This window comes from Crocuta crocuta, unplaced genomic scaffold, assembly GCF_008692635.1.
Source record: "Crocuta crocuta isolate KB4526 unplaced genomic scaffold, BGI_CrCroc_1.0 scaffold606, whole genome shotgun sequence".
NCBI lineage: Eukaryota > Metazoa > Chordata > Mammalia > Carnivora > Hyaenidae > Crocuta > Crocuta crocuta.
This window is the reverse complement of record NW_027531508.1, coordinates 535,391-607,479: the sequence shown is the minus strand read 5'-3', so window position 1 is coordinate 607,479 and position 72,089 is coordinate 535,391.

The window sequence follows — 72,089 nt, the reverse complement described above, 5'->3', positions numbered from 1 at the left end:
AGTCGCCAGCAAAAACTGCTGAGAGTGGCACCCAAGTTCATCTCCATTCAACATACTAAGTCCCCCCACTATTTTTCATGAGTGACACCTCATACGATTGTGAGCACAAGTGTGCTTAAATATAAGTCATCTAAGATACTGGCCATTTTTTATTTCAAATAGTCGCATAATTTTTCTTATACAAAAGTCACACATGCTCGAATGTAGAAAATTCAAAAATTCACAAATATTAGAAGGAAAATATTCACAAATATTAGAAGGAAAATAACATCACTGAAAGCTGAGAGTATTCTTCTAGTGATCTGTGATGTGAATAGGTTTTTGTTTTGTATATTGTTAAATACAGTTGTAAAAAAATGTGTACAGAATAGAGCACGCAGGTATTTTTTTAAGCAGTTACATTATACCTGCCTTTAAATAGTAAAAAGAAAAAAAATCATCGTGGCGTGACATTGGCTTTCCGATTAAAGCTCCCCTCACTCCATTAGCATTCTTACATGTTCCTGTTTCAGTTCCCAAGCATTGCCAATACTCTGTCACACAAAAGGGAAAAAGCCAAGTTAAATGGCTGGACACTTGAGGAAGTGTTGGTTTGGGACACATAAATATTAACTTCTGAATTGTAGGGTTTTTATTGGTATTATTATTATTGAACAAAAGAACACACTGAGCTGGAAGGTGTTGTGTTTCACTGTCCCGTGTTTGGAAAAGTGAATTTTCTAGCTACTTTTGGGTTGCTCACGGAGAAAAGACAGTCAAGGTGCTGGGGAAGATAAATGGCACCCACCTGGAACGGACCTTGGGGTAGGAGAGAGGGAGATCGAAAACCATCTGAAGGAATTAGAGGATAACAAGCCATTGTGATTTAGAAAGTTTTGTAAACAGAATAGTGAAAGATGGGGATAAGAACAGGAGGAGGAAAAGGAACTAAAATTTGATTTGGTACTTGGGCCAGGCACCATGTTAGGCACTTTCCCAATGTTCCCTCATTTATCTTTACAATCATGCTACAAAGCAGAGGGACACACTGAAGCACAGAAATGGGGAGTAACACAAACCACTTTTCTTCTGGGCAGGAATGACAGAAAGCTATCAGGTAGATTTTCAAAGCAAATCCAATCAGATAAAAAAGAGATTTGTGCAGACATGGACAGGTGACAATGGCTAAGATTTTGTAATATTTGCTTGAAGTTTTTTTGTAATATTTTAAGTAAAATATTTTCATCAAGAGTTTGCCTTACCCCTCAAACCGCTTATCTTCCTGCTCACAGAAGCAACTCGTATCATGGATGTCTCCTATCTTTCTACTTTATTTTTAAAAGCTATTACATAATCTTGAAATTTTTGGTTTTGGTCATATATTTTTTAACCAAACATGAAGGACTGTGTTCAAGAAGTTAGCATGAAGAACTGATATGGAAAAGCAACCAGTTAGAGAAAAATGTAAGAGATAGACTCTACTGAAAGTTCATATTGGCAGTATTCATAATTTTAATTCATCTTTGCAAATTCCTATATGGCCCATCGAGATGACTTCAATGTTTCAAATGCTTAAAATACATAGCAACATTTCTATTCTTTGGGATTTTAATAGGAATAAATATATTAGAAATAAAATCAGAAATTCAAATTCAAAATGACTGACACTGGCAGTATGTTTTTAGATGAGAAGTGTTTGCCAAAAAAGCCCACACGGTCTCTGTTATTTCATTATCTAAGATTACATTTGAAAGTTATATATATACATATATTTTTTTAAGTTTATTTATTTATTGTTGAGATATAGAGGATGGACAAGAGGGGCAGAGAGACAGAGAGAATTCCAAGCAGGATCTGCACTGTCAGTGAGGAGCCCGAAATGGGGCTTGAACCCATAAACCATGAGATCATGACTTGAGCCAAAATGAAGAGTTGACACGTAACCAACTAAGCCACCCAGCACCCTTGAAAGTTATATTTTTGAAAATGGTTGAAGAATTCCAAATATAAAGACATGAAAGCAGCTTTTATCTACTTTGATTTAAAAAAAATGTTTAGCCTAGGGGCGTCTGGGTGGCTCAGTCGCTTAAGCCTCCGACTTTGACTCAGGTCATGATCTTGTGGTTCATGAGTTCAAGCTCGGCATTGGGCTCTGTGCTGACAGCTCAGAGCCTGGAGCCTGCTTCAGATTCTCTGTCTTGCTCTCTCTGCCCCTCTCCCGTGTGCACTATGTCTCTGTTTCTCTCTCAAAAATAAACATTAAAAACATTTTTTAAACCTAAACTAAAAAAACATATTTAGTCTAAACACAAAAATATAAAATACAACCTTCCACATTTAGCCTGAAAAATCCTTTTTGATGAATATTCATTTAATGTGAATTAACAAAGGGAAGGAACAATACAATTTTATCTGTTGTGAAGATATTGGATAGTGTATTAAATTAACTTTATAGTATTAAATACTGTACTGATATGAAATATTTGGATTGTGACCTATATTACCTATACCAAAAGCTTGAAATTAGTGGGAAACTTCTACAATTGTTTGCAAGATTTTATATTATTAGGAAAGAGTTTCACAGGTTGAAAAAAACCAAAAAACAATAACAACAACGAAAAACAGAAAACGAGAAATGCTAGGTTGGAGGCTGTCCAAGGCCTTCCTATTCTGAAATGCCATGACTAGAGGGCTCTCATCCTTCCTCCACCCATGAACTGAAGGCCTTGACGGAAAGAAATGGAAAAAGAAGATATATAATAGCTCTGGTGGATCGATTCACCCATGAGGTATAAATCAAAGGGAAAAGTCGGGATTATTTTTAAGAAAATCTGTGTACCCCCAACCTCAGATGAACCTTCTTGGGCAAAACACTCCAGCACAACAAAATGCCAAGCTCAGTAGTTGTACCTAACACTAGTTCTCAAAACTATTTTGACTAACAGAACTTTAAATTTCCCAGACAGTAATATTTCTAATATTACAATTTTTTTCCCTGCAGTGTTGGCTAGTTATCAAGGTTAACATGTTTAGCATTTGGTAAACCTGAAATGAATGGCCTAAAGTGACTGATGGATCATTTGCGCATGCCCTCTAGCCTTTCTCTGGATCGAACTTCCTGTTGTATTTGGGGGAGGGGAGTGAGTGTGCTAGATAAGTAATTACCGCACTTGGATGTGAAAACTATGAGAATTATGGAGAAATATATTAAAGGGTTGAATTCAGCATCATCGCAAATTAGCTAATCTAGTCTTTTGGCACAAAATAAGCAGCCTGCTTTGTACACATTTGAAAGGTTTTAAAAACAAATCAATATAGCCATACACTCTGGACTATGCTAAATAGAGCGGCCGGTAGGCACACACCTCTCCTCCACAGCGAGCCCATTGTGGAGAGCCGCCGCATCCGAAACACCTTCCAGCTGTCGGAGGAACCCACAAGAGAAGCAAGCGCAGACGCAGACACCCTCAGTCAGATAATTACCTTGATTAAGATTCTCAGAATTGAACGGAGTTTAATCAAGGACCCTGTGAAATTGTGAGAATGCCAGTTTTCTGGGCTTGTCCTTCTTTTCCGCAGATGGTGAGTTGCCAAACAAAATCAAAGGAGTCTTAATTACAAGCAGGAGAGGCAAAGTCAAAAGGGAATGAGAGAATCTGTGCTTTGTGATGGGGACGGACCAGCACCAATCGGAGGCTCACTGGCACACTCTCCTCTCCCCTGCATGGACAGGGCTACAGTGCATCAAAGCTAAACACGCCATCAACATTCCTCAACATTCTCGACAACTCGAGAGACTGAGTTAATAGTTATGCCAATACATGCAAGGTAGTGGCTAATGCTGAATCCTCTTACGATACACGTGAACTTTTTAGGCGATAGTTGGACTGATATTAGAAACAAACAGCCACGTCACTCCAGCTGTTATCGCGAAAGCATGACCCAACCTGAATCTTAATCAAACGACTAGTGGAAATAAATTGCCATATAAAGAGAAAGCCTGAAAATCAGGTATATGGGGAGGTCAATACTTTTTTCATTTGTCCTGCTTCCTCTTAATTTGAGTTGGACCACAAATAGAATTGATTATAAAAGTAATCCGTCCTATGATACGTGTCAATGTCTCCTTTAAAGTCTGCTCACTAATGTCCTTTTCATGTAGATTGCTACTAAGCCTTTTCCTACTTTCCTGTATGTCTATATTTGGTCATCTGATGTACAAAACCATATAGTTCTATTACTTTGCTTTGTTTTCATAAAATGGGGCCTATTATTATCAATACCATCAATGAATCATCATCTATTGGTGCTAGTTAATTTGGTGCAGCCACTCTGGGGGTAGAATATAAAACCCATCCTATCTCCTTCCCGAAGTCATGTTTATAATAGTATGTCTTCTCACATATATTTCATATGTTTTATATTTTATAAATTAAACATAAACCCATCCTATCTATTTTCCTGTTTACGATTATTACAAGCTACAGATGCAAACAGTTCATGGTCAATCAGGTTTTCCTCTTATCAATGCTCTACTATTTCTATTTCTAAGAACTTGAAATTTTAAAAAAATTATTTAGTTTAGCTCCTCAAGGGTTTCCTTTGAACTGTTCTTCATATACTCCCTATCCTTTGGCGTTGAAAGTTTTACTTTTTCTCAGGTTCAGTACCATCACCCTTCTATATTCAGACACCTATTAGTGATAGATTCTTCTACTTTGGGCTGCTTCTTCTTGTGATTTACCTTTACATTTTGTTCCACTTATGCATCTGGAATGATCTGTGGCTCCCATGTCTGTATCTCTGAGGACTTAAGGCTAAGTCTCTGGTCATATGTCATTAATTGCTTCTCTCTGCAAGATCCTCTACACAGGTCTCCCCACACCATTTGCAACATTCTTACTTTGCTCATTCAATTTTTGCTCATCCTTACTTTGTTTTTCTTCTACCTTTTCTTGCTATACAGTTTTCCAAAATTCTTCCTAAAGTGCCCTCTCGCAGCCTTACTTTATCTAACAGATAAAGAAATTTCACTCCAATCATTAAATTCAGGTTTCACGCTCAGTTGAATGACGTGACTTCTCTGTTGCATATTGTGTGGATATGCACAAGCGATTTTTATTACTCTTTAGACATTATAGACTCAAGATTTCTTAACTGCATATGACATCCAAAACAATTTGCACAATATGCCAGATAGGAAAAGTACCACAACACTAGAAGTTAAGAAACGTGCGATTTAATTCTAATTCTGTCACTAATTTTATGGACAGTTTCTGTTTTGTTTTGGTTGGTTTGCTGTTCACAGGGAACACAGTTAAGTAAAATTGGTTGATTTGTGTAATACTTGTATTCTAAGTAATGTCATCTATTTAACCTTCAAAAGTCACTTTTAAAAAATAAACATTCCAGGATGCCTGAGTGGCTCAGTCGGTTAAGCATCTGACTCTCGATTTCAGCTCAGGTCATGATCGCAGGGTTGTGGGATCGACCCCCACTTTGGGCTCCATGCTTACTGTGGAGCCTGCTAGACTTCTCTCTCTCTCTTCCCTGTGCCCCACCCCTTCTCTAAAATTAAAAAAATAAACATTCTAATTCTCCCCCTATAACTGGCTACAAAAAAAAGGGAAACATTTTTTAAACATTTATTTATTATTGAGAAACACAGACAGAGCATGGGCAGGGGAGGAGCATAGAGAGGGGGAGACACAGAATCCGAAACAGACTCCAGGCTCTGAGCTGTCAGCATAGAGCCTGATGCAGGGCTCAAATTCACAAGCAGTGAAATCTGACCTGAGCCTAAGTCAGACACTTTACCAATTGAGCCACCTAGGCGCCACATGGGAAACATTTTTTAAATGTATGAATATCCTGAATGTATCTTTGGTAATTTTCCTTGATGTGCTTTTTAATATCCTGAGTTCTATGGAAATTTATTAGTCATTTAAAAAATAAGGTCTTTTATTCACTTTTAAATTGGGCATGGAACCCTAAGGAGGCATGACTGCACATCTATTAGAAAGCTAAAAAAAACCACTGACCATATCGGGGCACATGAGTGGCTCAGTCAGTTAAGTGACCAACTGTTGATTTTGGGTCAGGTCATGATGTCATAGTGTTGTGAGTCTGAGCCTCACAACGGACTCTACACACTGACCACAAACAGAACCTGTTTGGGATTTTCTCTCTCCCTTTCTCTCTGCCCTTCCCCTATTTGCACTCTTTCTGTCTCTATCAACATAAATAAACAAACTTAAAAAGAAAAAAAAAACACTGACCATATCAAATGCTAGGGAGCAAGTGCAGGAACAAGATCCTTCATTCACTGCTGGTGGGAATGTAAAATGGTGTAACCACTTTGGAAAGTAGCTTTGCGGTTTCTTAAAAAATTAAACACATGCCACCAAGCGATCCAGTCTTTCCATTCCAGTATAGTAATGCAAAAGCTAAAGTATATGTCCATACAAAGACTTGTCATTAACGTTCATAGCAATTTAAATTGTAGTTGCCACAAAAACTGGGAACAATCCAGGTGCCTATCAAGAGGTGAGCTGATAACAGATGAATGGGTAAACACAATTCAAACACATTGTATGAATGGGTATCCATACAATGAAACACAATTCAGAAATAAAAAGGAATAAGTTATTCATATTCCTAGAAATGTGAATGGATCTCAAAATAATTTTGTTGAATAAAAGACTCAAGACAAAAAAAAACTATACTATAGGAGTATATTTAATAAAATTAAATATTTTTAATGTTTATTTTTGAGAGAGAAAGAGACAGAAAGTATGAGCCAGGAGGGGCTGAGAGAAGGGGAAAGAGAATCCTAAGCAGGCTCCTCACTGTCAGCGCAAAGCCAGACACTGGGCCAGAACCCATGAACTGTGAGATAATGACCTGAGCCAAAGTCAGACGCTCAACCAACTGAGCCACCCAGGCACCCCAAATCCATTGAATAAAATTATAGAAAATGCAAACTAATATATAGTATAGAGATCAGATCATCAGTTGCCTGGTAAAAGGTGATGGGAAGGTGCTTGAGGGCAGAATTATAGAAACAAACTTTTGAGGATAATGAAGTATGTTTATTATTTTGATTGTGGTAATGGCTTCATTTATATATAAATATGTTAAAACATATCATATTACACATTTCATTTATTCTGAACAATGTTTTAAGTTTAATTTTTTTACTTATCTTTGAGACAGACAGAGAGAGAGAGACAGAGCACAGGAGGGGCAGAGAAAGAGAGAATCCCAAGCAGGCCCTGTCAGTGCAGAACCTGATGTGGGGCTCAAACACACATGCCGAAGATCACGACCTGAGCCAAAATCAAGAGTTGGACGCTTAACCAACTGAGCCACCCAGGAGCCCCCAAATTACACATTTTTAAACTCTGTATCATCTATCAATTATATCTCAATAAAACTGTTTAAAAACGAAAAAGAAATTGGAGGTTTAGAAATATCATTCCACTCAACACTGGAAAAGAAAATGTAACTTATATGAAGACATCACACTGAGATAAAAAAGGAAATTTTTAAAAAACGTTTATTTATTTTTGAGACAGAGAGATACACAGCATGAGCTGGGGAGGGGCAGAGAGAGAGGGCGACACAGAATCTGAAAGAGGCTCCACAGAGCCCGATGTGGGGCTCAAACCCATGGAATACGAGATCATGACCTGAGCCGAAGTCAGCCACTTAACCGAATGAGCCACCCAGGCGCCCCAAAAAGGGAATTTTTAGCTTGTTGAATTTTATTAGATTTTTATAAAATTAACTTTTATTTTTCTCAGTGAAATCGTGTCTTGAAGGCAGAAAAAACTAATTAAAGCATATTGCCTCTATTCTAACTGGGGGTGAATGTGATTAGAACCATGACATTTTCTTAAATTATCATATTTTCTTGAATGCGCATAAACACTCCTTTCTGATCGGAGGGGTCAGAGGTACAATACGAGCTTGAGAGTACTGTAACCAGTTGGTATAGGGCAGTGCCAAAATAGAGATCAGCTTTGAGAAATCAGCATCAGGAAGCCGGAACGGAACAAGAGCATATAGCAAAGTAGCTGACAGAGTGGAGTCCACAGCAAGATGTCCTGGGTTTGAATCCCAGCTCTGACACTGACTTGCAGTATAACCTGGCCGATTATAGAACCTCTTCTACCTTCAGTTAGCTTGTCTATAAAGTGGGGGTGATAAGCGTGCATACCACACTGTGTTATAACGAGGATTAAATACACTAATTTATTTAAAACACTTAGATACATAACACTATAGAGTGCTATTATTTGTCATTTAGTAAGAACCACTATTGAAGCATAAGATGATCAATTAATGTCCCCCTACATCTGGAGTCAAGGCAATCAGAATTCCATTAGTTGAAAGTTTGATAAGGAAAACCATGACTTGAGTCTAAATTATAAAAAAGAGATTATAAGCAAAACGGATTTAAAATTTGGCTGGAAGAAGTATGTATGTTCATAAGCTTTAACAGATCAGACTTCTTCATTTTTTCTCTGCCTCTTGATTTTCAGTTAACTAATTTTAGAAGCTTTGTTTCTTGATTTTGTCTGTCATGTAACCTCTACATGAAATCATTCAATGTATATATGAACCTCTGTTTATGGTATACAAAGCTGTTGACAAAGGCAACAAATATATGAAGAGTATTTTTCCCCCCAAATTCTCTTCATTTTTCTCACTGGTGACAAAAGAGAGAATTACCTTATAAATGTATTACTACAAAATATTACTTTAAGATAATCATTTTTCCTAGTATATTTGTTAGGCTGTTTTGAATTTTAATAAAGAAAACCAAACCTCAATAATAGAAATGTCAATATACACATATAGTTGGAATAGAAAGGTTTCACTTTCATTGCCACACTTTCAGCATCTAGAATATTTCCTGGTACATAATAGAGTCCTCGTAAATATCTGTATAATGAATGAATAATTAAGAATCAAGGCAACTGTGGGGACCAGCAACTTTCAGTTTTTATGTCTTAACTCATGATCTTCATGTTTTCTATTTTTCACCTCAAATTGGCCTATCTGCCCCACATTCTCTATTATTTTCAGATCCCAAAAGTGATCATCTTTTTACTTTAGCACTACCCTTCGTCCCCACTAAATAGTATGGGCACTACTCAGCATAAAAAAATACACTGCTCTTTTCTTTTTAAATTTATTTATTTTGAGAGACAGAAGGAGAGAGAGAGGGAGAGTGGGAGGAGTAGAGAGAGAGAGAGGGAGGGAGAGAGAGAGAGAGAGAGAGTCCGTCCCAAGCAGGCTCTGCACTATCAGCACAGAGACTGAAGTGGGGCTTGAACTTACGAACCTTGAGACATGACCTGAGTCAAAACCAAGAGTTGGATGCTTAACTGACTGAGCCACCCAGGCACCCCCACCTTTTCTTTTCTTTTCTTTTTTTAAGTCCACACTACTCTTATATTAAGTTTCCACTCCTGGTTCAAATTATAAACAGTGGCAATGAAAGAACAGCCTAGTGGTATTTGCTGGAGTAAGACATTATAAGTGGAGCAGAGAATTCTCAGAGATGATAAGTACAATCCCGGCTTACTGCACCAGTATGAGAGAGAAGACAGACCTCACTGGCAAGTCATGAGGAAAGAGTTTATGATATCAAGTCCTTGAAATATTCAAAGTAACTCTGAACATCAAGAGAAGATATGATATATTTACTGAAGAAATTGCTAAGAGTAAGAATTAGAAAGAATAGTGCAGTTATAAAAAATTCCAAAAACACTGAATGATATTTACTAATAGGAAAAAAAAAGAATTACAGAGCAGTCAAATGAGATTGTCAAGTGATTTTCACCTTCAGTTTCAGTTTATCAAATCTTGACTACCGACAGAGTAGTTAATATTTTTATCACAATTATCTGTCTTTTTCATATAAGCTCTTTGAACAAACTATTTGCTTTTTAAAGTATATTTACGGAGAACTCGAGACTCCTGGGTGGCTCAGTTGAGCTTTCAACTTCAACTCAGGTCATGATATCACGGTTCATGGGTTCGAGCCCTGAGTTGGGCTCTGTGCTGAGAGCTCAGAGCCTAGAGCCTGCTTTGCATTCTGTGTCTCCTTCTCTGTTCCTCCCTCACTTGCTCTCTGTTTCTCTCTCTCAAAAAAGCATACTTACACAGAACTGTTCAGAGTACTCACTATTACTGCATTCAAAAATGTGATGTTTATTTTGTTCTGAGTCATACATCTTTCCTTAATATAAATTACAGCTCTAAAATTGCAAGAGGAGAATAGGCTTCTACCCATAATTTAAAAAATTATTTTTTCCTATGACAAATGATATTAGAGCAGTGGTAAGTAATCTGAAATTGCCTGATTTGTCAGGGAAGAGTATATAGTCATCGAGGAAAAAGTGACCTTAAACATAATGCAAGTTCAAGCTCTGTCCTAAAACTTTTAGCTCAGCAGGGTCATTAGTGTCCTTATGTGTTATCCAGCCCAACACTTCAAACACATAAAGGAAAACTAAGCTTAAAAAATAATGATCCTTCTTTCAGTAGTTGGTAGAATAGAGAAAAATTTGTACACCATCAACAACGTTGATCTATTTATAACTACAGAGCACTACCCCTAACATTTGCAGACATACGTACTTTGCAAGGACATGTAGTATATTTGTCATGATAAACAATGTGGAAGCAATTGAAACAAATATGCATAAATTTTAAAAACAAATATCATACAAAGTATGTTCTCTGATCACAATGCAATGGAACTCAAAAACAAGAATATAGCTAAGTTAACCCCAAATATTTGGAAGGTAATTAATCCACAAAGTCAAAGGAGAAATCATAAGAGAAATTAGAAAATCTTTCCAAATAAATGAAAAGACATCAAAATTTCATAGATGCAGCTCAAGTGGGGCTCAGGGAGGAATTTAAAAGCTTTAAATTCAAAATAAATGTGGTATAAAATCAATTGCCTATGGTTCTATCTTTGGAAGCTAGAAAAATAGGAGCAAAGTAAATGGAAAAAAATAGAAGGGATGAAAAATTATACAATATAAGCAATAGAAAAGACTAATACAGTAAATTGAAAATTAGGTTCTTTGAGAGGCGCCCGGGGGGCTCAGTTGGTTAAGCATCTGACTCTGGATTTCAGCTCAGGTCATAATCTCATGGTCGTGAGATGGAGCCCTGTGTAGGCTCTGTGTTGGGCATGGAGGCTGCTTAAGATTCTCTCTCTTTCTCTCCCCCTCTGCCCCTGCTGCGCTCATATTCATGAGCTCTCCCTCTCTCTCAAAAAAGAGAAAGAAAGGAAAATTAGGTTCTTTGAAAGATCAACAAAATTGATAAATTCCTTTCTTAACTGATTAACAAAAAGAATAGAAATTACCAGTGTCAGTAATAAAAAGATGTGTGATTGCTTCAGATCTTACAGATTTAAAATGATATTAAGAGAATATTTTTAACAAATTTTATGGAAAAAATTAATAGCTTAGATAAGATGACAAATTTATTGAGAAGCACAGCATACCAGAACTGGCCCAAGATGAAACACAAAATCAGAATGTCACTACCAGTGAGAGTCATGGAATTCATTATTAAAATAAACCTTTTCACGAAGACCAGTGCTAATAATATTTTCTATAATAGGAATATTATTATAGAAAAGACTTATGTAATGTTTATTATTTTGTTATATGATTATGCTATAATTTGCTCTGTAATAAAATTATTTGTTAATCATAAAGTATGAAATTGATACATTATTAATTATACATATATTACATAAACTGTGTGATTTTATCTAGTATGTTACAGGTTTATTATTACATTTATAATGTTTTTTTATGTACCAGAAATTTTACACACATCATTTCATTTAATACAACAATCCTGTGACCTAGGTATTAATATCTCCACTTTACCCATGAAGAGACTGATGAACAGAAAGGCTAATTACCTAATAAAAGCCAGAGCTGGCTCTAGAGTCCATTGTGATGAGTTGAACTTAGAAGGTGGAAGGAAGGAGTTTGATTCTAAAATACTCAAATTTTTCCAGCTTTGATGACCAGTGTAGGGTAGTGCCATTAATAACTTGAAGAAAGAGTACTAACCACCCCAATTCCACACGTTTGTGGAACTCTAAGTGTTTAGGTAGTTCACAATTGTTCCAATCTTTATTTTTCACACCTACCTTTGGATAAAAGAGAAGTGAGACTCAAAGATATTGGATTACTTACTTTCAGCAAATTGTGCAGCTAGTCAGTAAAAACGGGAGAATTCAGATCTATGACCCAAAGTCTTGCATTTTTAACTACTATATTGAGGAGGAAAGAAGCAATTCCAGGTTATGATATTCTAAATATGGGATATTTTCATGTGATCCAGATTAATAGCATTCTGCTTTGTACCTTAGAAAACAGATACAGCAACCAAGTAGTCACTGAAGCCATATTAAAAGGCGATATGGTTCATTCTGCTTGTGTAGACAGAGTAGCTGCCATTTTAGTTTTAACAAAGTACAGCAAATCTAACGAGAGACACATTAAAGCTGACATATTAAAGCCAACTCTCCAGAGTCGACATGCCAAGAATTCACATTCCCCTCTAACCTCTCAGGTAGCATAATTCATGCCGAGAGTAAAGAGCTTCATGATATGCAAGTTTGGTTTCAGTGTGGAGGGAAGAAAAGGGAGGATGTCAGAAGAGAAGAAAGACGTTGAGGGGTTCACAGTGTGGTATCCCCTGAATTGTTTTGACTTTGATCTGGACCTACCAGCAAAACTCAGAACAGAAGAAAAAGTGTATTTCCTCCCATTTTAATGGGGCTTTCAAAGATCAGCTACTTCATCCCTGGTACAGGAGGTGACGGCTGGGGCCACATCCTGGCCGGCACCAGGGCCCACGATACAATGACTATGGACTCTATACCTACATCTACATGCAGAGTAACAGGGCATCCAAAGAGGGATCGTGGATACCAGTTTAATGACCAATGGACCATTGAGTGCTGAGCAGGGCAAGAGTCCATGGGAGGCTGGTTAAGGCATATAGAGGAGGAGGAGACTTAGTGTTTATACCAATGATGACATGGAGAACAGGAGATTGCTTCCTGTCACTATTCCTCGTATCCAATTGAATTGCTTTTGCTGTTATGGCCTGAGTAAACCACACATTAGCAGTTGTTCACTCTTTCCTGTCTCTAAGCAATTTTTCTGAGCTCTGCATATCCAGTTCTAGTCAGTCATTCTAAAACCTGCTCCAGGAGGGGCACCTGGTGGCCCAGTCGGTTAAGCTTCCAACTTCGGCTCAGGTCATGATCTCACAGTTCATGAGTTCAAGCCCCGTGTAGGGCTCTTTACTGACAGCTCAGAGCCTGGAGCCCCCTTAGGATTCTGTATCTCCTTCTCTCTCTCTACCCCTCCCTCACTCATACTCTATCTCTCTCTCTCTCAAAAATAAATAAAATATTTTAAAAAAATTTTAAATCTGCTCCAGGAATCCTGAGCATCTAGCTTAAAATCAGGATTCCTTTTAAATAGAGGATGCAGAATAAGTTCCAGATTTATACTGCAATGTTTTACTAGTGTAAGACACAAGCTAATATTTTCCAAATTATATTTATAGGTGTATTTTAATGCCCAAATGGTCTACAATATCACTATGCTCTTCATATTTAAAAAATAAAGTTATACATTCACATAATTAGATATGATAAATGCACAGAGAATTATATAATGAAAAGCTAAGTCTTCTACAACCCCACACCCTGATTCCCCTTCCCCAAGGGAGCCACTGTTAACAGGCAATTGTCTGTAAATTCAGAACAGTTTCCATGCATATCGCTACATATATATTTTTAAAACCTAAAAAATAATCATACAATTCTCACTTTTCTATACCATAGTTTTCACTTAAGAATGCATCTTGAAGATTTTCATTCAATCAATATATAAATATCTACATTTCAGCAGTGTCTGTCATATGGGTGTGCCATAATGCACTTAACGAGAACCTTAATTACAATGACTTATTAATTGTTCTTATGAAGAGAAGAGAGCTACAATCAGATCAGTGTACTTATATTTAAAAACTTATTTTGAGGGGTACCTGGGTGGCTCAGTTGGTTAAGCATCTGACTTTGGCTCAGGTCATGATTCCTGGTTCATGAGTTCAAGCCCCATGTCAGGCTCTGTGCTGAGAGCTCAGAGGCTGAGCCTGTTTCAGATTCTGTGTCCCCCTCTCTCTGCCCCTCCCCTGTTCATGCTCTCTCTCTCCTCAAAAATAAGTAAATATTAAAAAAAAACAAAAAACACTTTTTTTGAGTGTAGTTGATACACAATATTACATTAGTGTCAGGCGCACAACATAGTGATGCAACATCTCTAGACATTATGCTGTGCTCACCCCAAGTGTGGTGCCATCTGTCACCATACAGCACCATGACAGTATCAATGACTATATTCTCTATGCTGTGCCTTTTATTCCCATTATTTTTTCATTCCATAACTGGCAGTCTGTGTCTCCACTCCCCTTCATCCATTTTGCTCATCTTCTCACCTCCTTCCTTCTGGAAACCATCAGTTTGTTCGAGGTCTGATTCTGCTTTTTGTTTATTCATTTGTTTAGTTTTTTAGATTCCACATGTAAGTGAAATCATGATATTTGTCTTTTTCAGCCTGACTCATTTCACTTAGCATAACACCCTCTGGGTCCATCCACGTTGTTACAAATAGCAAAATCTCATTCTTTCAATGTCTGTATGATATTCCTCTGTGTGTGTGTGTGTGTGTGTGTGTCTGTGTGTGTGTCTGTGTGTGTGTGTGTACCACATCATCCTTATCCATTCATCTTTGTATGGACACTTAGATTGCTTCCATATCTTGGCTATTATATATAATACTTTAATGTCATGGATGCATTATCCTTTCAAATTGGTATTTTTGTTTCCTTTGGGTGAATAGTAGTGGGTCATATGGTAACTCTATTTTTAATTTTTTTCAAGAATCTCCATACTGTTTTCCACTGTGGCTGCACCAGTTTACATTCCTACCAACAGTGCACAAGGGTTCCTTTTTCTCCACATCCTTGCCAACACTTCTTATTTCTTATCTTTTTGAATTTAGCCATTCTGACAGGTGTAAGGTGATAACTCACTGTGGTTTTGATTTGCATTTCTGTGATGATTAGTGATGTTGAGCATCATCTCACTGTTGGCCATCTGTGTCTTCTCTGGAAAAATGTCCTCTCAGGTCCTCCGCCCATTTTTAAATTGGGTTATTTGTTTTTTGGTGCTGAGCCATGTAAGTTCTTTATATATTTTGGATATTAAACCCATGCCCAATCTATGACAAAGGAGGAAAGAATACCCAATGGGGAAAAGACAACAAATGGAATTGGGGAAATGGGACAGCTACATGCCCAAGAATGAAACTGGACCACTTTTTTAAACCATACACAAAAATAAATTCAAAATGGATTAAAGAGCTAAATGTGAGACCTGAAACCATAAAAATCCTAGAAGAGAATATAGGCAGTAATATCTTTGACATCAACAGTAGCAGCATTTTTCTAGATATGTCTCCCAAGGCAAGGAAAACAAAAGCAGAAGTAAACTATTGGGACTACATCAAAATAAAAAACTTTTGCACAGCAAAGGAAACCATAAACAAAACAAAACAAAAGGCAAACCGCTGAATCGGAGAAGATATTTACAAATGACATATCCGACATCAGTGTACTTATATCTTGATGCACTTTAAATTTCAAATATATTTCAGATTTGGTAAAAAAAAAAAATGCCAGATTTCATTTGAGAATAGGTTTCATCAAGTTCCAGTTTCACCAACAGGGTATGACAGGCATTCTTTCCCTCCAGAACTGATGTTATGAACCTTTAAAACTTTTGTTCAACTGATTAAAACATTACTATATGGTACTAAGTAATAGTGGTAATAAATTGCAGAAATGTGAGGTTTCGAACATAATAAAAGTAACAGATGAGTGCAGCAGGTTTGTTTGTTAATTTCAAATTATGGTTCTATGTGTTTCATGGGTTGCATTTTTTTTCCAATACAATATTGGGGAATTTAAAAAGTGAGAGAGAAAAAATCACTTGAGATTCCTTTGAAATTAAATGAAAGAAGATATAGACTTTCTTCCTATTATGAATTGTGTATTTTCTATGTCTCCCTTAACAAATCGGCTTGGAATTTATAAGACCCCAAATATTGAATTTTCTGGAAAATCAAGTATTTGTCTTGGAACAGAGAAGTCACATAGTCACTAAGGATAGTTAAATGGATTTACAAATAAGAAATACATTTTATCACATCATAGGATGTATCTCATTGACATGAAGCTTTTATTACATTGATTTCAGGAAGTAATTTTTATTGTACATTTGTACTTTTCTGGATGCCACAGTCACTGGAGAAAGAGGACTCAAGGAAAGAGGAGTCATGAGAGGAACAGTGAAAGCCAAGGACAGTGAAGGTAAGGAACGAAGAGAAATACAAAAACACACTGGTGTGATATGGCCTATATTTATTTCCTTCTGGGATTCTCTTTACTTGCTGAAAGATGTTTCTTTCTGACACAGAAGATTCACACTGAATAATCCCAGCGTATAACATTTTCTTCTGAATTTGGGTTTGATTTTGATGAAGCTGATCCCTGAGTAAACCGGGTTCACATTTGGGGGGATTATCAGGTGTAAGTCAGCAGAAAACAAAATACTTAGATGAGAATGAAGGATAACAGAATACACTTCAAACTGTTCAGCTTCAAAGAATTCTCATCCAGAGTGATCGCCTATGAAATGAACAAAGATATCTTCACCATTGGCTTTGTTTTAAATGGTACAGGAGTGTTGTGCAAAGGGAACGTGGATACGCACACTACATGGTGTAAATATTAAATAATGTTTATAAGGTAAAACTTTATAAACAGAGAAGCTGCAGAGAACACTTGGTCCCTCCAATCCCTCCTTCTTCCATAGAGATATGTGCTAAGGCAAGTATAGCGGAGCTGGATTCTTTTCCATTGAGCGGCCTGCCCTTTGAAAACTTCACATATTTATAAGAACCGGGGTGGGCAGGGAGAGCCTGTGCAACAATGGAAGCTCTGTTGTCTAGAAGGGAAATAGTGGGGGGTGGAGGAGGGTGCTGGGAAAGGGCCTCCAGCCTGTTCTTCCATTGAACTAACCCAAATCAGCTAAGTCAGCTCTTTACTAAGCTTCCATAAGCAGGAGGATATGCCTCCAGAGTCTTCTGCAGATTTGACTCTCTTCTGTTAGTCTGCATATATTTACACTGAATTATCACACACAATTAACTTGTATCTTGGATTTCCATAGAATGTAGGGTAAACGTGACTCAGCTGTTTTTGTTTGTTTGTTTCTTCCTTTATTTCCCTGAGCATTTTTTCAGCATTTTGGAATTCTAACTCTGCTACTTGCTATATGTATGACCTCAAGCAAGTTATTGAACTTCACTAAGTTTCAGCTTGTTCACTTGTAAACCAGGGAGAACAATTCCTATATCTGTTGGTATTGTTTAAGGAAGAAATAAAATAAGTCATGCAAAATGCTTGTTGAAATACCTATTTCTTCCTCCCTCCCTGCCTCCCTCCCTCACTCTCCTCTCTCTCTCTCTCTCTTTCTTACCTTCTTTCCTTTTTGGAAGAAAGGAAAAAAACAGTGTTTTCTAATTCGGTTATCCTGGAGAGGAAAGACCATCTAATACTAAAAGCCCCACTTAATAAAATTTTTACCTAAATAGGACATGTCAGATTGACATCTCTAAAAGTCATAACTTCCTAGTTACTTCCAAGTTCTTATATCTCTGTGCATAATATCTTCTATATGAAGAAAACAATGTGGAGTCTTTGAAATTCCTAAATCTTATGGTAGGAGGATGTTTCTGAATAGTTGTCCCGTCTCTGAGATTGTGTGTCACAAATGGTATAAATAAAGCATAGTTTCCAAACAGGTGCAAATACCTGGTGTAGTCAAATAAGTGCAGAGCAAGTAATTCTCGTTGAAGAAAATAGACCAAGGGTACCAAGAAAGCTGCATTTATTGTGGATATTGAAGTACTAAGTGACAGAAAGGTCATGATTCTCACCTTCAAACCTACCATGTTGAAACGGAATTATTTAACTATTTTAATGTGAATGACAAGGTCATAAACATTAATCTCCAAATACCTCTAGTTTTAAAACTCAGTTTTAAACTAAGTTCAACTCAAACTCTAATCACCTGAGAATTTTTAATTTCTTTGCTTATAGTGCTTGGTAATTCTTAAATTGTAGTTCTTGGTAATTCTTAAAACAATATGGTTGGGGCGCCTGGATGGCTCAGTCGGTTGAGTGTCCGACTTCGGCTCAGGTCAAGATCTCGCAGTTCATGGGTTCAGGCTCTGTGCTGACAGCTCAGAGCCTGGAGCCTGCTTCAGATTCTGTGTCTCCCTCTCTCCCTGCCCCTCCCCTGCTTGCGCTCTGTCTCTTTCTGTCTCTTCAAAATAAATAAACCTTAAAAAAAAAAATAAAGAAATAATATGGTTAACGTTCAAGCTCAGACCTGCTGTTGGCCCATTTCAACTCATGAACACATATTCTAAGCAGAATATGTTTTCTTGGTATGAGTATTAGGGAAACAGGACATTAAATTTTTCTTTGGGAATCCTACAAAGGGCTTTTATTTGAGAGAGGGGTCTCAAGAATATGTTTGACCTGAGGCATATCTGAAATGGAATAATAGAGACATGTGTCAAAACAGACTATTCTGTTACCTGAACCATTTCCCCAAATCTCCCACTGGTAACATAATGACAGTTTGGTTCTGAAAAGTAGGTCCACTCTGGTGGGAAAAGGCAGAGTCATAAGATCATCACTTGTATATTTCTTAAAATCTTAAGGTACCAGAAAAAAATGTCACATTTTTCCCATTTGAGAACTCAAGTTAAAATGTTTCCAAAAATAGAAGATAAGTGAAAAGTTTATTGTGTTTTAGATTTGGGGAAACTATAAAAACAGTTACCTGCTTTTATAATGTTTGTTTCTAAAGGACAAAATGGCTGTATGTTTGCTCATGTCATATCATCCACGGGCATTTGGGAACCTCTGAATTTTATTTATTCATTTATTTTTTAATAATTTATTGTCAAGTTGGTTTCCATATAACACCCAGTGCTCATCCCCACAAGTGCCCTCCTTCATGCCCATCACTCCCCTTCCCCTCTCCCCCACCCCATCTGCCCTCAGTTTGTTCTCAGCATTCAAGAGTCTCTCATGGTGTGCCTCCCTCCCTCTCCCCCAGTATTTTCCCCCTTCTTCTCCCCCATGGTCATCCATTAAGTTCCTCCTAATCCTCCTATATGTGCAAACATATGGTATTTGTCCTTCTCTGCCTGACTTATTTCACTCAACATAACACCCTCAAGTTCCATCCACGTTGCTACACATGGCCAGATTTCATTCTTTCTCATTGCCATGTAGTATTCCATCATATAGATAAACCACATATTCTTGATTCATTCATCAGTTGATGGACACTTAGGCTCTTTCCATGTTTTAGCTATTGTTGAGAGTGTTGCTATGAACATTGGGGTACATGTGTACATGTGCCCCTATGCATCAGCACTCCTGTATCCCTTGGGTAAATTCCTAGCAGTGCTATTGTTGGGTCCTAGGGGAGTTCTATTGTTAACTTTTTGAGGAACCTCCACACTGTTTTCCAGAGGGGCTACACCAGTTTACATTCCCACCAACAGTGTAGGAGGGTGCCCATTTCTCCACATCCTCGCCAGCATCTCGAGTTCTCTGATTTGCTCATTTTAGCCACTCTGGCTGGCGTGAGGTGGTATCTCAGTGTGGTTTTGATTTGTATTTCCCTGATGAGGAGGGATGCTGAGCATCGTTCCATGTGTCTGTTGGCCATCTGGATGTCCTCAAGGGAACATCTGAATTTTAGAGCTGCACTTGCCACTTGCCACTGTTGAGCAAGCTCATCAGCCTCAGTTTGTCCATCTTGACCTCACAAATTTAAAATGAGGATTAAATGTGGCTGTAAATAGCATGACCCTTATGTAGAACTTCCAAATTCTCTTTTATTTTGTTAAAAGAAGGTCTAAACATATCATCCCATGGAGGAATAATAAAAGAGCAAATGACTGACTCTCGGCCTGAGATGCAAAGCAACGGTTCCTGAAATGCACTGCAAGATACAGTAAGCTGAGATAGCTACATTGGTCAGTTCAAACAGCTGCTACTGTCCCCTTTTCCCCACTGGCTAGTCTGATTGGAGGAATATAGTAGTGTTAAGAGATTGGCTTTTAGAGTCCAATAGTCATGAGTTTGAATGATGATGCCACTACTTGACTGCTGCTTCATTTACAAGGTACCTGTACTTTCTGAGGCCATCTACAAGATGAGTTAAGTAAAGTGCCAGCACAAAACTTTGTATTACTGCACATGCTGTGAGCACTCCATAAATGTTATGTTTTCTCCAATGTTTCTTTTTTTCAAAGAAAAAATACCAGGGAATGTGTACAGTTTGAAAATTCAATGTCAGAAAAACAAAAACGACATTGAACAGAGAGCTTTGCACAGAAGAGAAAATAAAGGCATTAATTAGGGAAATACGGTAAGGAACTCTATGTTTTCCTCTACTATCACTGATTTAATACAACAAAATGCTACAACATCCATACAGCACCTCCAGATGTCATAGTGGGCACTTTATTTGAGGTTTTTTTTTTTTTTAAATATGAGATTCTTGAGTTTGATTTCTAGCTGTCAATCAAATGCTACCTTTAATCTTACTAGTTCCCTTCACTGAATTTTGATATGAACCCCATTAAATTTTGTTGAAAAGCAGCCTTTATAATACAGTTGCCTCCAAAGCTAATGAATAATGTAAACATATTGTTCATGTTAATTCATAAAACCCATGAAGTAATGAGACATGAAATCTAATCGCTACATTTTATACATAAATGTTTATCTTTAAGGATGATATGATGAACTATATTAAATTATAATTATTATTTTGTTAAAAGATTTACAATTTAACCCCTACGACATCTATATCCTGTGCATTTTAGCTTACTCCTGGGTACCTAGCCATTGGCCACTAAAATAACATATGGTTGAATTAAACAGATGTCATCACTTGTAGATGAGGTTCAAATTTTACAAAAGTTAAGACAACTATGTAACTCACATAACGTCAAAAGAATTCTAAGCTCCTCTCTCCCACAAATAAGGTATTGTCAAGTGGAATACAATTCCATGAGAAAATATTCACCTCTAGGAAATCCTAAGGGGAGAAGTTGTACATATTGTTCCACAGCCTTGGCGCATTGATTCAGCGTAAGGTAGCAAGAAAATTAAAAACAAAACAAACAAACCTGTTTTGTGTATACAAGACACTGTCTTTCTTTCAATACTTTCAAATGAACTCATCTCATTCTTATTCATGGAAGGAAAACATCTACACAGTTCTATGAAACCAAAGTCAATAGAAATATCCACATACCCAAAATAAGGATTTTTGTCAAAGAGATGTGCTGAAAGTATTCCTAACATCAAATAACTTTGTACTTTTTAAATTTGACAATGTTTCTTTTGCTAAAATAAGTGGAAATGCAGCCTCCAAATTCATACACTACTTTCCTTTCTATCTTTCCTTCTTTTTCCGGAACCTACCCAATGATCCCGAGGTATAAAATCTAGATCTCTCCAAATATCAAGTGAAAGACGTTCATCCTTACTTATAAAAAGTGGAACAATATTAGAAAAATATTGTTTTCCAACTAGAAGGACACTTCCAACTAGAAGGACGAGGCTTTTGCACAAGCAGTACCATCAAGTTCATGGAGAAAAGAGCATTTCCATCTATTTTTAGTTGGTATGCGAATTGGCACAAATGCTGTGGAGGACATTTTGATAATGTCTATTAAATAAATAATTTACAACCTTTCAAGTCAGAGTCCCTCCTGTAAAAATTTATAAACGTACTTGTACATGTGAGCATGAAAATGCCTGTTAATCACGTTTGTTCATAACAGCAAAACAGTGGTGGCTCCACAGCCTGGTGAAAAACGTATGACTATAAATCTGGTGGCATTAAGTAAAGATGTAAATCTGGTTAGGTGAAGCAATATTCAGTCACCAAAAGAATCTCAAATGAAAATATACTCTTCATTTGGGCTAGGAGACAGTAAGCCACATTCAGGACATCTGATGAGAGGGAAAATTAAAAAATGCTAAAGATGAATGAATGAATGAATGAATGAATGAATGAATGAATGAATGAATTGGCACTTCTGTAGTACTGAGCTGGTAAACTTAAAGCTAGAAAATGCATCATACTTGGCCATCATAAAAAGATATGTCTATCTCTGCTTCCCATGTTTATATTTTTATAAACATGGGAAGTCCAAGGCACTGTGATCCAAGGCACTGTGATTCCTATAGATTTATATTTTTTCCTCAGGATAAAGATTATGGAAATTATCTTTACAATTAATTTCAACTGCATATAAGAGCAATTTATCTAGCTCAGTTGCATGTAAATTTCTCAATAAGATGTAAGTTCCTTGAAAGCTAGATTTTGTTTGCTCAACGTTGCATTCTTAATCTCCTGCACCTAGAAGAAAGAACAAGTGACCCACAATAGCCAATCAATATATATGTGACGAAAAACCACTGGGGTAGTTCTGGGGAAGTTCTTCAGTTGTAAATATTTCTGATGTAACTGTATTGCTCTTCAAAAAATGAAAATAATAAAAAACATAACTTTTGGCTCACGATGCACACTGGCCTATATATCTTTACATGTTTATCTTAAGAATCTTAGATAATTCGGGTCATCCACTGATGTAAAGAAGTCTAAGAACTTCCAAGAAGTAGAAGAACTTCCAAGTAGCTGGCAGTCAGTTTTCATTCTATAGATGTACTAAGATTATGATGTTTATGATAAAACCTAGGAATACTAAAAAAGACAACTTTATTGTGAAAATGGCCCTGCCATTGGTTAGCTTGTCATTTAACCATGCTCTTTAATCTTGGGTTTCCATATTTTGATCTGGAAAAGTTCAGGATTAGGGTTGGGGAACCTCTAAGTGCCTTCCAGTTTTAAAATATTGATTCTATGATGTGGCATATACTGTTGTTACAAATTGTGCTCTCAATACAGAGTCATTGACAGAGCATAGATGCTAGATAGAAACTCACCCATGAGGCAAAAAAACAAAAGCAGAAAACCAACAACAATCTATTGTCATTTCCACTCTTGTGTTGCTGTGTACTTGCCAAAATTACTCGAAAAAAATTTTGACGTGGATATTAAATGCAGCAACATCTCTTTTCTTGCTCCCTTACCTCCACTCTTTTCACATTTCCACAGCCTTCCATCTCCAATTCATCACTTGCTGATGAATTTAGAAAAAGAAGAAATCTCTACATGGATTATTCATAGATCACTTGCTAATTGAGCAATGAAACAGATATTCACATACTGTTGTACCACTTATTGGTATAAAATGACAATATAAAAAGAAAGCTTTCAAAACATGTATAACATTTGATCCAATAATTCCACTTATTCAAATGTACTCTTTTAACTTATTTTGAGATAATTTCAGAGTTATAAAAGAGTGGAATAAATAGTTCAAAGATTCCCTGTGTATCTTTCACCCAAGTTATCAGAATGTTAACACTTTACCACATTGTCATTCTCTCTGTCTGTGTCTTGTCTCTTTAGATATTAAAAGCTATTCATTGGAGCATAATTTATAATGGAGAAAACTGGAAGAAATCTAAATGACAAGCATCAGGGAAATGATTCCTTAAATTACAGTGTATCTACTATATGGAATATTAAACAGGAATTAAGATGTTGAAAGTGATTATTGTAAAGTTCAGGCTTATTAGATAATGCTAAATCAAAAGGAAGTTAATACAATTTTAAATGATCATTATAAAGACTATAGTATAATCCTTATTAAATATTGCCAAGTGAAAACTCAGGATACAAATGTGAGCATATTTAAATACAGTCATTTGAAAGAAGACAAGAAGGGAACAGGAAAAAATAAATGTAGTTATATAAATTTGATTGATTAGGAATAGGCATGAGTTTTCTCTATTTTCTAAATAATAGAATTCTTTATGGACTATTCTTTAAGATCTTGTGGATGGCTACTTGAAGATAAACAGGAGAAAATACTGAATTTGGCAAATTAATCATAAGATTATAGAGAAGAAGCCATATGAATCACATACTCTAAAGTCTACATTTCATGGGAGAAACAAGAGTCAGTTTTCCCAAGGAGAAAATAAAGGGGACTCAAAACAGAGGAGAGATCATCTGAATAGAGATTTTCAAGAAAATCAAACACCCAGGTTTGTGATGAATGTTTAACAGAATGTTGAATTCTGCTATACATTGTACACATTGATTTAATTTTTTACTATACTACATGATACAATTGGATTGCTTCTAACCTGAAATTTTGCTGAGACATTTTATTCTCTGGGTATTACTAACAGATACATGCAATCTAACTGCCAGACTGAGCAGAGTATAAACCAAAGAAAGAGATATTTTAAGCACTTAGACTTTCTGATCATTAAAAGCTAAAAGAAGAAGATGAGAATATTTTAGCAAAGAACGTTCCATGTGTATGAGTGTTAAAAGTTGGATGGCATATTCGACACAAAGGGAAACATTTCTGAAAACAAAATGTTAAATGTCCACTGAATTCTGCCACCAAGGTGATTCAAGGTATAAAGAGCTCTGTTTCTGAGATTCCACATAGGAGATGTTTATTAGTCATGCAGGAGGAAATGATTAAATATCAAGTGGGCAGCATCAGTACAATACATGGTGAATTTCTGACAAGAAACCTCTTCATCAAAAAAATCTAGTCTACATATGGCAGACGTAATCAGTCCCTAAATAGAACAACTAGGTACATATACACTGGGTTCCTTCCCAACATGACACCACCTGAGTAGGTTTAACACGTTAGAAGCTGGTCCTTCAAACCCAGACTCTATTGAAGATAATATCTTTATTGTATCTAAGATACACTTCATGGCGCGTTAAAACTTGGCTCAAAGAACACTGAAAATCTAAAGCTGATCTTAACTCTAGAGGGAAACTAGCTTTTTTCTCTTTTTAAGAAAAGGATGCTTTTATTCTGCTCACAGCTGAGTTTGTCATCTATTGTTATTTCACAGACGACATAATTCACAAGTTATTAAAGGTTTCACTGCAGTCTGAACCTTTTATTGCTACACATTCCAAAACACTTTCAATTTTTTCTAACTACTCTCTAAAGTAATTTCAGTCCCAAAGAATAGAGGAGGAAAAAATATACATTGAACATATAAAATAGAGGCAGAACATTGATCTATTACGACATTTATCTTTATGAAAGAAAAGACGAGATGACTGCTCATGGCTATATTATTTATAAGTTACTTCTTCTCCCTTATAGACACTTGGTAAAGAGATGTTAGGATCAGAGCGCCTGGGTGGCTCAGTCGATTAAGCATCCGACTCTTGATTTTGGCTCACATCATGACCTCAGGGTTGTTGGGATGGGGGCTCTGCCCTGATAGTCCCTGATAGGCAGAGCCCACTTGGGATTCTTGCTCTCCTCTCTCTCTGCCCCTCCTCTGCTCAAGCTCCCTCTCTCTTTTTCAGTATAAACAAAATAAACTTAAAAAGAGAGAGAGAGGTTAGGATTTCTTTACATTTTATACCAGCCATCTCTCTTCAGTCTTCACGATTTTCATAGCTGTCAAATTTCAACTACTATAAGACAACTTATTTTTTTCAGAGTTATGCCAATGACTTTCAACATATCACTGTTTAGGACTCATCCCTGAATAGAAGTGCAACCATAGTTTAATATTTTATATACAAAATCATATACAAATAAAACGACTATCTGTGAAATTCAAAATGGTATCCAAATCTGATAATAATCAAAATAAGAGGGATTTTGAATGTCTTCAATGTGATATTTGTTATACTTTTAAATTATATAGTTCTAAAGTTTCGGTAATACAAGATGAATAAATTCCAGAGATCTGTATCACAACACAGTGCCTACAGTTAACAATACAGTATTGTGCACTTTAAGATGTGTTAAGAGAATAGATCTCATGATAAATTGTTCATATATAAATAAGGAGGTAAATAAATAAAATAGTAGTACATCCATCAAGATACACAACCTATGAGAAAATATAAAATAATACCAACGGCATGTTTGTATATGTCTAGAAGGAAACTATATAAATTAAACATGTAAACATATATACTAAGGAGTTAGTCATTTTTTGTGTGTGGAGAAGAGCAATGATTACTTTTCACTTTATATATTTCTATATTGTTTGCTTTTTACAACAGGTGTAAGTTGTTTTGAAAAACTAAGTCATAAGAAAAATGAGAAATAGTGGAATAAAAATAAATGTAATCATTAGAGCAATTTCATGTCTGTGAATTTGATCCAGAAGCTCAATGCAATGTCAAAAATAATTATACAATAGAAGAAACATTATATGAAAAAGTTAGTATAACCAAGCTTCTGTAAAAATGGAGCGACAGATATACCAAAGAAATTACCTTCGGATTCTTTATTTAATTTAGAAAATGGTTATTAAACCTCTAGTATATAGAAGGATCCATGGAAAAATAAAAAATTTTTAAAAAAGGTTCTAGTTTCCAAAGTATATGCTAATAGCAAATATCACATTAATGTAGTCTAACAAGCTAACCAAACCATACAGGGATTAGTATTAGAAATCTTAGTACATTATGATTTTGAGGATACTATGCTTATTATTAAAAGAAAAAACATTATTACTAAATCAGGCTTTAAAACATGCTTGGAAAAATTACCTGTTTAGAAATTAAAAGATAACTCTGGGTAAGTTTATTTCAATCATTCTGCAAATATTTATCAAGACTTTGTCATAGGCCAGAGATATAGAAGTGAATAAACAAACAGAACTGCTATACTGGTGAGTTACATTCTAGAGGGAGGAAAGAGAATAAGCATAATTAATAAGAAAATATATAGAATATCATTATCCTTAGTGATAAGGATGCAGAATAAAAACAGAGAGGGGAGAGACACAGGGATTGAGAAAGTGGTTATGAGTTTATTGGACCAATGAGAGGGTACAAGAGTCAAGATCAGAGAGAAGTGGGGAAGGAGTCAGACCACTTTCTGGGGGAAGGGCTTTCCAGGCAGAGAGGGTAGCAATCATAGAGACCAAAGATAATGCCTATTTTTTATACTTAAAAGTAAGGAGACCATTTTATTGGATCAAAATGTAGGAGAGGAAGTCAGGTTGAGGCAGATTCTGTGACGTCTCCAACCTTATGACAAGATGTTGCTTTTACCTTGTGTAAGATGGGAAACCAACAGAGAATTTTGAGTAGGGAAAAGACACACTTGACTTGAGTTTCATCAGTATTGTTCTCACTCTTGTGCTGAAAGAGAGATATTGAAGAGAGATACTGAAGAGATATTGAAGAGAGATAAAAGGGAAAGCTGGAACCCCAGATAGGAAGTAATTGCGAGCATTCAATGAGGGATGATGGCTTAGAGCCATGCCAGCATTAGAGGTTAGAGCAGATAACACCACTGCTCTACCCATATTCCCTGCATCTTATATTTCTGTCCGTGCCTTCCAACCTCCAACTGCCATCATCTACCTCTCTTTGATTGATGGTCCTCTGGGGTTGAAGCTAACTTTTCCCATACATGCAGAAGCCCAGAAATATCAAGTCTGTACTCTTGGATAAACTCTCACAGGAACTGATTTCTAAACCCTAGCTTTCTCACTCATGGAGTGGGGTTAATCTTGAGGCATATGTTTAACACAGGGTCCAGAGTTCACCGTATGATTTAGGACCAGGCACCAGTTGTGGAAACTTTCTTGATAATGCACTTTTTTTCCAGCTGTGCTCCCTCACTTATCTCATTTCCCCACTCCCTACTAAGGTTTCCTGGATTTGCATATAAATAAACTACTAGCCCTCAAATAATTGTCCCAGGATCTGATTCTGGAAGAAATTCAGAGGTTGCTCTAGAAAGCAAAACTTAGGGATGGGATTCTGGAATTTGACATCTCTTTGGTTGGGAACAAGGATACTTATGCTGGTGATACACAGGGTGGTAACAAACCACGGACTGTTAGAGTATTGTGGTTCTTGAGACTCCCACTTGTGATAAATTTGGAGGAAAAGTGGAAGTGAATGCATTTGCTTTTGCAATAATTCCAGTATTTCAGATGCAGGGTCAGTAGTAATTATAAGGTCTATATATAGTTGGTTGATTATTAAGTGAATCAAAGAGCTAAAAGAAGAACAATTGGCTCATGTCAGTCAACCATTAATTCAGGCACCATATGAAAGCCAGAAGCCTCTATGAAACATTTAAGCATTGCATGTATTCTTTCGAGAGAGAGAGAGAGAGAATAGGTGGAGAGGCAGAGGGAGCAGGAGAGAGAGCATCCCAAGCAGGCTCCACACTGTCAGCACAGAGCCCAATGTGGGGCTTGATCTCATGAAGCGTGAGATCATGACCTGAGTTGAGATCAAGAGTCAGACACTTAACCAACTGAGTCACCCAGATACCCATCAATGGGAATTTTTTAAAGGGTGAGGTGGTTGCCGCTAGGACATTTGATAAGGGACTATAAGAATGAGATAGGCTTCAAAAAGAACTGGCTAGTTTGCAGACCCAGTTTAGGGAGGATATTGAAATGCATTAACTGCAGTGTTTAAAATTTAACTATTTTCAACCAAATAAAAGGTATAGCCTGTATAACACAACCTTACCAAATCCAGGGGTCTCTAGACATATCTTCAAAGTGGACCCTTTGTTAAGACTTGTGATAGAATTTGATTGGAGCTGTGTTAGTTCCTTAGCTAAACAAAAGAACTCCTAGAATGATTTAGGGTATGGTCTCACAGAACCCTCACATGTCTAAAATATATACATAATTGAATATAGGAGACATTTGTCCCAAAACAGAATTCTGCGAGTCACTAAAATTCATTAGCAACAACAACGACAAAAAGAAACTACAAAGTTCTTGAGAAACCTGTATTTATAAGACTGCCAGCATGGACTAAATATGGTTGAGGCTGAATGTAAAAAGACCTCTCAGTCTATGACTTTCGATAGTCAAGAAAGTTGTCTAGCCACAAAAAAAGGCATATTCTACAATGCTCTCTTCAGAAATGACTGAGGACAATAGAAAATAGCTTCAGAAGTCAGAGCTAGTAAGGGCCATGGACAATAACAGACATGGAAGCTACTTCTAGGAAATAAAATCAGGCACTAAACAAGCAATATCTCTTACATTCTGGAGAAATGCTTCTGACCAGTTTTGCTTAGAAGGCTATCAGACATGCCATGGATTCATTACTTTGTCTTCCTATTTTCCCAGTTCCAAATTAGGTCATTTCTTGGGTCTCTTCTGCCCCTATTTCACCATTGCGCATTGGATATACATAAGGCAGATGACCTGTTTGTTTAGTTCATGCTTTCCCAAATCAGCAGGAGACACCTCTGTATCATAAATTCTTGGTGAANTATTGAATGGGGTGACTGTATTTAGCATTGGGGGGTACCAATATTTATGGAAAAAAAAAGAATAGACTGTCATAGATTAAATTATTCAAAATTGTTCAATTTCTCCCCTACTATGTCTCTACCCCTTGACTGTGGCACAGCAATGGGACTGGCTTGGTCAACGGGATATTATAAAACATGACACTAGCAAAGGATGGAAATGTTCTTGCACAGTGGCCTGTCTTCCTTATACCTCTGCCATCACCATGAGAAGAGGCCCTATAACAAGCTGCCACATTCACAAATTTCCAAGTTTGAAATAATTCAAATGTAAAGCTAAGAAGCTCCATAGAGCTTACTTTCATTTTATACGTGGGCCAATTGTCAAAATTAACTGGCAGGATTATCAGAGATTGGCCCACATGGACTCCTCCAAGTGTTTAGTGATGGTTCTGGACTACCCCAAAGGCAGAGGGGGTTATCGAGTAATTCACACTTCAAGGATTTGTGTAATAGTAAAAGGAATAGGAATAGGACAATGTATTACATCCTGGTATAGTGATAATTTGTTCATCTTGATTTATAGAATCATCTATTTCTAATGTTATTCAAATGTGTTTATGATTGGAGCAAGGCAAATCTTGGTCAAAGGGGAAAAGGCAATTGGTGATAACATGTTGCAGGATTAAGCTTGGACTCAAGATACTTAAAGTTGTCATCAATGACCTTGACACCATGAGGTTTGGATCAGGATTTGAAACTGCACCATAGGAGGCTATAAGGAGAAGGTAATCAGAAACGCCCAGAATGAAATTCATCAGTGATGAGTATAAGGACAGAATGATTCACTTGAGGGAATAAAACCATCTGGGAATCAGAGTTAGGTTCATTTCTGTCAGGAGTGGTTTAACATAATCCTACCTGAGGGCAGGAACTCTCGGAATCTTTTCCAGTTCTTTGATACTAAGATCTAAAAGGAAAAGGAAGCTTTGAAAAATACTGTGTGTATGACTTGAAAGACTGTACATTTGGATTGATATTTAATATTACCATCTCATTTCAAATGGACAAGAGTTTAAGAATGTAGTATCAGTAGGAATTATAAGTATCTAAGTACTCAAACCCCTGCAAATTAATTTTGCATGTATATTAAAAATTTCTAAGCTCTTGGAGGTAAAGAATATGTTCATTACCTTCTGTATGGTGACGGTATCATGGATATAAACTACGTCCAAACTCAGAAAACTGTATTATAGGTTTTTTGTATAGCAATTATAATTTGATAAATCTGTTTAAAAATTTTCTAATGGACCAACACAAATTACTTGCTCATAAAATTTTCCTCTATTCTTCCTGCATTTCCTTCTTCCTTCTTTTCTGAATGTCATAGACTTAAAGACTGAGGAAGTGAGGAAGCTATGGCAGGCCAACCATGATCAGGGTCCAATGGCCTATTTTAAATTTTTGTGTATCTTTCATAATCCCCAAAAATGTTTCCCTTTTTCAATTTATTTTATATCAGGAGGCCTATGATCGAAGCAAATTCTGTTAAACTTCGTTCAACATGTGGGTTTGAGCACTCTCTAACCATCAGGCAGGCCCCAGAAGCTGACAAGGATTGTAAGTTCCTTGTTCTCAGAAAGCTTAAAGTTCAAATAATGTTATTTTTTAAACTTATATTTCATCTTTATTTGATGCCATGTAAGTCATTTCAGATGAATTATAAAATACAAATATAAAAGAGAAACAATGTCGCAGTTAAACCCACCACCCAGAGAAACTCACATGATCAATTTGACTTATCTTTCTCATTTTTTATGCATATTTAGATATACAAAAACATCATTTTGAAGACACTATTTTGCAACCTGTCTGTGTCAATATTTTGTGAGTTTTTGGGTTTTTTAAAATTTCTTTAATGTTTTTATTTATTTCTGAGAGAGAGAGAGAGAGAGAGCAAGAGAGCAAGCATGAACAGGGGAGGGTCAGAGAGAGAGGGAGATACAGAATCTGAAACAGGCTCCAGGCTCTGAGCTGTCAGCACAGAGCCCGATGCAGGGCTTGAACCCACGAGCTGTGAGATCATGACCTGAGCCGAAGTTGGAAGCTTAACCGACTGAGCCACCCAGGCGCCCCATGTCTGTGTCAATATTTTGGAAACATCTTTTCACATCAATAAATATAACTCTATCGGGGCACCTGGGTGGCTCAGTTGGTTAAGCATCCGACTTCAGCTCAGGTCATGACCTCATGGTTTGTGAGTACGAGCCCCGTGTGGGGCTCTGTGCTGACCACTCCAGAGCCTGGAGCCTGCTTCAGATTCTGTGTCTCCCTCTCTCTGCCCCTTCCCTACTTTTGTTCTCTCTCTCTGTCTCTCAAAAATAAATAAACATTAAAAACAAAGAAAAATAACTCTATCATATTGATTTAATTGCTGCATAATATTTCAGGCTATTTATTATGAATAAGCCTGACCTATTGAACGAACTATTCCTTATTTTTGAAATCTAGTTATGGCAAATATTTTTACTATCATAAACAAGCATCCTCCATCAGTCCCACTTTTTAGTAAAAGTGAAATCCTGGTTTTAAATAAATGTATTAAAAGCCATGTTTAAGGCTTTTAATACATCTTCCCAAACTACACTACTTTTTGAGTAATATTTATAGAATTATCCAATCGTAATATACTTACCATAACAAAGGAAAAATTGCTCAGAGCAGTACTTCCTGAAGGATGTTGGTTGAACAAATCTCTTCTGCCTTCACTTGATGCTGCCCAGGAAAAGAGTTTGGTTCAAAGAAGTTTGGGAAACATATTATTTCCCACACTTTGATATTCACAGCTCATATTAGCATTTCAAAGACTCTGAAAAGTCCAGCACTAAAGAAACATGTTCAATTTTGTTTAAGTCAACATTTATTAGCCAGGGCACACTATTTGATGTAATACTTATTGGCATGCTTTAGAACATCCCTTGCTGCTTGAGAAAATAATTTAAAAATGCCCAAGTCTAAATAAAACGAAAATGCACTCAGATTTTTACTCAAAACAAGTATAATTTAATATGATTTATTTAGTGTTTAGCATTTGAAATACAATTTAAAATAATTATAAGTGTAAAGAATTTTAGTAACCTTGAATAATACTATTATTGGAATGTCTGAGTCTGACATTGTTCTCACATTTTATTGACTGCTTTGCTTGAGATCAGCACTTCATTTTTACTATGTCTAAATCCACATGGTAGCAAGTTGTATTTCATAAGATTCTATAGCATATCTAAGAACAAGACTGGGATCAAGGTTTGTAGTACATATACTTCAATGGTTAAGTATAGTTCTCATACATGATACTGTATGAAGATGCTCTAAGTAAATCCTAAAGCAAAATTAATTTCATGACTATTATATATTAACCAAAAAAAAAAGAAATAAGATATTAATGCATCATCAAATGCTTGTTGGCCATCTTACACTTTGCTTTTGGATAATGTCAACTTCTAGATGGAAATATAAGGATATATTGATCTTTCTCATATGTCAATCAAATACCTAGTTAAACATGAGTAGAACATCATATCCATGTGTAAAAAACTGCCTTGTCAATCAAATGTCTTGTTATACACAGGTCTGACATCAGATTTAAATATAATAAGGCATAAGATTGACAACTAATTAGTCAAATGTGAGAAAAATAAATTGTCCTTTGTTTTCCTTTTCCTTTTTTAAGTAAGGCAGTTCTTAGTTTTTCATTCGCTCATTGCTAGTCCAAATTGTAACATTTCATTCTTATTGCAATGCCTATGCCATAACTTCCTTTAATTTTGTGCCATTTTTCTTACTTTTATTGGCATGTAGATATATATGATCTACTTATGTTGATGGTAGATCATGGTACTATGGTACTACTTAATAGGTCAAATGTCAGTGGATATACAATTATATCAAGAGAATTTTTTTAGTGAGAAAGGTAGTGCTTCACAAATTATCCTGAAAAGCAAGCACAAAAAGTTGAACCCCAGAAGAATATACAAACTGTGAATGCACTGACACTACTAAAATCCATAGCAGTCTTATATGCCAACAATGTCACTAAACTCTTGTACTTATTCTCTTTATCTCCCAGGACCTAGGACATTCCTGCCTAGGAGGAGGGATCTCATGTGCAGTGGAACATAGTATCCTATTATGGCTTAAAGCTGCCCTTAAGGCTTACCTATCAGTAAGACCAAGCAAAAGGAACACCTGAGTTGTTACATCAGTTTCCAATTCTGTCATTGTGAGCCATCTTTAGGCCTGCATATATTTTAAACAAAATTCAGTAATCTGGGAGGAGACCAAAACTATCCCACCGTGTTGGTCTTTTAACATTCTCAGGGTCTGAAGGCAACCATCAGAAGTTTTTCTGAAGCCAAAAGCATTAGGTGAGATGGACTCAATGTCATGAACATAGGACTGAATCAGAGCAGTTTAATTCAAGTAAAAATGTATCAATCTCTCTCTTAGTGCAAGACACAGACCTAAATTAAAGTTGGTAAAAACAACAGTTGGCAATATACAATGCCCGACTTCAATGTACTTGCCCTAGTAGGGGGTTTGGGCATGAAATGAAGGAATTATAAAACAAAGCAAACCCTCACATATGCTCTCAGAGAGGCACCGCCAATATTGTGAAAGATTAAAGAAGAAAGAATCCATATTTATGGCAGATCATGAAAATGTATTACTTGACCCAGGTCTTGGAAGAAGAGTAGAATTATGACTCAGAAGAAAAAAAAAAAAAAAAAAAGGAAGACAAAATACCATGGTATGGAACTTCAAATGTACTGATTTTGGCAGAACAGGGAGATGCTCAATTACAGAGAAAAGGGGTTGAAAAACAGAAGATAAGTTGCTTGTCTCTTATAAAGGGACTGAATGAGCCTGAAGGTTGTGCATCCAGTTCAATAGGTAGTCAGTAATCAAGCAGAAGGATTTTTGCTTATTGATTTTTGTCTGTTTGGGATAAAGACAAAAAGATATAGAAAGACCATCTGGGAAGCTATTGCATCATTCCCAGAAAATGGCAGTAAAAATATAAATGAGAAAAGGCAAAAGCGAAGTCAAGGAGAAACTGAAGGTGAGAGACATTACAGAGATACATTCTACTGGACTCAGCAAATACCTGGAGTGGCAAATGAGACAGGGAGACACCAAGGACACCACCAAGCTACTATAGTGATAACAGAAAATGAAGGTTGAACAGAGATCCGGAGAAGGAACACGGAGAATTAAGACTACAAGACAGACAGTATAAAAATAAATTGAAGAAGCTGATTGTGTAGATGATGAAAGTTTAGAAAGGTTAAGAGACAGATAGACTGGAGACAGAAAAGTTGGGGGGAAAAAGCAAAATACATTATGTGATTGAAAATACAATGTATGATGCATATAATATCAGCACAGAAATGGAATATAAATAAAGCTCTTCACAATCAACTAGCCTTTCTTTGCACCTCTTGCTAAGGCACCACAAGCCCTAATCTAGAGTTAAATGGTTGCCTGCAGATAAAGCTGCCTCCCAGCTTCATCAAAGGGAATCATGCTCAACCATCCGCTTTTTTTCCCCTTCTCTTTTTAAGGTCTGAATGCAAACCCACAATGTATGAATGGCAGAACCAATCCCTCAATTCAGCCATATTCATATTCCTCTGGCAAGGTTTTTAAACTGAAAATGGAAGTTTTCAATGGAATCATGGACTTAAAAGCCAACCTCCATGGCATCTCGTGATCATGACACCCAGACTGTATTGTGGTCATGAAAGACCTTTTCACACTGAACAAAGATGTGTTTTCTGAGCCCAGTCACACTTATTGTGACATCCTGAGGCTGCATGTCACAAGAATATTTTTGGTAGAGTATAATCATGTTCTAACAGCTGTGTGCTCTAAATACTCTTTTTGAAAGTTAGTACCTAAAAGAGAAGGTTTCACTTGAGTCTGATAAACCCTACATTTTCGCGAAGGTATCTTCAAATGTACGTATCATTTATTCTAGTTTATCTTGTATCATTCTTTCTTCAAATGAGGAGACATTACTTAAGAAGTATATTTATTGGATTTTTCGATAAATGCATGATATGGTCAGGTAGCATTATTCTGGCAATAGAAACCAAGAGAAAGAAAGAGAGCTGAAAACTGACAGAAAGAAATAATCTATTCTGACATGTGACCTTATCAACTTTGAAAGTGTCATCATGGTCATTTACACGTTCTGTGGAAGAGATGGTATGGTGTTTTAGGAGGTTGATTTTGTTTATTAATTGAAAAAGCTTTTGATGGACTAGTAGAAAAGACAATTTACAGAAATTGTGTGTGTTGAAATACACGGAAAGGTATTTCAACAAAACTACAAACCGAATGTTGAAATCCAAGTACTTAACTGCCATTTAGTTTTCTTCAATACAAACTGACAGTCTGCAATTACCAAATATAATTCTAGCTTGAAGACACTGTCTATCCAAACATTAAACATATACCCTCACTTCTTTATATTTTTTCACACTTGCCTTTTTGTTTCAACCAAATTATATGAGAAGGATGGAAATAAATTACTTCTCCTTTTTAAAATCAAAAGTAACAATCTTAGGGTGCCTGGGCAGCTCAGTTGGTTTCGGCTCAGGTTTCATGATCTCATGGTTGGTGATATGGAGCCCCACCTGGGGCTCTGCACTGACAGCACGGAGCCTCCTTAGGATTTTCTTTNGCCCCCCGTCATGCTCTCTCTGTCAAAATGAATAAGTAAACTCTTTTAAAAGAAGTAACAATCTTGCTTTTCCTGTATTACTAGAAGTAATATTATATACAGGTTAACTGAAGCCATTTGTCCAAGACTACAAAATACATTTTGCATTTGGGAAAGAAAAGCTAATTCAAAATATGCATTTACTCAAAAATTTTGGGTAAAAAGTACCCAAAATCCTATTTCTTAGCCTTTTTCAACTGAAAGGCATGCCAATGTTATAAATTAACATTGGTCAGATAAACACTTTAATTTGCTGGGCAGAAGCAGAAGTTCTGCTTACATCCATAAAATAACAGTATATCTGTTTTATTTGCGTGAAATAAAAATTTCTAATATGTGTCCATCTAGCAAAGGTATTTGGGGTTATTGTGGGATATACATCAAATGATCTGGTTCTATATTTACACAAGCATTCATGGAATACTTATCTGGCAGGCTCTCCTCCAGGCAATGGGGATACTTTTGTGAACAAAATACTATGAAATTCCTGTCCTTATTTGAAAATGATAAAGTGCTAAGGCAGAGATGCGGAATAGAAAACAGTGAGGGAGTTGGACAGGTTCCAGGAAGGCCTTGGGGAGCTCTATGTTAGAGTGGTCAGGTCCAACCACCTTGAGAAGGTTACTCCTTGGCATGGACTTGAAGGAAGGGAGGGAGGTAGAAGAAACAGCCAATGTAAAGGTGCTAAGTGGGACTCACTTAGCAGAAGAATGAAGGAGAGAGGGAGGGAGATGTTGCAGGAGAAGACAAGGAATCTTGTAGGCCATTGTACTCTGGATGGAATGGGGAGCAGAGCAGAGAATTAGAAGAGGGTTGACATCATTTCCCTTATATTTTAAAAGCTTCACTCTGGCTGCTCTTTGAAGAATTGTGTGGAAGCAATAAGGCTAGTTAGGAGACAGTTAAAGATGGTAGGAACTGAAGAGAAGGTACAATCGATGGAAAGGTGGTAAGGGTGGGTTTGTGGATGTATTTGGATGGTAGACCTTGCTGATGGACTTGGTGGGAAGTGCTGCGGAAAGAGGATTTAAGGATGATACCAAGCCTTTTGACTTTGCAGCTTCGAAGGATGTAGGTGCCATTTACTTTCTTCCAGAACATTTGCTTTCAAAATCTTCATGGCAAAAACAAGTTTAATACATAGGAAAGTGATACTGCTTTAGGGCTATTCACTGAAAATCCACTGATTTCTCAACTACTTCAGAATTTACGACAACCTACCAGGATTAGGTTGGCCAAAGACTTCCTTTGTGTCCTCTTTAAAGGAAAGATTTGCAAAGAATATTAATACTAGCTACAAAATTTTAGAAAGGGAGGAGGAAAACATTAACTTGGAAAAGAAACTCTGTTTTTGTAGAAGTGTCCCTTTAGAAAGGAAGATTTTTGTCTGAATAGAAATCCTTAAAGAAAGACTGTGAAACCTGAGCTTGGCAACACATATTTTTGTGTTGCTGTGAACAGCTGCTTTGCCTGAGTCAGCCATGAAGTTAATCTGTCTCTCCCAAATACATACATGGGATATAAAAATTTCTCAGCCTAGCTGGTAATCAAAGCCATGTGAATTAATCAGTAACGAGAGTCCCTATGACCTCCATCAAGTTCGTCGATGTTTAAATTCTTCCAAAGAACATCTGATTTTCATGTCCAAGATTAAGTGAGTGCATCATTTGCATCTCCTCTCGGCCCAAATCCCACTGAAATTAAATTTGAGATGTATACACATGGATATATAATGGTGATAGCAAAGAAAGTGAGCACTGTGAGCAGAGAAGGGATTTGGCAAACTTCTAGAGGATGGATTGCAGGCATTTTTAAGACATGTCAAAAGTGGGGGAGCAAAAGCTCAGAATGTGCCAAGAAGACTTTTTCAAAGGTGAAAATCACCATTTCTGTCAGTGCCCTGGACAGGTGCCAACCTTGCCCCCAGCAGATTTGTAGAGCTGCTGTGAGCTGGAGAGCTGAAATCAGTACAAGTAGTAATGTTGTCTACAGCCGGAAGATCCCCGACCACAACACCACCCTGTGCACATACACACTGCTAGCCTGTTGGCATCTGGCCTCTGAGCAGAAGCTAGAGAACTCTCCTCCAAAGAAACATGACAATACTGAGAGACAGTGGGGAAGAGAGAGTATGAATAAATTTAAAATAAAGTCATATTCCTCACTGAGAAATAGCAATCATGAGAGGGTTTGGTCTGTTTGTTTGTTTTACCAAACAATGTATACTTATCTCAGAACTATTTAACCTAAAGGTGGTCAAGCTTTAATATTCATAAAATATCATTAGGGGATTGATGATTCTTCAACTTAAGTGTTTATAACATTACGAGAGGAGCAAATTAAAAATTATAAGCTCCAGATAGTCTGTCTGATTTAGTAGGTTGGCAAAACTTAGGAATATGCATTTTGCAAAAGTACCTCAATTGACCATGATGCAGAGAGTAGAGAACAGAGTAAAAGGGAGACAAATAACAGGCACATTCGATGTGCTCTCTTGTATTAACATGTGTCCTCACCATTCTCTCTTTATAGAAGACCTTCCCGCTCTTACATATTTATTCATCTTCTACTCATCCAGCAAAATACAAGTCTTCTCACCTACCTCTACCAAAATCTCTCTTCTCTGAATGCCTGTACTGCTTTTACTTTTATTTCCATGCACATGACAACTATGCACTTTTTAAACGTTAACTGTCTTATACCTCTGAAATGTTATTTTTGTATTTCATTATTAACATTCCCATGTTTCTCTCTTGTCTCACTATACAGTGTAACTTAGCCAAGTGCTTTGAATACATTAACAGTGCCAATAATTATTCATAGATGATGCACTTATTGTCTTTATAGTATAAATTCGGTTGATATTTCACTCTTGCCATGATTTCCATCTTATTGCTCTACACCAAAAAATGGGGAGGGGTGCTGTTGCTGAAGAAGGAAGGAAAAGAAAGGAACATAAGGAGCAAATCTGGAACCATGACAATATTTTATTTACTTTTTTTAAAATTTTTTTTAATTTTTTTTTTAAATTTATTTCTAGGAGAGAGAGAGACAGCGTGAGCAGGGGAGGGTCAGAGAGAGAGGGAGTCACAGACCGAAACAGGCTCCAGGCTCTGACCTGGTAGTCAGCACAGGGCCCCACGCGGGGCTCGAACCCACGAACCGCGAGATCATGACCCAAGCGAAAGTCGGATGCTTAACCGACTAAGCCACCCAGGCGCCCCGACAATATTTTAAAATACATCATTTTTACCATCTCTATTGTCATTTAATGAATTTGAAATGAAATAACACAGATGTTGAAAGATAAATCCTCAGAACCCATGAACCTGTACTGGTCCACATGTTTTTCCAAAGTAGGTATTATGTGTAGGAATGCAGGATACATATTACTATACCCAAAAGGAGCTTATAATCAAATATGAGAAAGAAAATAATCAAAAGATAAATCCAACATTGAGTTCATGAATTTGAATTTAGAAACCTACAGCAAAGCATTGGTATATTCTAGTACAAATATAATCTTTTTTTGTTTGTTTGTTTATGTTTTTTTAATTAATCATTGAGGCAGAGAGAAATAGAGTGGGGGAGGGGTGGAGAGAGAGGGAGACACAGAATCCAAAGCAGGCTCCAGGCTCTGAGCTGTCAGCACAGAGCCCAATGCGCTCTAAACCATAAACCGTGAGATCATGATCTGAGCCGAAGTCGGAAGCTAAACTGACTGAGCCACCCAAGCATCCCCTAATACAAATATAGTCTTAAGAATCCTTTTATTTATTAGATTTTTAGATCATTTATCACCATAATGATCTTGAGTTTGAAAATGTTTTATTTTGATTTAAAAAAAAAACATTGTTTAAGTCGCAAATGCAAAACATACTTAATTTACTAAACAGAGACATTGAAGACTAACAAGTACAGGGTTCCTCAAATTTTCCCATGTTCTTCTACTCACTACACTCCTCTTCCCCAGGGCAAATTGCTATTAATAGTTTATGTGAATTATCCTAAAGTAGGGATATAATGAGTAGGCTCATTATAATTGCAAAATAAAGGTGATGACATTTATAAAGCACTTGCTTTGTGCAGAAAACCTGGGTATGTGCTTTACTCAGACTGCTTCATTGACTCTCATGACCCTGTGAAATATAGACCATTCATATCTCCATGACGCCAGTGAAGAAACTGAGACTTGAAGAGATTAAGTAACTCATCCCTAGGTATAGGGCTAATACTAGTGAAACCAAGACTCAAACCAAAGTAGAATGGCTCAACCTCTGGTGTCTCCGTACCGAGATATGCATAAAGGTATATGTATGTCTTTTGTTACCAAAATGAAATCATGTCATATGTATTCTGCTACAGCTGTGAAGACGAAATGAGATGGGCTAAGTGCCAAACATGATATATGGTATGGTCTCAAACAGGCTCCCCCCCACCCTTTTTTTTTTAACTTCCCAACACAGTGAGGCATTTGACCTGAAGTGATTTCTGTTCACCATAGCACCTGTCGCTTACTGGTGCTTAATAAATATTTCTTCCAGCTTTGTTGCACATTTTAGACAGTCTTTAATTTATGTTTTAAGAGAAGCATTTTAATCCAGAATCTCATGTTCTGAGTTTTAGACTTAAGCCAGTTTACCAGTTTACCACACACACAGAAAATATGGCAGGAACTTAATGGTAACATCAAGAAATAAGAACTGATAGCACCATCAGTTTCGAATCATACTTTTCAGCCAAATATATATATATATATATGAATAAAAGCATATTTGTATTGAATAAAAGCAGGATATTAAATGCCCACATGTGCTACCAGGATTTATTTTTTAAAAAGAAGGCATAGATGAAGAAAAGTTATAAAAATTGGAAATGGATGAAATTATTAAGATACAGAATAGTTGTTATTTTTAGTACACAAATAACTTGTGATTTTGAGTAAAATTTGGTGACCGTACTATTATGCTATATCTTTTTCAAATAAATTTGGCTAAGAACATGTTTTTAAAATAAGAGTTTATTCAAAATAAACCAAGATGTAACAAAGCTACAATCAATGGTTGGTGGAAAGATGGATGATAGAATCTACTTGCCCCTCTGGATATACCTCTAATGGAAGGTAAAGAGGTTTCGGGAAGGCCACACCTTGTTCCATTTTTAGGAGATCACTTTATATAGCTGCCACAACTGTAACTGGGGTGCGATCAAATATTTAATCAATGAGGATTTCCTTTTAGTAGGTCAAGTGGTCTTAAATCTACTCACATGTATTACAGGAAATTTTGTCTGTCTCAAAGTGGAGTCCATGGACAACCTACAGTAGAATCACCTGTGGTGCTTGTAAAAATGTGTCATTTCCTGGGCAGATGCAGCATATCTCAAGTGTGTTCTGGAAACTTGCATTTTTAATAAGCATTCCACTTAAAACTTACGTTCTCGAAATTTTAAGAACCACTGACTTGCATTTTACAGTAGAATTATGTTGCTAGAAGCATTAAGATGCATTGATAAAATGTTTAAATTTTCCTAATTTTTAGTGCAATAATAGAAATATGTGACTTTTGCCAGGAATCTTCCTTTTGAATGAATGACTGCATTTAAGTGCCTTTGTGTATGAATATAAAAGGGCGTTAATATACATTTTGATGCAACATGTCACAACTCCTCATGTCTAGATAATTTTGCCAGCAATAACAAGTATAGCCTTCCTTTAAGAAATTAAATGTTAGATTTTTCACACTTTGTTTTGGTTGCCATAACAGGCATCTTTTTTGCGCAGGGCAAATTATCAAGTCTTCACTGGTTTGTGTTTTCCTCTATGATGAGAAATTGCAGTTTTTGCCTCTCTGACTTTAGAATGTGTTAAATCAAGTCCAAATTTTTTGAAGAAACAGTACACAGAATGAATTCGAACTGAGTCTATAAGCAGGGAGAAAGCCCAAATTGAATCAGAACTGAAATTACACTCTGATGTCGTTAACTCCACTCTCTCCCATCCCCCTGAAAAGTGTTCCACAAATGGTGGCAAACAATGCTTCCAACTTAAACAGGAAATAAAGTTCTGGTTTCGTGGCATATGGGCCCCTGAAGGTTTGACAGAGGAGCAGATAACCTATATTAAACACAATAGTAATTGCACACACACACACACACACACACACACACACACACACACACACTGGATGATACATTGTACTGGAGGGTTCCCGGTACATACGGCATGGTCTCTGATCTCTGGAAGTCAACAGTCTACAAGCGGAGGAAAAGCGTGACACAAGATAGCAAGTGAGAAATGTTGTAAAGGAACATGAGTAAAACGCAAGGGGGGGGGGGGTTAGAAAAGCAAGATTATTTTGAACACAAAAGGATTATGAAAGACTTCAAGTAAAGTTGACATGTGAAATTTATCTTGGACAATTAGAAAAGGAAATGACAATTCAAGGTACAGGGATCTGACAGCCCTTTCTACCTTTCCTAACATTTTTGGTTGTGCCATAGTCTCCTTGGAGGAAGAAAGAGCCAAGCAAATAGAAAACTGTCACAGTAGATTGCAACCCAAGCCAGTTACATAAATCCTTATACTGGGAGAATAAATTATACTATTGCTCATTTCTGGGGCCTGTTCCCATGAATCCATGGGCACTAAGTAGAGAGACGAGGCAATATAGGCACAGCAATACCTAGATGTTTACTTTGTCAGTGGGATACACCATAAGGTCTACAGAAAAACTGCAAGCCCATAGGCTTGGGGAAATCAGTATGATAGACAACCACAACCATTTTTCTGTGAGTTCATCCTTTGCCTAATACAGAATCCTCCCCTAAGGTCCTCCTAGACCTTACCTGAAGACAGGGCTATTTAGATCATGTGTTTTCCCTCTCTGATTACTGTTTTACTTTATATACACTGGTTAAAGTGATCAGAAAATCAAAACAACCTGTAAAGGAACCCTGTCTTGGCCAATGTTTATGCAACTCAGTTTAAATTATTTACATATATGATTTGGTCAAACTCCACTGGGATGTTGGCCCATCAAACTCCCTTGGGATGTGAATTTAAACATTCTTCACACTCCTTCTCCAGATGCGGTCTTCTTTTCTATAGTATCTCTCTGACTTGTATATCATCTCAATTCACATTGATTATATCAGTTAACTATCAGTTAACTACTGATATGATCATGCTAAGTAGCAAACAACCATAAAACCTTAGTAGCATATATCAATACGCATCTATTTAGCTCATGCATCTCTCGGTCAAATGGGTGTTGGCTGATCTAGTCTGGGCTCAGCTCAGTAGCTCTACTGGTTTCTGCTAAATTTGCTTATACATTTCTCATCCTCCTCCTGGGACCAGTAGATGAACCTTCAAGACATGTTTTACTAAAGAAATGGCAGAGGTACACAGGAGCAAGGAGAAACATGCTGGGCTCCTTAAGTCTATGACTTAAAACTGACATATTGGCACTTCTGGTTCATTCTGTTATCAAAAACAAATCACAAAGCCAAACCCAAATTCAGGAGTCAATGCCCCTTTAGAGGGAGGAACTGTGGGGCACCTGGGTGGCTCAGTCAGTTAAGCGTCCGACTTCAGCTCAGGTCATGATCTCACGCTTTGTGGGTTCGAGCCCTGTGTCGGGCTCTGTGCTGACAGCTAGCTCAGAGCCTGGAGCCTGTTTCTGATTCCCTATGTCCCCCTTTCTCTCTGATCCTCTCCTGCTCACACTGTCTCTCTCTCTCTCTCTTTCTCTCTCTCTCTCAGAAATAAATAAAACATTAAAACTTCTTTTTTTTTTTTAATTAGAAGGAAGAACTGTAGGGGCACCTGGGTGACTCAATCAGTTAAGCGGCCAACTTCAGTTCAGGTCATGATCTCGTGGTTCGTGAGTTCGAGCCTGGTATCAGGCTCTGTGCTGACAGCTCAGAGCCTGGAGCCTGCCTACGATTCTGTGTCTCCTTCTTTCTCTCTGTCCCTTCTCCACTTGTGCTCTCTCTCTCTCTCTCAAATATCAATAAATAAACATTAAAAAAATAACTTTAGAGGGAGGAATTGTAAAATCAGATGGCAGATATACCTCACACAAGAACTAGGTCTTCCACCTGTATACTTCCTTAACATGTGGTGTTTACTGCTAAACCTAACAGCCAACATAGTATAGGCATCTTATCATTTGTTTCCCCAAAAAGAGAATGATGTTCTTTAGGGCAAGTACTCTTCCATATTCATCACTACAGTATCTCCAGAACCTCAGAGAAAGTGTGACGTATGTGTAGAAACTAACATTTCCTGATAGACAGATGGCAGGGAGAAAGGAAGCTATACTATCTCAAGCACAGGACAAAATTGCTTTTAAACAACTACCCTAAAGGTATAGAATGATTCTATTTGACAAGCTTTTAGATCCCGTACCACTTATTTTGTTTTGTTTTGTCTTTACTCCTCCAAGAATAACTGAAAACAAGTTCTTAATAATACCTGAAATGATCAGAGATAAACAGAATATACATTTAATTTTTTTCATTAACTTCCTCCATGAAACTTAGATTAAAATACTCCCTCACTCCGAGAGTCTTTTCCAGATCTTGGAACAAGTAATATCAGTAGTCATTGCCAATGTTACTGGATACGTGGTATGGTAAGGAAAGGTACTCACTTTATTCCTTGGCAGTGGTAAGAAATTATATATTTTTAAAGGCCACTAATGTAATTAAGTTTGGTGCATTGAAAGGTGAGGATTTGTCAAGAGACTAGGACATTTAGGATTAAGACATGCGGATTTCTTTACAGGTCTATTTGGGTAAGCTTCTTAAAATTAAACCTCCTTAAGTCTCCTCCAGGCTTCAGTTGATTCCATATGTATAGATTTTATTATTAATGCTGGTCAGTTCTTTGTGTTTGTAGGGTATTTTTTTTTATTTTTTAAGTTTTATTTATTTAAGTAATCTTTACACCCATGTGGGGCTCAAACTCACAACCCGCAAATCAAAAGTAGCATGCTCTTCTGACTAAACCAGCCAGCGGGCACCCCTACGGTATTTTTTTTTAATTCAATGAGCTCCAATTACTTAATAGCAGTAGTGATTGCTAGGTGATTACTGCTAACTACTACTACTCAAGTATAGAATGCTTATGGCAAAATGCTAGTGTGCCTGGCTGGTACTAGCAAAATGCTAGAGAGTTTACATAAGTTATTTTTAATCCTGAAAGCAACTCACTGAGGAATCATCTTTTGTCCTTTTTTGTAGAGAAAATTGAGGTTTATAGAACTTGAGATATGCTCAAGCCAACCTAAAGAAATACCAGAGCCAGAATTTAAACACAGATCAAGGAGTGCCTGGGTGGCTCAGTCAGTTAAGTGTCCAACTTCCGCTCAGGTATTGATCTTGTAGTTCGTGAGTTCCAGATCCGTGTCAGGCTCTGTGCTGACAGCTCAGAGCCTGGAGCCTGTTTTGGATTCTGTGTCTCCCTCTCTCTCTGCCCCTACCCCGCTCCCGCTCTCTCTCAAAAATGAATGAAAATTAATTTTTTTAAATGAATGTTTTAAAAATTTTAAAAAATAAACACTGATAAATAGGATTCTAAAGTTTGTAGAATTATGATTATGATTTATTTATTTAAAAAATAAATGCCTTTTTTAAACCAATAGAATAAAGACTTGAAGTTATAGGCAATACCAAGGTCTCTAATCTACTTCCCATCTGACAACCACCTGACATGGAGTTGTTGATATTCAAACAAAATAATAACTGCTTCAATGTCCAAAATTTGGAGTGACACACTGGAAAGGCAAAAGGCACTGACAATACAAAATTATGCTGAGATCTATGTATTAGACTACATGTACTTTAGACACTATCTTAGGATTTCAGGTCACATGTTTTTCATGTGTTTATTTTTAAAGCTCTAGTTATCTTTATTGGGACTCTTCGCTGGCTCAGTGGGTTGAGCATCTGACTCTTGGTTTCAGCTCAGGTCACGATCTCATGGTTTCATGGGTTCAAGCCCCGCTTCTGGCTCTGAGCTGGCAGAGTGGTGCCTGATTGGGATTCTCTCTCCCAATCTCTCCCTCTCTCTGCCCCTCCCCTACTCGTGCTGTCTCTGTCTTTCTCCAAGTAAATACATTAAACTGAAAAATACCTTCTAGAGCTCTAGGTATGCTTATTAGAAAAATAGGGAAAGGCATAACAGAATGAAACAGATCTGAAGACTCTAATTTTATTTTAAATGGCAGATTAAGAAATCAAATGGATCATGACTCTTCTTTATATCCAATTCCCCGAATTCCCAGATGCCAAAAAGAAAGATTCCCTTTTCTTTTTCTCTCATACTCTGTCCCTTTCCTTCTTCCTTTCCATTTATTTTCCCTTTAAAGAGAAGGAACATTTATTAGATATTTTTAAGTTTATTTATTAGCCAGACAACATTTTAACAACATTAACAGAGTTTGAATAACAACATTAACAGAGTTCAGTTGAAAATTAACTGAAGATAATCACACACAAACCTCTTTTCATCTCCCAACTCCTATTCAAAATGAGGAGAAAATGAGACGACACAGGTAGGCTAGAATAAATACCAAATAATTATCTCAACAATGAATTGTTAAAGTACTCAGAGAGGACAGTGCAAGTCAATGAATATGCCTTATCAACACATTAAAAAGGCATTTAAAAGTGAACTGTGATCTTTAGCCACTATTGCTTCAGAATTGCGAGTAGCAAGATCAAACACCTAGGGCACAGAATGGCCTTAAATCAGAATAAAGAGAATGACTGGCACTAACTATGTTTTTGTTTGTTTTTATGTGAATCAGGGATGCCCTGGTAAGTGTTTAATTTGTGTAAAAATACACATTGGATTCAAAATGGGATTAATTAACACGTAATCAATGGTATTACAAATGCTTTAAGCCAGCACATAAAATCAGGAATCCACACATAAAATCCAAACTGGAAAATACCTAGATGGAAAATCTGAGTGGCAGAGCCACAGGGACAAGACAAAAGCCACTTTGCTACCTAGTGATAGAGTCCTCATCAGACACCAGAAAGATGAAGTACAGGTCAAGAAGCAGCAAATAAGCCCATAATTTTTCACATGTTATTTCATCTTAAATAGAACTCTCGGTGATGCATATTACTAAGCAAGAACATGAATATTTACCCAAAGACACTGAGAATGTGCAGCAAAGACAGGATCCCAGCTCTGTGTGTCAGACTGAGGCCACCATACCTATACACCATCATTACTCTTTGGAACTTTAGTCTCATCTGCCATTGTATTAGCAACTCCTCATAAATGGACACCTTCTGCAAAACTGATGATTGAAGACTTAGTTCCTTTATCCGCGAACACCTTGTAGATACTGCATACAAGAATCTGACCCACGTACATCGTATTGCTCCCAGTTGCCTAATGTGTTTCCTAATATAATCATTACTCCTATGCTAGCTATAAGAGTAGAGTTAACATTATACCTTGTAGATATGAAATATCTAAGAGAATGGAAAATAGAATGGAAGCTGAGATACAGAAAAGATCCTTATGTGTGTGTGTGACCGAAATAATGATGAAAACATAAGAGATGAAGAAACACACTACTTGAGTACATAACATGAGCTGGATAGACATCACTTGCCTGAAATTCAAAGGGTAACTTTCTCCTTCACAAGTAGAAAATAAAGATGTGTCTGGAATTCCCCCAAATATGAAATGCTCTGGTAAGAGATTCATCCATACCCCACAAGTCTGTGCAGCGGTGATCTTGTTCCCAGTTAATACATGATGAAAATGGGAATGAGAGAGGGCACGCAAGGTGCCAAGGTCACCAAGCTAATAAGATAGAGAAGTGAGGATTCCTGAAACAAAAGCATATGCTCTCAACAGCACAAACTGCCTCTCAACCAGTCACTTCTGTTGCCCAATTACAAGTTTCTTTGGGTCACATATGCTGTATTCACATGTGAAATTTTAAATTCAATACAGCCACACCAAAATGAGAAAGTAGATTCTGACACTCAAATTGAAAATTAAAAAAAAATTTTTTTAAGGGAAGTAAGGCGAATCCTATCCTTTGGGATGTCTTTCTTCAATCTCCAAATTAGATTGAGGACCCCTCCACCATCACAGAGCTCACCACATTACACTGAGATGATCTGGCATTTTGCCTTCCTCATGTTACCAAGCTGCAGAAAGGTGAAGACCACTGAATTTAGGATCTTACTTATTACCTAAAATGGTTTCTGATATATCAGTATCACCGCATAAATGCTTATTGTCTGAACTAGTTCAGTCACCGGGGTCTGCAATTTTGCCAGCATTTTAGGACTCCTTAAGATTTTTAGTCCATAACAAGCTGGAGAGCCTGTGATATATTATTTATCAAGCAAAATGGTAGCCATCTACCCCGTGGTGGCATAGCTACCTACCCACTGACGTGCTTTAAAAAAAAAAAAAAAGGCAGTAAGGGAAAATAGGAATGAGAGGGTGTCATGCACACTAAGGCCCCCTTCACCACACACAAAGGATCTTTTCACACTACATAGACAATGGAGATTGGGTACCCTGTGCCTGCGGTCATCAAAGCATATCTCACATAATCTCTGCCAAGTCTCTTCTGAAGATACAGAGCCTCAAGGCTCTAAGTCTCATCAAAGACAGATGTGAAATATAACTACCAGCCTCCTGAAATAAGTTCATCAGCTCAGAAAAGAACAAACGAGACTTGACAACATTCTTGTCAAGAGAATTGATAGGAAAGGCCAGGGCTTTGCCACATGAGTACACACTGATTGTTGCTCGGGGCTTAGAGAATGATGAGCAAGTAGAGGCTCTTGGCTGGGAATGTGAGCCATGAACATTCCGAGGAAGAAAAGGGTGATTAGAGTGCAAAGTTGTGAACTCTCAGATGCCATTGTACCTGAGAACAAACTAACTTTTCCTTTTCGGAGTTTTCTGAAGCCGAACTAAAAAGAAAAGGAAAAACCTGCACTTTTTTTTCCCTTTCATTTGTGATAATGTTTCAATGCCAAAGAGAAAATGTGATGAAAATGCCAAAGAAAAGAACTGTGGAATCTATAGCATTCATTGTGTTTATATAGAGATTATGCTTCTGGTTGTTAACAGCCTCCAGAAGGTAAGCAAGTGCTATCTCTATGCATTTAAAATAGAAGAAAGCAGGCACAGTTCCCGTTTTTTTCAGTAGAGCAAAATGATTTGGGGGCTGAATATAATTTCCTTTTTCCATATAATAAAAACTTTATAAGAAGTAACTCTCTAACTCAGAGTTCCTTTATTTTTTCCCTCTTTTCTTTCTAGAACGTCTTCATGACAAAAAGCCACAGCCACGCAGTTTTGATATTTCACTTCCTGAAACTGTAAGGCAATTAGAATTTTCTAAAGGATTAGCAGATATGTATTCTTGCTGTTGTCTTTATCTGCTCTGATTATGGTCACATATTACTCGCAACCTCTACTCTGCCCTACACCGTGCATGTATACATATGGGCATACACACACACACACACACACACACACACACACACATTACTTCAGCCTTCAGTATAAGGTTACGCTTAATGCATTCACAGGAAAACATAATGTGTTCCATTTCTCAGGGCTGCAAATAAATCAAGTTGAGAAACACAGAGGAAATGCAGATAGGAATAAATTATCCCAAATGACTCCATTTACAATATCCCCAATATTATTGCATCAAGAATGTGCCAACTGTATTGGTTAAATGAATTATGACACAGTCATGCAATAGGCTACTATTGAGGCCATTAATAATGGTGTCTTAGAAGAATATGTAATGACTTTCAAAGATGTCCATGATATATGGTTGGCTGAATAAACAGACAACAAAACAACGCCTACAGTTTATTCTCAATTTTGAGACTACAAAATATGATTATTTTATGACTAGTCTCATCTGCATCTAATAGCAAAGAAAATAAAATAGTCTAACCTGCAACCCTAGAATGTATTTGGAAAAACGATTGAAAGGACAATATTCACAAAGCTGTTTTTTTCTCGGAGTGGTAGACTTTTCTCTTTTCTGCTGATCTGGGAAACTAAACAGTGACAAATGACAACAGTATGATCGTCTATCTTTTTCGAAAATCAGTGAGTTTGAGAATTTTTTAAAAAGAACCTCACAAATAAGGTTTTAATTTAATTTTAATTTAATTTAATTTTAAAAATAATTGGATATTTTTAAATTGAGCTATCTTTCAATTAAGAGAAATTCCTTACTGCTCTCTCAACCTTAAATAGTGAAATGGTGAAACACATAACCTAGCCAGAGTCCTATTAATTACCATCAATACAATTGTGAAAATAAGAGCTGAGAATGTGGAACTATCTGTCATGTGGAGCAGTGAGAAAAAGGAAGGGAAAATATGAGGCAAATGAAAATTAGTAAAATATTCATCTCCTTACAATCTTTCCTCCATGTCTCTACTTCTCCATGGATATTTTTAATGAAATTATTTTAAAATCACCTGAAATACAACATGTAAGGGAAAATCATTTATGACTCCTAATATTTCTCCGTTCATCTGCCTTCACAGATAGGCTGGATCTCATCTGCTCTGCTTTTCCATGAAGACCACGGACTACTCTAGAATAAGAATGATTAATAGAGCTGGAGAGAAATACTATCTGACACTAAGTTCTCTATTTTTTCCTTTGATAAATTTGTTCTTATGTTTATTTAGTATTCTGTAGGCACTAAAAGCCAACTATATGGTAACGATAAAGCATCAAAACAAAAGTAATGAAGGCTGCCATGTATTGAGACTTTACTGGGCTAAACACTTTATATGATTTATAAATTCATACATATATATGTATAGTCTTCATATTTCTAAAAATTTTTTATAGTTTATTTATTTTTGAGACAGAGAGAAACCGAGCATGAGCAAGGGAGGGGCAGAGAGGGAGGGAGACACAGAATCCGAAGCAGGCTCCAGGCTCTGAGCTGTCAGCACAGAGCCTGACATGGGGCTCGAACCCACGAACTGCGAGATCATGACCTGAGCCGAAGCCGGACACTCAAACGACTGAGCCACCCAGGCGCCCCTCTTCATGATATTTCTGAGCAATCTTATCCCTAGAGTAAGTACTTAAAAAAAAAAAACAAACAAAAAAACAAAAACCCAAAACCTGAAGCTCAGGCTCATCCCAATTCACCCAAGCCCCACCAGCCACACAGCAGTGGAACCTGAATCCAAACTGCAGGTTTATCTGGGGCACCTGGGTGGCTCAGTCGGTTAAGGGTCTGACTTCAACTGAGGTCATGATCTCATGGTTTAGTGGTTCGAGCCCCCCCGTTGTGCTGTGTGCTGACAGCTCAGAGCCTGGAGCCTGCTTTAGATTCTGTGTCTCCCTCTCTCTCTGCCCCTCCCCCATTCGTGCTCTGTCTCTCAAAAATAAATAAAACGTTAAAAAATATACACATATTAAAAAAACTGCAGGTTTGTCCATCTCATAATCTGTGCACCAAATATTGATTTCATACCTCATTTCTGGCTAGTTCTTTAAAAACAGAGACTTGGTCTATCACCAATCCACCAAAGTGTTTTTAAGTTTAATTAACGGTTCTCCCCTGATACGAAGATGAAGTTCTACAGAACTGCACAATTGGATGTACATTCAAATTACCACAAACAGGCCCAAAACCACAACTACACTGGAGAAGGTTACAGAGCTCATCGACCTCATTTTGCTTGTCTTAATCCATCATAACCGGGTTCAAGGGAAGCACCACAGTCCTGCCTTGGAAACAGAATACACACCACAAGTGGATGGCAAATGAAGACATTCTAATTAGCTGTTTTAATTGTGCTTCTCTCTGCACATTTGCATGTAAGGTGCAGGAAACATAGATACAGCTGTTTGTGCTTTGGGAGGAAGGAAAGGAGGAAAAAGAAAAGATGAGGCAGGCAAAGAAAAGAGACTATGAAGAATCAGATTATTGTTTCCCTCTGCTTACAGCATCTGATTCGTTAATTTAAAGTTTCTGAGATGCGATCAGTTTTTTAAAAAATTCAGATTGTCAAAAGTGCAAAATAAATCAACACCGATGTAACAAAACTAGTCAGAAAATGAGAAAAAAAAATGACATTTTTCAAGATCAACTGTTCCACGGAGTACAGAACAAGCTGGCAGTCTGCAGAACATCATACATTAACTAGCATAAGCACTAGAAAGAAAATATCTGACAGTCAATGCATATCAGACTTAGAAGGCAAAAGAACCACTCCTCCCTGGGGACTGATGTGTTGTGATATCTCTGACGGTAGGGATTTCTTAACCACATCCAAAGGTCTTATTTTTTATTGTGTCTATTATAATACACACTTTGTATGTCTCTCTCAGTACAGAATCCATAACCAGTACCAAAAAAAAAAAAAAATCACACAGAAGAGAACAAATATGAGTTTGAGATATCCAGAAAGTCTGAAAGCGCAAATCACTTTCTCCACTTACGGATACTTTAGAGAATGAATCGATAGTGAGTATTATGGATGGAGAGGTGAGCGGGGGAAGGCTTAGAAACTAGATGAAACTTAAGGAAAATGATTACTTATATGATGTTTATTTGAAAGGCCATCATTTGGGGTCCATGCCTGGCTCAGTCGATTAAGCATCAGACTCCAGCTCTGGTCATGATCTCGATCTCGAAGTTCATGAATTTGAGCCCTACGTCGGACTCTGTGCTGACAGCTCAGAGCCTGGAGCCTGCTTCTGATTCTGTGTGTGTGTCTCTCTCTGCCTCTCCCTAACTCATGCTCTCTCTCTCTCCAGCTCTTAAAAATGAATAAACATCAAAATAGTTTTTAAAAAAAGGACATCATATATTTGTTCCCTACTATTCATTTTTTTCTTTTCATTAATTTATTCTTGTGTGTTTTGAATAAATCTGTATCAGTCATCTATTAAATGTTCAAACATTCTGATATATATTAAAGTGTTAGAGATCCAATGATAAGCTAAAATTAGATTTAACATATAAGGGTCTTAGCCAACTTAATATTTTGGTGCAAAACAGCGATTCATCTTATAAGAGAAAGGTGACAGAAATTGGGGATCAATAGTCAGTGAATGAAAGTCAAGGGAAAAGAGTAAAGAATGAAATGGGAACTAGAGGACTGTGGCATAGAAGGAAAAGGAAAGGAAGAATGACGCATGAGAAACAGTACTATACAGAGGACCAGGAGGAGCTCAGCACAGATAGAACTGATGAAGAGAAGATCACAGATTGGAAACCAAAGCAGGGAACCTTCAGGAGGGAATTAAAAAGGCAGGACAAATATGGCAGAAGAACTAAGGGGTAAGAGGCATGGAAAACAAAGCGAAAGTTGGAGAAAAGGGACTATTGATTGTAAATGAGATACTATGAGACAAAAACATCCTCCCAAGAAGTTGAACTTGCAGGGGGCGCCTGGGTGGCTCAGTCGGTTAAGCGTCCGACTTCGGCTCAGGTCATGATCTCACAGTTCGTGGGTTTGAGCCCTGCGTTGGGCTCTGACAGCTAGCTCAGAGCCTGGAGCCTGTTTCGGATTCTGTGCCTCCCTCTCTCTCTGACCCTCCCCTGCTCATGTTCTCTCTCAGAAATAAGTAAAACATTAAAAAAATTAAAAAAAAAAGTTGAACTTGCAGGATTATTGGCTTTTGTGGTTGTGGTTTGCGGCAGAGAAATATAGAGGGGATCCATTTTAGGAAGACAGTTTTTAAAGGCCTTCTGGAGTGTAGAGGTAGGTGAGAGGATGGGGTGGTTGTAGTAATTGGTTGATCTGAAGGAGTGGCTCTGGGTTGGAGCAGAGGCAACTATGCTCAGCAATGGGAGGATAAAACAGGAGTCATGGGCATTCTTTCTTGCTTTTCCTCTACCATTGCCTTGGGATAAGTAGTACTTGGACTTCCAGTACAAATCAGTAGGGAAAAAGTCAGGAAGAATGAGTCCTGTGTCACTGAGAACTTGAGAGAATAAAGGGAAAGACTGGAAGTGCACCTGGGTGGCTCAGCCCATTAAGCCTCTGACTCTTGATCTCAGCGTCAGGTCATGATCTCGCAGTGAGAAGGATTGAGCCCTGGCTTCCAGTTCTGCGCTGACAGTGCAAAGCCTGCTTGGGACTCTTTCCCTCTTTCTGTGCCCCTTTCCCACTTGTGCTCTCTCCTTCTCTCTCAATAAATAAATTAAAAAAAAAACCAAAAAACTGGGCTAGAGCAGTTCCTTCCCCATTCTGTCCTCTTCAAATCCCCAGGACTGAGAATTCCCACTTAAAAAGTCTCTTCTTCTAACTGTGCTTCTGCCTGATTTTGCTAAGGATGGAGGGCTCACCAGAGTAGTTCTGTGGGGTAGAAGGTGATTCAAAGTCATTATCAAAGTCCAGGTTCTGTCCTAGGCACATTCGACACCTCCCCCTCTCTGCTCATCTAGTTGAAAATGAGCCCCCCCAACTTTCCACACACACATTGCCTGTCAGAGTGGGCAATGAGCACAGGAGAAAAAGGGGTTAAAGCTTGAAAAGCTAAGACATTCGAGGGAACAACTATTTTGAAATAAAAACCATAAACTGGATCAGACAGTTTTGTTTTGACTTCTTTCAACAAAGTCTAAAATTAGAACAGGTGCACCAGAATTTAAAATGAGCAATTTGAAGATAAAATTGTAGATTCTCCAGGAAGAAAAAAAGTGAAGGAAAAAGAAACAGATAATGTGTAAATAGTATTAAGAGATACGAAAGATTGAACAAAAGTACTAACAACCAGCAAATAGGACATTCAGAAAGAAAGAATATAAAAGTTGAGAGAAAGATATATTTGAAAAAAAGATGAAAAACAGATTTTAATGGTTCCACAGAGTGCCACAGCATCAATATCATTTTTAAAAACTAACATATAAAGTAGAGAAAACTTAAGACGGTTGGTAACAAAACTTAGATTTATCTTAGTAATTTCAACAATGAAAACAGCAGAATATATACAAAGTAATCAGAACAGTGGATGCAAGAAGACGATGGGGTAATGTTTTCAAAATATTGAGAATAAGGAAATTTGAATGAAGAATTTTATGCCTGGCCAAACTATGATTCAAATACAGGGTAATGATTTAAAAAATACTCCCAGCTTAGATAGCTTTCAAAATTTTACAATGTAAGTACTCATTTATAAAACAGTCTTGGATTAAATACTTAAGAAAGAGGAAAACTAAATACAAATGCTGCAGGAGAATGTATGAAGCAAAAGTGAATAAACATCTAGTTAATGTTTGTTGTAGTCTTCTAAAAGTAGCTAAGACCTAGGGAAAGAAAAAAGAGAAAATACAGGCATGAGAAACCCAAGATTAAAAAGCAATTATTAGCACAAGGGAATGGGAAAGAATACCAAGATATGAGTTTTCTCAAATTCGTGTCTTCTTATTGGAAATTTATAGATTTAATTTTTAAAAATAAGGGAGGGGAGAGATTCTAAAGAAATAAAGTGGTCACGTCCTCTAAAACTCAACTAGGTGGAGGCACCTGGGTGGCTCAGTCGGTTAAAGGTCCAACTTCAGCTCAGGTCATGAACTCACAGTCTGTGAGTTGGAGCCCTGCATTGGGTTCTGGGCTGACAGTTCAGAGCCTGGAACCTTCTTCGGATTCTATGTCTCCCTCTCTCTGCCCCTCCCCTGCTCATCCTCTGTCTCTCTCTCCGTCTCTCAGAAATAAATAAATGTTAAAACAAAATTGATTTTTTTTATTTATAAAAAAATTAAAAAAATAAAACTCAACTAGGTAAGGTGAAGTGATGCTATTGTTGAGAATCACCTGGACAACATAGAATTAAAATCTGCTAAAAGATACTGTTGAGCTGAAAAGGCAGTTAGAAATTACAGGGCTGAGATCTAGAAGAATAAAGAAATACAGAAAGATGAACTAGGCATTTGGCACCATTTTTACTCTAGGAAGTTTCTGCCTACTTGAGAAAAGGCATCTGAGAGGCTCAGAACCTCAGCAGAGAGACTGAAGACTATTCAGTCCAAGGTCCATTGAGGAAGGTCAGGTGGCTAATAAAACCCTATCCTTTGAGTTGGGAGCCAAGAGAGCGTAATTCTGGGTTTAAGAGTGAACTTAAATAGACAGACAGCCAAGGCACCAAAGCCCCCCAATACTTCTCAATTCCTACTTGAAATAAGGTGATCCCCAAAGAGAGAATGATTAATTGCTACTCCTCCCTGCTTCTAGCCAAAAACAAACTTAAATTCTCTCATGAAGGATATAGGAACCTAGGATTCTCTACAGTTTGTATATACTATATGCAGCACCCAATATAAATAATTGAACCTGTGAAATTAGAGGTCAGTAAAATCATAAAATAAGAGGAGAAACAAAACGGTATCATTAAAGGGACAAATCTAAAAGAATATTATCTGTATAAGACCATACAATAATAGATAATAATAGCAGATGTGATTAAAACATATAAATAAAATGGACAAAAACAGAAAGATAGAACAGAATTGTAGTATTCTCAAGCCCTTATATTTTCTGGGAAAATGTAAAAGTATAAATTTATAATAAACTTTAATAAAGTATACAACCTGTATACTTGTATCCAGTCAAGTTTTCCACTTAAATAACTCAACCTATTTGTCCTTAAAATATATTGAGCAAAAATTACAGAATTAAAAGGGAAAATGGGTATATACAATGTGTAAATGTGCATCAAGTCAGAGGTCCTTAAAATATGAAATATGTAAATACATAATCCCAATGGGGGATTTTAAAATACATTGTAACTATGGTTACAAGCAGACAAAAATTCAGAGCAGATACAAAATATTTGAACAATATAGTTAACAAAATTTAGATGATCAACTTAAATAAAACTCTGCATCTAACCACAAAATGCATGATTTTTTCCAAGCACAAGTGTCCCGTTCCCCAAGACTGACTACCTACTGGTCTGTAAAGCGAGTCTCTACAACATTAAAAAAACGAGATTATGCACATTGTATTCTCTTCACAGGTCAAATCTAGAAATCAGTATTCAAAAGATTATAAAATTCCTGTCTATTGAGAATAAACACACTTTTAAACAACCAACAGGTCAAAAAAGAAATCACACTGGAAGTCAAGAAAAAAAATGAAGTGAATGGAAATGAAAATGTGATATATTGTTAGGATAATTTTATAACAATACTTGGGACACCTGGCTGGCTCAGTCAGTGGAGCATGTGACTCCTGATCTCGTGTCCTGAATTTGAGCCCCATGTTAGAGATTACTTAAAAATAAAATCTTAAAAAAAGGAATGATAGCAATACTTAAAGAAAAATATAAAGCTTCAAATGTCTGTAAATGCATACACTTGTTTCTGGAAAATACACTTATCAACTTCATTAAGTTTGTTTCTATTAGTTTGCTGAGAGATTTTTAATGGAAGTGTTGCTGAATGTTAATTTTTCAGTATCTATATATACAACCATTTTTCACCATGAATCTCTTGATTATATCAACAGGCTGCTTACCGTTGACCATTACTGGTATTCCTGGGATACACACTAAATATTCAAGATGCAATAATTTTTAATGTACTGTTATTTTTCAGTAATCAATGTTTTATTTAAAAATTCTCACGTGTAAGACTAGCCTATGATACTGCTTTCCCTTTGCATATTGTCTTATAATATAAATTGTCCTTTCACCAGTTGATAATTAAAATGATAATGCTCTCTTAGAATGACCTGAAAGGCTTCCTATTTTCCCTCTGTTCTGGAATAGCTCTGGAGAATTGTAGGCTCTTTGAAGAATTATTAAATCTTACTGCTGACTGCCTTTGTCACTTTGGTGACAGTGAGGGGTGTCATTGCCCATCTAAGTCTACATCTGGACTCCATCTGGACTCTATTGGTCTACTTGTATGTTCTTGTGTAGCTAATTGTTTTCAGTCATCAAATAGAAATCAGGTATTTAATATCAAGCCCTTTTCCTCAGTGGCACTGAGGATGGCATCTATGTAAGAGAGTCCATCTGGCAGCTCCACCGAAAGGAAACAGTATGGGAGGCAGAGCAGGCAGAGCTGAGATTTACACATGAGGTTTAATTACATTTGGAACTCATTAGAGAATGTGACCAAGCACAGGGTTATAAGAAACATTGTACAAAAGAAAGTATCATTCTATCCCATTCTAAGAATCAGAATACCAGTCAAGGAATAAATAACTTTGCTTCATAATGTCTAAAATAGAAAATAATCAAATAATCACTTCCACCTAATAATTCAAGCTGTATAGATGCCCAGGAACATATTCTGCCTTCCAATACTTTTCTTCTTCTTCTTTTTTTTTAATCTGCTTGGATTTAAGAATTTAACATCCACTTCACGATCTTTAAAATGAGAAAAGGGATTTTCCAAGCTAGTACCAAGACCCATTAGAGTTATCACCAAATCTAAAGTCTCTTGGAAATAAAACCATAACCAAAGGGTTGGTTGTTATTACTTTTATTTATGCTTTTCTTGAAATAAATCTCAGAAGTATTTACATAACCTAAAATTGGCACCATAAACTTTAGTTCTCTTACAGTCTCTGTCTGTAGCTTGAAAGTTCTTCAACTTTTAAATTTGCAGAATCAGCACTTCAAAATGATAGGTAAATGGAGCCAGCGTTGTGAGTCTGTGACCAGCCCATCCTTCACTCAAAACACAGCCAAAGGAAGTATCAGCGTGACCCAAAGTTTATGCATGCCAGTCTGAATGATATATCAGAAACGAACATCTTTCTCACATACCAGTTTTGAGAGAACAAGCATTTACCTAAAATCAAAGGAAGAAATGAAGAAACCAGCCAAGCAAGTTCAGTACGAAGTCCGTTTGGGAATAATTGGTTTAGTATGGGGAAAATTTTCTTTAGCCTGGGTTTTCAAGATGGCCATTTCACTCACTTACCTATTACAGTGATAGTGCTAGATTAAAACCCAGTTTAGGTAGGACCCACCAATATAGGATTAACAGACACACCATCCAAGATAATATTGAAAATGTGGAAATGTGTAAGTTACGAGTGGTATGAATAAATTTAGAAAGGATATAGTACTCAAACAATGAGGAGGAGATAATTGGATAACTACTTGAAAAACAAACTTGAACTCCTGAATTATAAAATATTAAAAATAAATTCTATCCATGTTGCTGCAAATGGCAAGATTTCATTCTTTCCCACTGCCAAGTAGTATTCCAAACTTAACAGAAGACCATGGGGTAGAGGAAGGGGGGAAAAAAAAACATTACAAGCATAGACGGAGGGAGGCAAACCATAAGAGACTCTTAAATACTGAGAACAAACTGAGGATTGATGTGGGGTGGGGGAGAGGGGAAAGTGGGTAATGGGCATTGAGGGGGGCACTGGTTAGGATGAGCACTGGGTATTATATGGAAGCCAATTTGACAAGAAATTATGTTTGAAAAAAACAAAGCAATTGTCATATCAAAAACTAAATAAAATTAAAAAATACATTCTAGATGGAAAAAAATCTAATTTTGAAACGTAATGTATTAAAAGAAAATTGGATCATTAGTTTTATAATTTTGAAGTGAAGGAGGCCTGTCTCAACATGACACTAAACATTTAATGATAAAAGATGGAAGGCTTCACTATACAAATAATTGAAATATTCTTGAGAACAAAATCCCCATCATAAATTAATAAACCTAATTAGTTAGCTAGTTAACTATTCAGCTAAAAATATTTTCATACCAAAAAACATTTGAGGGGGTTCAACAATATATATGCATCCAGTAGTATTTCAGGATTAAAAAAAAATATTCCAGAAGGTTGTAGAAATAAGAAAGGAAGGGTAGAATATATGATGATTTAATAAAGTCACAAAGCTACAAGGACAGATGCTAATTAATGACAAACTAGGTGCACCCCTCTGTCCTAACCTCTCCATTACTTCAATCGCATCCACTTCTGTATGAAGTACAGATCCAAATTAAATGATCCAAAATGTGTGTGGTGACTTAGCAGTACTTACACTTAAGAGGTCCAAGATAATACTTATGTCTACATCCTTGACATGTTTTACATGGGGTTAGCTCTCTATTGAGTTCTTCTGAAACTAATATCCACTGAGGAGAAAGTGAGTATGTTTATCATTTGTTTTGACAAAAATCATTGGAATATTCTCAACCCTATGGGTTAGAACAAGAAAAACTATTATGAGAGACCAGAATAATTTTCAATAGATATTTTTGTTTGCAGATAACTGGACGGTTCTAAGATACTTAAAAGTGCTCCCAAAGTTCTGAGTGTTTTGTTTTTTAAATGTACATTTTTGTTATAAAACATTACAAATACATTATATAAATTAGGAAAAATAAAGGGAAATGCCATATAATTCCACCACCAATGTCTGACATTTCACTTCTTGCCTTCCGATACTTTTCTACTTTTTTTTTATCTGCTTAGATTTAAGAATTTAACATCCACTTTACTTTCTTTGCAATGAAAAAAAGGATTTTCCAAGCTAGTACCAAGCCCCATTAGAGTAATCACCAATTCTAAATCAAGGAAAGCCCAAGGTAATGAGGTTTAACAATGTCATAGAGAAAATTTTGGGCTCCCAAAGTGTAATACTTTCATAAGAAATGCCTTGTAGGATATGCTGAATCTATAGCGTAAGTTAAAATAGTTTAAAATGTAATTAATGTTTCCTATTACATGGCTCTTTTTGCTTCTACATCTTAGTGCTATCTGTGAATTTTTTTTAAGAAACTTATTTTTTATCAGATAGCTTCGTGGATTAGCCTCTTATTTGGGGCCAAACCAAAAAATAATTCTTATGTTTTAAGTTCAATCTCTTTCTTCTGTTTGCCTAGTTTTGGGCGATATGTGAAGAAAGTGAACCTTTTAAAACTGTGTATGGGCAGGAAAATCAAAGGCTTCTGAAACTTTTGGGCACTTAAACAGAATTCAGTCGTCTGTGTATGAGATCTGCATATAACTAGTAGTGACATTTTACAAACGCAACATGGTCCAAATGTTATAAAAACTGATTGTAAGGCTGTGTTAGTAAAATATTCAACTTGGTGTGAGTGAAATAACATGTTTTTTCCCCACATAAAAATATAGTTATACTTCTTCCAATACATGAGGAACTACTACATGCAATTTCTGATTTTGAAGATGAAAATACAGATTTCTTATAAAATCGCTATTATCTTCTACCTTTCTGTCATGATTTCACATGCACATACACAAAGAAACTATATAAACTGAATTAATTTGTACTCATTGTTCCTAGACATTTACTGTCCAAATTTCACATTATTAAATTCCCAGTGTTATCAACAAATTAGCTGAAAATTTTGGTTTTTTTTTCTATTAATAACAGGACAATTCATTCTAGAACTTTCTGTCATGTTTTAGAGACATCTACCCTGATTGATTTGAAAGCTCAATCAACTGAAAACCAAAGACTAAATTAAAATACCAAGCCATGCATAAGTATGCAAATGCAAAGATGTCTTGCTAACATCTCATAATTCCTTATTCATAATCACAGGGAACCTGGCATCAAAAAGAACAGAACCCTGGGTAAAAGTTGTAATCACACTTCACAAGGAGCTGCTGAGGAAAAGACATGGGTTCCTTGTGGCAATGACGTCACAGGGGTTAGGATCTCTGGTGCCACCACTGACTACCTGTACATATGATCTTGGAGTAATCCTTCCCTTCCCTGAGCTGTGAGTCCATGAAAAAGTGCTCGTGCCACACAGACTCAAGAACGATTCAAGTAAAGGAAAAAAAAAAAAAAATCAACGAATATTAATTGCACCAAGAATTCTGAAAAATGAAAAGCCTATGGTTTTAAATATTTTCTGAGTAAGCTCTCTCTCAAGTAAAAGGTGCAGCTGGCTATTTTCTATTTTTGTGAGCAGCCCTTGAAAGGAAAGGGCTTGCCACGATTTTTCTCGGAATGGGGGATGGGGCTTGTCTTCCAATTCTAAGGTAGAAGTCTTTCCAGAAATTACTTCCACGGCTTTTAATATCTTGACCCAGGTTCTTTTTTTCCCCCTTTATTTCTCTTTTTAAAATTACTAATACTTCCTTTCCCCCATTCCCCCACCAAACTCTTGCTAGTAAAAAGCGTCTACTGAATCTCTTTTTTTATTCTCTGAAGCCTGATCTTATACTGACAACACATTTGCGCCCCTGCCCGCTGTTCCCTGCGTGCTGAGAGGCTTAAATTCCAATTCTGACCCACCTGGAATAACAAAGATTAGGAGCATGAGTGTGAGATATAAGAGAGTATATCCTTCTGTGGCTGTCCCTACCCCCACTATTACCTAGATATTTTCCTGATATTTCCATGTTATTCTACTTGACAGGCAACTCCTCCTCCCACTCCCAACCCTCCAAAAGAAAGAAACTACGTGAGGTAGTCAGTTTCTCAGAACTTGAAGAATAATTAGCAACACCCAATTTTCTGGTCTTCATTCACTGAGATTCTATGGGCAGCAGTGTTTCTCAGAATGTACTTCAGAAAATATGCGGGTAATTTCTTCACATTCGATACTATCAATCAGCTCCTATTTCAAAATGGATTCTCTTGTCCTCCAAAAAAGTCGATGCCCATTTACTTTGATCTCTTTATAGCTGCCCTTCCTCTTTAGCTAGAAAGTCTTTCCTTGACGTGAAGTATCTGCCAACTTGGAAAGCTAAGGCACCCGAAACTGGCAGGGATACATTATTGTCATCCCTATGTTTCATTTTCCCAGAACCAGGCATAGGGGGAAAAAATAAAAAATTAAAAACCTATTTTCACATGCAACTGACACTAGCTCAGTTGCTGAGATTAGCTTGTGCGGGTGGGGGAAACGTGTACCAGCTCCCTTTCATATATGTCTCCTTTTTATCCTCTTCCATCTGCAACTCAATGGATAGAAAATGTGATGGGTTGGAGAAATCTGTTCATTCTGGTAAACTGTTTGGAGGTGTCAAGGCTAAGAATAGTCATGGGCTGACATTAAATAGTAGGGACACATGCTGAGCGGGCTCACCCAAAGCTGGTGTCTCCAGCAGCACACTAAATTAGAATTTAGATGGCAGACCTTTTTTAGAATATTCTTGGGTCTGATCAAAGGCATTTCGATTTAGAGAGGGAACGCGGTCCTTGGAGGCATGAATTCCCATGGACAAGATTGGTTCAGGTGCTCTTAAAAACTGTCTTTAAGCCAGCACATAGAGGTGAAAAACTATTCCAGTAACTTCCCCTCTGTGGTGCGGAGGAGAATTTTCCCTGAACAAAGAGGCAGAACTCCTATAAGGCAAGCAGGTTAAGCAGCAAAGCCAATCTAGAAGAAATTGTAATGCTTTCTAAAATTATGGAACAGTCCTGTTCCTTGATGTTTTCCAGCTTGCAGATTTATCTCAGAGCTTAGCTGATTCACAACTTGGCAACATCCATATTCAGCCTAGGTTAAATATATGTCTAAATCTATGTCACTATAAATGTCACGATTATGGCAAAAATATCCATTTCCTTTGGGAGCTATTTCTGCTTCCAGTCATTGTTCCTTTAAATCACTTGTGCATATTTACATTTAGATGCCCCAGTGGTTAAACTGGTAGATTTGGAAAAGAACAGGCCACTCTTTAGATCAGATTTGGGAAACAATGTGTCTGTGGACATAAGCTTCCTTCTACTTGGGAGACTTTCCCGAGTTCTCTATTAAGAATGGATTTTTCACATGCCTTCAGATTTCACCAAACTACTCTTTAAAAGTCTGTTTTCCTTCACAAACTATCAAACAAGTTTGTTCAAAGAGATGTGGTAATTCACAGACTCACAGAGCAAGGAGCCTTAGGCTTGAGAGCTCATGTGGCTTTCAAGTACATAACCCTGCCTCCACGCAGGGCCTTGCCAAAAACCTATCAAGGGAACTGATGGGGCGCCTGGGTGGCTTAGTCGGTTAAGCGTCCGACTTTCCGACTTTCGCTTAGGTCATGATCTCGCGGTTCGTGGGTTCGAGCCCCGCGTCGGGCTCTGTGCTGACTGCCAGCTCGGAGCCTGGAGCCTGTTTCAGCCTGTGACTCCCTCTCTCTCTGTCCCTCCCCTGCTCACGCTGTCTCTCTCTCCTAGAAATAAATAAAACATTAAAAAAAAATTAAAAAAAAAAACCTATCAAGGGAACTGAAACTGTAACCTGTCTCCTAGAGCCGGAGGAAAGGAATTTTCAGTGATCCCAAAGTTTAGACACCCCAAGTCGCCTACCTAGATGCCTAAAGGGGATCGCCCATTTTGTTATTCAACTCTTTCTTCACATTTTGTTCACGGGAGTTGGAACGCATGTGCTAACGAGCCTGATCTGTTGTGCAATTTCACAGACATTAGGTCAAATAACACCCATTTCTTTTTCCTTTTCCTCATAGCTCTACATATGAATATTGTAGTCACTGTTTTGTGCTTGTATTGCTAAGGCAAGAATTAGAGGGGGAAATACATTCTTCTATGCAAATAAACTTCTATGGGCTTATCTATTCATTCAACAAACATTCACTGAAGGCTCCTATGAGTTGGGCTAGCTCTGGGGACTAGTGTTACAGAGGTAAACAAAACATAAATTCCCTGCCCTCTTGAAATGGAGAACCAATCTAATGGTGGGAATAGACAATCAACAAAGTACTCAGGTGAAAGAAAAGAAATGCAGATAGAGAGGATAGCCCATTTTTGGTTTTTGGTTTGTTTGCTTGTTTGTTTTAATGAGAAAGGAAAGTCCATGGTGAGCACAGATTTAGGAGACAAAATCAGGAATTTGGATTTGGACACACTGTTTGTGATGCCTGTTGGATTGCCATTCCATTTGTCAAGTAGACAGCTGGATATATGATTCCAGAGTTGAGAGGAGATATCTAGGAGTCGCCTGTTGGCTCAAATTTTACTTAGGATTAATTTCCCTGTATCTTTTATTTGATGAGGAACCTATCATTTCCATTTCAACCCCTCACCCCCCCTCTGCATTTCTTTATCTTTTGCTCAGAACAACTGCTTCATTTCATCGAGTGTTATTCTAATTTTCTAATACCACTTGACAAGTATCTCCTTGACTATATTTAATTTCAAAGTTTAATGAGAAATTTCACCTTCTGTCAGATTATATTTTTGCCAAAAGTCATTAGGTGTTGACTTTGTGCTTTCTATTTGGCTAAGCATTTTGTATGTATCATGTCATTTAATTCTCCAAAACCTTTATGAAATAGGTATTACTGCCGTCTATGTTTTGTTAGCGAACAAACTGAAAAGCAGAGACATTCATCAAGTTGTCTCAGGTGAGACAGCCAGGGTCTTAAACACAAGGTTATTAGCAGCTCTGCAGCCTCCACATGAGTAGAAATGTTACCTGACACCAGGTTATTCCATACCTGAAAGATACGTATTTCGAGGCTAGAAATATCCACTGAGAGCTCTTCGACTGTTACATTGCCTCTATAGAACAGCACTCAAGATGAGCAAGAAAGACCTTCCTTGATGTTCAGTGAAATGAGAAGACGTGAGAAGACTGGACGTTGCTAAGTGTCTTTGTAGAACTATCTTTAGTCTTCACACCAAGAATTAATGTTACCTGGAGCCTCAAATGAATCAAGTAGCCAGCCCAAATCTTAGAAAATGTGAAAGCCTGGATTTGACTTACAGCATGTCAGACTCCTGTGCCATATTCTGTCCACTGTGAGAAGCTGCTGCACCTTTTAGTCTTCTACTGGAAGAATCTAAACACTGAAGAAAGTTGAGTGTGAAGACTAAAATGTTTTCTCCCCACTACTGTCATGAATTTGTGATTATATAGCACCTGTGAGATAACTCTATCTATCTATCATCATCATCATCTATCATGTCTACCCTCCTCCACCCCTATTGTTACACAAAGCTCCTAAAATCCCTGTAATTTCCTAACTGATAAGAGCGTCTTCTTTTTCTAATATTTGGTCTTTGTCTCTGACACGGTATTTCTAAAACTTTTAAGTTTTTAAGTGATAAGAGCACTAGGAGTATCTTTTGTTCTATTGAGGCAACTATGGGCAGCTTCCTGGATAGGGACAGGTCATGAGAAAAATTAAGCCACAGTTAAAGCTTGGAATTTTCAGCCCACCCCCTATCCTTCCGAGAGAGAAAGGAGCTGGAAACGGGTTTAATAACTGACCATGCCTACGGAAGAAAGCCTCCATAGAATCCCAATAGTGCACAGGGTTCAGTGAGCTTCCACCTACCAGGAGGGTGATGTACCCCAACTCCATGGGAACGGAAGTTCCTGTACTCAGGACCCACCCAGAACCTCACCCTATGTATCTTTTCTTCTAGTTGTACATCTGTATTCTTTATCATATCTTTTAATAAAGTGGCAAACGTGTTTCCCTGAGTTCTGTGAGCCACTCAAGCAAAGTAATCAAACCATAGGAAGGGGTCATGGGAACTGCAGATTGATAGCCCATCAGTCAGAAGCACAGTTGACAACTTGGACTTGAGATTGTCCTCTGAAGGTGGATGGGGAAATGCTGTGGGACTGAGCCCTTACCCTGTGGGATCTGATGCTCTCTCCAGGTAGACAGTGTGAGAATTGAGTTACATTTTAGGACACCCAACTGGTGTCTCAGAATTGCTTGGTGTCAGAAAAAAAGCCACACATTTAATGACCAGTAGTATCAGAAGTGATATGTTCTGTGTGAGTCGTAAAAGAGACGCACAGGAGGAGAAAGGCTTGGGTTTTCCTACTCAGCATCATTTCTCTATGAATGATGGAAAATAGCTATCACTTACTGGGGAGATAAGATATATATTCAACCAAAAATAAATGTCAAATGAAGAGCAACTAAGTGACCCACTCAAAGCTGTACATAGACTTAAGGGCAGGACTTAGAATAACATGGGTGTTCTGCTTCGAATCCTGTTTTCTGTGCTGCCATATATGTGTATAATAGAGCCTATTAACTCAGGTTGTGCCGTGAGACAGAAAACCATGAAACCATATTAATCACATTCTCTCAAAGCCAACATTTGTCTTCGTACTCCTTGCCTTGATTCAGTCCTAAAGGAAGCCTGGAAAACAGGTTCATTTCTGAAAAATGGCCTCATTTGTGAAATCTGTACCTTATAACAAAATGATCTGGAGTGTGAAGTCACTGTTTCTTCTTCCCCCATCTCTTACACTTTCTACCCAAAGTAAATACACAGATTATGTAATCCTTGTAAATTATTATAATGTTTAATATTGCTATAACGCTGCACTTCCTAAAGGGAGGACAATTTCCAGGGAGGTTTATTTATAAGGAAATCATTTTGGAATTTCAGTAGCTTGGATGGGTTCCAAGAAATACCTGTCTTATGATGAATTTTTCTCTGTCATGAATAGGATCCCAAAATATAGCAAGGTTGGGTGTAATACATCCCTAGTTCAAGATGTAGAAACAGATGAATTGAGATTGAACTTTCATATGATAACTAGGACTAAAAAATTTTCTCCAAGCTGTGAGAGAGCAAAAAAGAAATTGATTGTGGGAACAAAGTCTCTTCTAGAGAAAAAAAATTAGAAAGTAGTCGATAATAATTTATAGCAATTTATAACTTTAAGCACTTTTATTAGATATTCTAATATTTGATCCTGACAGTAAGTAGGTAAAGTACCACTATGTTCAAAGTACAAATGAAGAAACTGAAGCTAAAAAAGATCAAGTGGTCCATGAAGAGGCAGAGCCCAGGCAAAGATTAGAATTTCAGATTTATTGGCAGAGGGAGCAGGAAAAGTGAAGAGAGCCTTCAGACTACAATGTAGGTCTGACACTTATGGGAAAAGAGAATGAAGGAGAGAGGATTGGGTAGAAAAACTCTAAGATTACAGCAGAGCTGCAAGAAAGCTTCAGCCAAAGACTCTGTCTTGCCCACTGTCTTGCCAGAATGGGCCTGCTTTAATAGCTCTACCATGTCCATTCTTTGGCTGACAACAGCCCACAGGAAGTATAGCCTCAAGTGAACACAGTGGAGGGTCCAGATCAGTAGGAGCTGTGGATGCTCAAGTTTCCTCTTCACAGCTGGAGATCTGATCAGCACATTTTCATGACTGCCACAATCCCCTATGATCACCCAAACAACAAGTAGAAATGATGGCCCCCAAAGTCTCCTGATATCTGAGAGTATTTTATTTGGTCTTTTAAGTATACCTGATATTTNATGTAATCACTGAATACAGAAGTTGTCAGATTCTGCCATGTTTTTTAAAAGCCAAATCTATAATAGCTATGCATACAAACACTGAGTTGTAAACTTACTAAAATGTTTCAGATGTACAAAAACTATCTTGAATACAAGTCAGGGGGGAAAAATCCTCTCCTGAAATTTCTATTTATTTTTTATTTTTAAAAATGTTTTTATTAATAAATTTTTTAATATTTATTTATTTTTGAGAGAGAGAGAGACAGACTGTGAGTGGAGGAGGGGCAGAGAGAGAGGGAGGCACAGAATCTGAAGCAGGCTCCAGGCTCTGAGCTAGCTGTGAGCACAGAGCCCAACGCGGGGCTCCAACCCATGCACGGTGAGTTTGTGACTTGAGCTGAAGTCCGGCGCTTAACCAACTGAGCCACCCAGGCACCCCCCTCCTGAAACTTTTAAAAGAAGACTTCCACAGATGAGTATTGTCACTAGTTGCCACTTACTCTGAACCCTGAACACATAAATGTTTTTAAAGATCACTAGGTGAAATCTTGATGGATACAGAACATTCTAGAACCTATTCAGGTTCATTCATATATCTAAGTAATATGCACAAATAAGTCATATAAAATAAAAAGTCCTCAAAAGAGATAACAGACATATTTATATTTATCTAGATTTATATTTATCTACCTGTCCAGGGCACTCCAAGGAAACTCTCAATTTTCCTGAAAACAAGTCTGTAGGTATCAACCATTCCTTCAAAGTGCATATATAATTAAGGCTCAGAGGCATTAACAGCTGCAGGTGTCACAGGGCATGGCAAAGTCTAGATTTGAATTAGGCTCCACTGCCTATCACAAAAAGGGGCATCAAAGCCAACAAAAACACAGATTAAAATACTATAGCTTTAACACAAAGTGTTTTGATTGCTTATTCCTTATTACCTGACTGACACACAGAGTTTTTAAAAACTAGACTATCAAGAGATACAAAAGTTTTAGAAATGATACATTACCATGATTGTCTTTACAACACAGAAGAATGGTTCTACTTATTCCCATCTATTCCCCTTCTGATAAAACAGCCTAGCAGAAACTCTTCTTGGTATTACATATCAAGAGAATACCATTGAATTGTGTGTTTTTCTGGACCATGGTTTTGGAGATTCTAGAAGAAGTTGGATAATTTTTTAGACCTAATGGAATCAAAACTTTTCTCTAGCCACAAAAATGTACAAAGTTGATCAAAAGGAGTCAAATGTAATGTTCAGTTTTTCTCCTGTGTTCCAATATCCATATCATTGAATATGCCTCTTTTTGTGTCTGAAATGCTGGCTTCAGTCTCTCTGCCATTGAAATCAGTCTCTAAGATTCATTTTAAATCTACTTTTTCCCCCCATGAATCCCCTGCACCACCCTTCTTCATCACACCTGGAAGATGGTTGTCTCTTTTTCTGCACAGTGTCCTCACTCTTTGTACAATACGTCCACTATTGCTGCCATGATACCACTGTGCCCTCTTAGTTTGCCTTCCATGCCAGCCAGTGAATTTCCTTGAGGACTAAAACTCACTTTTGCTCAGTTTTGTGCCTTTGATACCCAATACTTAACAAATGTTTGCTGAAGGAAGACGAGATTGCATGGAGAAATTAACTATAGATCTTAAGAATTCAAAAAAATTATGCCCATTTATACCTAGCCTTCTAATATCCTTTCTACAAGTATGATCATACAGCTTTTTCAGGAAAATTGATGTTAAACTTCTGTTCATCTTTATACTATTATGACTATCAAAACCAAACTGTAGAGAATAAACCATGATTACATTATATTCTCAAGATAGCATTCCAAATAATACATAGATGATAAAATAGTAGATGAACAGCTAGATGGATAAAGTATGCAAAAAGCAAAGTAAGGAAGTAAATATTTTAATATATTTCTAAGTCCCTAAAACAATCACAGTTTTGAAAAATATTGACTCATATTTCATGTGAATGGAAACACAACAGAAATGACATAGTGGGCATGGCTTTAGAATTTTCCTCTCTGCACTAACCTTGAACTTGTGTTGTCTTCACGTGCCCAAATATAGTATACTATTGAAATTTCATCTGTGAGACAAAATTGACTAACTGCATCACAAGTCTTGTAAATTGTAATATGGTGGCTTTAATTTTGTAGAGTTTGCAATAGAATAATGTATATAATCTCATTTCATTTGGCTCAGTATTATATAGTTTATGCATCAGTATCTCTTACTAGACTCTAAACCTCTTGATCTTAAGCCTTCTTTATAAAGTTCCCAAAGGGTAGCCCAATATTTTGCACATAAAGGCCCTAAAGCATGTTTGTCAAATTCAATTATAACAAAAATAAAAATTGAAAGGGAAAATAAGTATCTTGAAAACAAATGAAAAAAAATCAGTTTGTGGATTCTTTTCTGCCAAATCTAAAGCTATCATTTTGTCTTAATATAGCCATACAGTGTTTCATCATTTCTGTCCATCACCAAAAAGCATTCATTTATACAGCATTAAGCTCATCTGAGTATTATGTTATAAATCTAGAGACATGGTATAGAAAATTGCTGTGCCCTGCATTCTAATAATATCCTTGTAGAAGAGCAAAGCAACCTGTCGTCATGAAAAATCAAATCACATATCTTTCTGGGAATAAAAAGAAGGAAAATGCTTTATATTAATTCTTGAGTAAATATGACTCAGTGCAGTTATAAGTTTATGTAGCCCAAATGTGTTTGTATAGAGAACAGATTGTTATACGTTAGAAACAGATTGCTATATAGTGAAAAAGTGACAGGAGTTGGATAAGGCAAATCCTTATCCGTCACTATTTACCCATGTGACCCCCTTCAGGCCCCCTGATCTCTCAGGTTCAGTCTCCTTTTCCATGGATACCTAGACCATAGAGTTTTTATAGGGAACAAATGAGAGAATGCATATTAAATGCATGTTAACTCCAAACTGGAGTACTCAGAAACAATATTATACCATGTTTATAAATCCCACATAAATGCATAGACACGCAGTATTCAAGAGAATTAAAATATATCCACTGCATGAGCATATGTGCATTCCACAAGTAGCACCGTGTCCTAACAGATTGCTGTCACATTGCATTTGTATCTGTAAGCATTAGTGCCATTTTCGCATACCTGTTAAGCAATCTTCTGTTATTACTTTGCAACACATCATTTATGTCTCTCTCTTTACTAACATAAGACCATTATCTTGCCATTCAGCAATGACAGATGATTCATCCAAGATTCCAAATGACACCTTCTTGATATTAGGGGGGGGAAACCCAACAACTTTGCTTCTTTAGTTTTTTTTTCAAGATACATTTTGCATGTGTCTTAGATTCAGTTCCTGAGAAAAAGTCACAGAACATATTTGGTAATCCAAACCCCAGGAATCCATTATATTTTCAATGGGTAGAGGACAAAAAATGTATTTTCTTCACCAATTACTTGTAAGTTTTAACCCTATAGA